The sequence below is a fragment of the Littorina saxatilis genome, unplaced genomic scaffold (genome assembly GCF_037325665.1).
Source record: "Littorina saxatilis isolate snail1 unplaced genomic scaffold, US_GU_Lsax_2.0 scaffold_315, whole genome shotgun sequence".
Lineage (NCBI taxonomy): Eukaryota > Metazoa > Mollusca > Gastropoda > Littorinimorpha > Littorinidae > Littorina > Littorina saxatilis.
In genome coordinates, this window is record NW_027128149.1 from 1 (window position 1) to 70,000 (window position 70,000).

The following is a 70,000-nucleotide window of genomic DNA, read 5'->3' on the forward strand; positions in this document are numbered from 1 at the left end:
GTCTCCTGTGGCAGTCCTTCTTCACGTGGCCCCGCTTGTTGCAGTAATAACACTGGATGTCAGTTCTGGAACTTGATCCTTTGTGTCCCTGATCGTCCTTCCCGTCCTTGGGTCCTGAAGAACCTGAATTTCCCGATTTTCCCGGCCGTGAGCCTGAAGATTTGCCAGAGATCGCCTGGGCGTCCTCGTGTACTCTGATCCAGTCGGCTGCTTCCTGAGTAGTCTTAGGCTGGTGTTCCTGCACAAAGGTCACCACCTCAGGTCGCAGGCTGGACATCAGTTGTTCCATGACTATGAGGTCGGCAAGGTCGTCGACTGTCCAGTTCTTCTCGGCCATCTCCACCCAGCGCCGCAGGTAGAGATTAAGGCGTGCCACAAACTGATGGCTCAGCTCGCCGCTCAGTCTCTTGCTGTTACGCAGACGTCGTCTGTAGGCTTCCGCAGTCAGGTTGAAGCGCTGGAGTAACGCCTTCTTTAGTGCCTGATAGTCTCTCGCCTCGTCGTCATCCAAAGCGTTGTAGAGCTGCAATGCGCGTCCTTTTAAGCAGGTGCTAAGGCGGCTAGCCCACGTGGCCTCTTCCCACTTCTGGTCAGATGCAATGCGCTCAAACCGGCGTAAAAAGTCGTCGAGCTCGTCCTTGTCATCGTCGAACGTCGGCAGTCTCGTACGGTCGGCAACAAACGTCGGCGCGCTAGCCTGAGTAAGCGTACCCTTCTCGGCCTGTAGCCTAGCTAGCTCTAGCTGGTGATCGCGATCCGCCTGTTCCTTCCGGTCTAGTCTGTCACGTTCGTCTTTCTTTTCCTGTCTGTCAAGTTCGGCCTGTCGTTCGGCCTGTCGTTCCTGTCTCTCAAGCTCGTCTTTCTTATCCTGTCGGTCACGTTCGTCTTTCTCTTTCTTGTCCTGTCTGTCCCGTTCGGCCTGTCGTTCTTGTCTGTCAAGCTCTTCTTTTCTCGTCTGTCGCTCTATGTCTTCTTTACGTTCTAACTCCTTGCGCTTAAGCAAACTACGCGCTCTAACGCGTGCGTCTCGCTCTGTCTGTTCCTCGCTACCAGGAGTCTCAAAAGTTAATCTCTTCGTAGGAGATCCCCCTGTAGCCATGGTTAGTTTAGCAAAGCTTTATCACAAAAGTAAGTCTAACGCAGCTATAGCTAGAACACGCGGTGATGAAAGCGGTGGATACAAAAATCCCGCAACCAGAAAATGCAGAAGAAAAATCCAAACGGTGTAGAACAAATCGCGTAGCCTACTTTATGGCTGCTTTTTGCGGTGAAACAAAGTGTTTCCCACAGCCGTGGCCTACTTTATCGGCTGCTTTTTGCGGTGAAACAAAGTGTCTCCCACAGCCTTGATTAGGACAGAAGTCCTCGGACCCTTCCCCCCAAAAATTCCAACAAAGTCAAAATATGGAGAAAAATCCAAGTAAAACAAGACGGTAGAAATGTAACCTGTTACAAAATGCGAAACAACAATGTAGAGAAAACTGAGTAAAACGAATAACAAATCCGCTAACCCCGCTCAGCTCTCTGCAACGGAAAACTCTGAACGTACAACAACAAAGATTCACAAACAAAGGAAAGGGAAGTAATCACAGTTAGCGCATACAATAACTCACAAATTACAATTTACATTTCCTGCAAGATGTGAATCGCTTAAGGTGTGGTATATGATCAAAACTATACAAAAAAGGGTAGCACCAAGCAGAAAATAAGTCGAGCACTGACGAGATTATCTGCTCTTAGTTATCCTTAATTGGTGGGTCTTTATCAGTTGGAAATTAACTGAGTAAATCCCGGCTTGGCCCCCATGTGTCACGTTTCAATATATCACTTAAGGTGATTATGAACCGGTTAATTACTACTAATTAACTAACCACACCACGATCCACTCTCGCAGTCATACAATTAAATAGAGTCAACAAAAGTATAAGTTTCAGACGCCTGTTTATGTATAAACTCTCCACCTCCCTCGAGCCTTCACTCAAAATATGTTCCTTTTACGTTCTCAACACGTAAAAAACCAGTGTTCACTGACAAAATGCCAGTAGTATATAGAAAATTATAGTAACACGCTGAACCCGTGTAAATATAGTTAAATGCGAATGTTCTGTTCGAAAAGCTCTAGTTCGTGCAGGGGTCACACACCCCACGTTGTCACTACTCCAATGAAATCATAGATACGAAAAGACAACGGTGGTCAACGGGGTGCGTACGACATGGTGCACTTAGCTTTATCTCTGCTGCTGCTGCTTAGCCGGTATGCTGGTTAGTCGGTTCGCTGGTTAGCCGGCCCGCTGGTTAGCCGGTTCGCTGGTTAGCCGGTCCGCTGGTTAGCCGGTCTCCTGGTTAGCGTAGCTTCAACAGGTCCCGCCAAAGTCAGCCGTGCAGATGTTACAGGAATGTAACGAAGCGAGGCGAACGAAGGCTGCAAACAGAAAGCATCGGTGCACTAAACATGTCAGCTACCCCTCACCCACCACCTTAAAACATGTCATCTTTAAATATCTCATCGAGCACGTGGGCCTGCACAAAACGGACTTTTTTACAACAACAAAACAGTCATTTTCCGTCCTTCTCTCCCTATCTGCAAAAACCATATACAGATTAGTATTTTAGCGTCACAGAGAGTAAATTATGCGCTAACCTGGAAAGAACAACAGAGAGTATTTCATTCCACAACACAGACTCATCAACAGCGTTAAATAATGATTTATTACCTCAAAAGCCTATGATTGTACTCTCAATGGAAGCAAAGTCCGCCTCCTCCCTGGAGCAGCCTCTGTTCGTCAACAGTGACCAAAAACCTCCAGAACCCCTTGTCGAATCCTTATGCGAAAGCCATCGCCGACGAAGGAATGTTGACGACTTGTCCTCAGCAAAATATGTGGCAGTGAGAAGAAAATAACCGGTGGAAGCTCCCCTAGAGTGCCGAATACAATATTCGGTGAAAAACCATCATACTCTAGAAACTGTGTATTAGATCCTTCCCCTTCTGCCGCTGGGTGTCAAGTGCGCCGCCCTTGTGTCTCAGTCAGACAACCTAGCCAATAACACGTGACTGACCTTGTCACAAAACCAGTCCAGCTATACACAATTCTGCCTCCCCAAGCAGAAAAAAGACACGAGAAACTCAATCCCTGAAAATCCCGTGCGCGCTGTCAGCGAAAAACCGTCAGCCCTATGACAGCAGAAACCTCCACTGTAAAACTCGTGCGCAGCAAACCCTCCGTGTTCATTGAGCACTGTCAGCAAACTCTGCTGTAGCCCAATATCACGTACAGGCGCTTTCTATCATAATCGACCAAGAACAGGCACTCCACTGAGTGACACTTTCTTGGTCTCTGTCACCCGATCGTGACAGATGAAAAGAAAGAAAGATATAGACGAGACAGAAAGATAGATGAAAAGAAAGAACGATATAGATGTGACAGAAAGATAGATGAAAAGAAAGAACAATATAGATGTGACAGAAAGATAGATGAAAAGAAAGAACGATATAGATGTGACAGAAAGACTGATGAAAAGAAAGAACGATATAGATGTGACAGAAAGATAGATGAACAGAAAGAAAGATATAGATGAGACAGAAAGACTGATGAAAAGAAAGAACTATTTAGACGAGACAGAAAGACTGATGAAAAGAAAGAACGATATAGACGAGACAGAAAGATAGATGAAAAGAAAGAAAGATAAAGATGTGACAGAAAGATAGATGAAAAGAAAGAAAGATAAAGATGTGACAGAAAGATAGATGAAAAGAAATAACTATATAGATGAAACAGAAAGATCGATGAAAAGAAAGAAAGATATAGATGTGACAGAAAGACTGATGAAAAGAAAGAAAGATAAAGATGTGACAGAAAGACTGATGAAAAGAAAGAACGATATAGATGTGACAGAAAGATAGATGAAAAGAAAGAACGATATAGATGAGACAGAAAGAAAGAAGAAAAGTAAGAACGATATAGATGAGACAGAAAGACTGATGAAAAGAAAGAACGATATATAGATGTGACAGAAAGATAGATGAAAAGAAAGAACGATATAGATGAAACAGAAAGATCGATGAAAAGAAAGAAAGATAAAGACGTGACAGAAAGATAGATGAAAAGAAATAACTATATAGATGAAACAGAAAGATCGATGAAAAGAAAGAAAGATATAGATGTGACAGAAAGATAGATGAAAAGAAAGAAAGATATAGATGTGACAGAAAGATCGATGAAAAGAAAGAAAGATATAGATGTGACAGAAAGATAGATGAAAAGAAAGAACGATATAGATGAAACAGAAAGATCGATGAAAAGAAAAAAAGATAAAGACGTGACAGAAAGATAGATGAAAAGAAATAACTATATAGATGAAACAGAAAGATCGATGAAAAGAAAGAAAGATAAAGACGTGACAGAAAGATAGATGAAAAGAAAGAACTATATAGATGAAACAGAAAGATCGATGAAAAGAAAGAAAGATATAGATGTGACAGAAAGTAGATGAAAAGAAAGAACTATTTAGACGAGACAGAAAGACTGATGAAAAGAAAGAACGATATAGATGAGACAGAAAAATAGATGTAAAGAACGATATATATGAGACAGAAAGATAGATGAAAAGAAAGAACGATATATATGAGACAGAAAGATAGATGAAAAGAAAGAACGATATAGATGAGACAGAAAGATAGATGAAAAGAAAGAACGATATAGACGTGACAGAAAGATAGATGAAAAGAAAGAACGATATAGATGATCGAGACAGAAAGATAAATGAAAAGAACGATATAGATGTGACAGAAAGATAGATGAAAAGAAAGAACGATATAGATGAAACAGAAAGGTAGATGAACAGAACGATATAGACGAGACAGAAAGATAGATGACAAGAAAGAACGATATAGATGAGACAGAAAGATAGATGAAAAGAACGATATAGACGAGACAGAAAGATAGATGAAAAGAAAGAACGATATAGATGAGACAGAAAGATAGATGAAAAGAAAGAACGATATAGATGTGACAGAAAGATAGATGAAAAGAAAGAACGATATAGATGAGACAGAAAGATAGATGAAAAGAAAGAACGATATAGATGTGACAGAAAGATAGATAAAAAGAAAGAACGATATAGATGTGACAGAAAGATAGATGAAAAGAAAGAACGATATAGATGAGACAGAAAGATAGATGAAAAGAACTATATACGATATAGATGAGACAGACAGATAGATGAAAAGAACTATATAGACGAGACAGAAAGATAGATGAAAAGAAAGAACGATATAGATGTGACAGAAAGATAGATGAAAAGAAAGAACGATATAGATGAGACAGAAAGATAGATGAAAAGAACTATATACGATATAGATGAGACAGACAGATAGATGAAAAGAACTATATAGACGAGACAGAAAGATAGATGAAAAGAAAGAACGATATAGATGAGACAGAAAGATAGATGAAAAGAAAGAACTATATAGATGAGACAGAAAGATAGATGAAAAGAAAGAACTATATAGATGAGACAGAAAGATAGATGAAAAGAAAGAACTATATAGATGAGACAGAAAGATAGATGAAAAGAAATAACGATATAGATGTGACAGAAAGATAGATGAACAGAACGATATAGACGAGACAGAAAGATAGATGAAAAGAAAGAACGATATAGACGAGACAGAAAGATAGATAAACAGAATGATATAGATGAGACAGAAAGATAGATGAACAGAACGATATAGACGTGACAGAAAGATAGATGAACAGAACGATATAGATGAGACAGAAAGATAGATGAACAGAACGATATAGACGAGACAGAAAGATAGATGAAAAGAAAGAACTATTTAGACGAGACAGAAAGACTGATGAAAAGAAAGAACGATATAGACGAGACAGAAAGATAGATGAACAGAACGATATAGACGAGACAGAAAGATAGATAAACAGAACGATATAGACGAGACAGGAAGAGAGATGAAAAGAACAGAACGATATAGATGTGACAGAAAGATAGATGATTAGAACGATATAGATGAGACAGAAAGACTGATGAAAAGAAAGAACGATATAGATGTGACAGAAAGATAGATGAAAAGAAAGAACGATATAGATGAGACAGAAAGACTGATGAAAAGAAAGAACGATATATAGATGTGACAGAAAGATAGATGAAAAGAAAGAACGATATAGATGAGACAGAAAGATAGATGAAAAGAAAGAACGATATAGATGAGACAGAAAGATAAATGAACAGAACGATATAGATGTGACAGAAAGATAGATGAAAAGAAAGAACGATATAGATGAGACAGAAAGATAGGTGAACAGAACGATATAGACGAGACAGAAAGATAGGTGAACAGAAAGAACGATATAGACGAGACAGAAAGATAGATAAACAGAACGATATAGATGTGACAGAAAGATAGATGAAAAGAAAGAACGATATAGATGAGACAGAAAGATAGATGAACAGAACGATATAGATGAGACAGAAAGATAGGTGAACAGAACGATATAGATGAGACAGAAAGATAGGTGAACAGAACGATATAGATGAGACAGAAAGATAGATGAAAAGAAAGAACGATATAGATGTGACAGAAAGATAGATAAACAGAACGATATAGATGTGACAGAAAGATAGATGAACAGAACGATATAGATGTGACAGAAAGATAGATAAACAGAACGATATAGATGTGACAGAAAGATAGATGAACAGAACGATATAGACGAGACAGAAAGATAGATAAACAGAACGATATAGACGAGACAGAAAGATAGATGAAAAGAACGATATAGATGAGACAGAAAGATAGATGAAAAGAACGATATAGATGTGACAGAAAGATAGATAAACAGAACGATATAGACGAGACAGAAAGATAGATGAAAAGAAAGAACGATATAGACGAGACAGAAAGATAGATGAACAGAACGATATAGACGAGACAGAAAGATAGATGAACAGAACGATATAGACGAGACAGAAAGATAGATAAACAGAACGATATAGATGAGACAGAAAGATAGATGAACAGAACGATATAGATGAGACAGAAAGATAGATGAACAGAACGATATAGATGTGACAGAAAGATAGATGAACAGAACGATATAGATGAGACAGAAAGATAGGTGAACAGAAAGAACGATATAGATGAGACAGAAAGATAGATGAACAGAAAGAACGATATAGATGAGACAGAAAGATAGATGAACAGAAAGAACGATATAGATGTGACAGAAAGATAGATGAACACAACGATATAGATGAGACAGAAAGATAGGTGAACAGAACGATATAGACGAGACAGAAAGATAGGTGAACAGAACGATATAGATGAGACAGAAAGATCGATGAACAGAACGATATAGATGTGACAGAAAGATAGATAAACAGAACGATATAGATGAGACAGAAAGATAGGTGAACAGAACGATATAGATGAGACAGAAAGAAAGATGAACAGAACGATATAGATGAGACAGAAAGATAGACGAACAGAACGATATAGATGAGACAGAAAGACTGATGAAAAGAAAGAACGATATATAGATGTGACAGAAAGATAGATGAAAAGAAAGAACGATATAGATGAGACAGAAAGATAGATGAACAGAACGATATAGATGTGACAGAAAGATAGATGAAAAGAACGATATAGATGAGACAGAAAGATAGATGAAAAGAAAGAACGATATAGATGTGACAGAAAGGTAGATGAACAGAACGATATAGATGAGACAGAAAGATAGATAAACAGAACGATATAGACGAGACAGAAAGATAGATGAAAAGAACAGAACGATATAGATGAGACAGAAAGATAGATGAACAGAACGATATAGATGAGACAGAAAGATCGATGAACAGAACGATATAGATGTGACAGAAAGATAGATGAAAAGAAAGAACGATATAGACGAGACAGAAAGATAGATAAACAGAACGATATAGATGAGACAGAAAGACTGATGAAAAGAAAGAACGATATAGATGAGACAGAAAGATAGATGAAAAGAAAGAACGATATAGATGTGACAGAAAGATAGATGAACAGAACGATATAGATGTGACAGAAAGATAGATGAACAGAACGATATAGATGAGACAGAAAGATAGATGAACAGAACGATATAGATGTGACAGAAAGATAGATGAACAGAACGATATAGATGAGACAGAAAGACTGATGAAAAGAAAGAACGATATAGATGAGACAGAAAGATAGATAAACAGAACGATATAGATGAGACAGAAAGATAGATGAACAGAACGATATAGATGTGACAGAAAGATAGATGAACAGAACGATATAGATGAGACAGAAAGATAGATGAACAGAACGATATAGATGAGACAGAAAGACTGATGAAAAGAAAGAACGATATAGATGTGACAGAAAGACTGATGAAAAGAAAGAACGATATAGATGTGACAGAAAGACTGATGAAAAGAAAGAACGATATAGATGTGACAGAAAGATAGATGAAAAGAAAGAACGATATAGATGTGACAGAAAGATAGATGAAAAGAAAGAACGATATAGATGTGACAGAAAGACTGATTAAAAGAAAGAACGATATAGATGTGACAGAAAGACTGATGAAAAGAAAGAACGAAATAGATGTGACAGAAAGACTGATGAAAAGAACAGAACGATATAGATGAGACAGAAAGACTGATGAAAAGAAAGAACGATATAGATGTGACAGAAAGACTGATGAAAAGAAAGAACGATATAGATGTGACAGAAAGATAGATGAAAAGAAAGAACGATATAGATGAGACAGAAAGACTGATGAAAAGAAAGAACGATATAGATGTGACAGAAAGATAGATGAAAAGAAAGAACGATATAGATGAGACAGAAAGATAGATGAACAGAACGATATAGATGAGACAGAAAGATAGGTGAACAGAACGATATAGATGAGACAGAAAGATAGATGAAAAGAAAGAACTATTTAGACGAGACAGAAAGACTGATGAAAAGAAAGAACGATATAGATGAGACAGAAAGATAGATGAACAGAACGATATAGATGTGACAGAAAGATCGATGAACAGAACGATATAGATGTGACAGAAAGATAGATGAAAAGAAAGAACTATTTAGACGAGACAGAAAGACTGATGAAAAGAAAGAACGATATAGATGTGACAGAAAGATAGATGAAAAGAAAGAACGATATAGATGAGACAGAAAGATAGATGAAAAGAAAGAACGATATAGATGTGACAGAAAGATAGGTGAACAGAACGATATAGATGTGACAGAAAGATAGATGAACAGAACGATATAGATGAGACAGAAAGATAGATGAACAGAACGATATAGATGTGACAGAAAGACTGATGAAAAGAAAGAACGATATAGACGAGACAGAAAGATAGATGAAAAGAAAGAACTATTTAGACGAGACAGAAAGACTGATGAAAAGAAAGAACGATATAGACGAGACAGAAAGATAGATGAAAAGAAAGAACTATTTAGACGAGACAGAAAGACTGATGAAAAGAAAGAACGATATAGACGAGACAGAAAGATAGATGAAAAGAAAGAACTATTTAGACGAGACAGAAAGAAAGATGAAAAGAAAGAACGATATAGATGTGACAGAAAGATAGATGAAAAGAAAGAACGATATAGACGAGACAGAAAGATAGATGAAAAGAAAGAACGATATAGATGAGACAGAAAGGTAGATGAACAGAACGATATAGATGAGACAGAAAGATAGATAAACAGAACGATATAGACGAGACAGAAAGATAGATGAAAAGAAAGAACGATATAGACGAGACAGAAAGATAGATGAACAGAACGATATAGACGAGACAGAAAGATAGATAAACAGAACGATATAGACGAGACAGAAAGATAGATGAAAAGAAAGAACGATATAGACGAGACAGAAAGATAGATAAACAGAACGATATAGACGAGACAGAAAGATAGATGAAAAGAACGATATAGATGAGACAGAAAGATAGATGAAAAGAACGATATAGACGAGACAGAAAGATAGGTGAACAGAACGATATAGATGAGACAGAAAGATCGATGAACAGAACGATATAGATGTGACAGAAAGATAGATAAACAGAACGATATAGATGAGACAGAAAGATAGATAAACAGAACGATATAGATGAGACAGAAAGATAGATGAACAGAACGATATAGATGTGACAGAAAGATAGATGAACAGAACGATATAGATGAGACAGAAAGATAGATGAACAGAACGATATAGATGAGACAGAAAGATAGATGAACAGAACGATATAGATGAGACAGAAAGATAGATGAACAGAACGATATAGATGTGACAGAAAGATAGATGAACAGAACGATATAGATGAGACAGAAAGATAGATGAACAGAAAGAACGATATAGATGAGACAGAAAGACTGATGAAAAGAAAGAACGATATAGATGTGACAGAAAGATAGATGAAAAGAAAGAACGATATAGATGTGACAGAAAGACTGATGAAAAGAAAGAACGATATAGATGTGACAGAAAGATAGATGAACAGAACGATATAGATGTGACAGAAAGATAGATGAACAGAACGATATAGATGAGACAGAAAGATAGATGAACAGAACGATATAGATGTGACAGAAAGATAGATGAACAGAACGATATAGACGAGACAGGAAGAGAGATGAAAAGAAAGAACGATATAGATGAGACAGAAAGATGGATAAAAAGAAAGAACGATATAGATGAGACAGAAAGATAGATGAACAGAACGATATAGATGTGACAGAAAGATAGATGAACAGAACGATATAGATGAGACAGAAAGATGGATGAAAAGAAAGAACGATATAGATGTGACAGAAAGATAGATGAACAGAACGATATAGACGAGACAGAAAGATAGATAAACAGAACGATATAGACGAGACAGAAAGATAGATGAAAAGAACGATATAGATGAGACAGAAAGATAGATGAAAAGAACGATATAGATGTGACAGAAAGATAGATGAAAAGAACGATATAGATGAGACAGAAAGATAGATGAACAGAACGATATAGATGTGACAGAAAGATAGATGAACAGAACGATATAGATGAGACAGAAAGATAGATGAAAAGAAAGAACGATATAGATGAGACAGAAAGATAGATAAACAGAACGATATAGACGAGACAGAAAGATAGATGAACAGAACGATATAGATGAGACAGAAAGATAGATGAACAGAACGATATAGACGTGACAGAAAGATAGATGAACAGAACGATATAGATGAGACAGAAAGATAGATGAACAGAAAGAACGATATAGATGAGACAGAAAGATAGATGAACAGAACGATATAGATGTGACAGAAAGATAGGTGAACAGAACGATATAGATGAGACAGAAAGATAGATGAACAGAACGATATAGATGTGACAGAAAGATAGATGAACAGAACGATATAGATGTGACAGAAAGATAGATGAACAGAACGATATAGATGTGACAGAAAGATAGATGAAAAGAAAGAACGATTTTTATGAAACACACGGACGGCATGGTGGGTTGCGGATGCATGGATATTGTTCTGATCTTCTTGGTCAACTTAGGTGCAGACCTGATAGTGCCTTATCCCCCTTCGTGTGTACAAGCAAGCACAAGACCAAATGCGCACGGAAAATACCCATCATGCCTCCCCCTAAAGCGGCGTATAGCTGCCTTGAATGGCGGGGTAACAACGGTTATACAACTTACAAGTAAAAACTCTACCGTGCAAAACCATGAGTAAACTCGGGAGTTTTAGTCTATGAACAAAGAAGAAGAAGAAGAAGTAATCGTCCGACAAAAGAAATCGTCTGCTGTTTTAGTGCACGATTAAGCGCTTACAATTGTTATATGTTGTGTCCCATTGATTTGATGACATGCACTCAGAATTGTAATTTAAAATTCTTTGAATAAAATAACTTCAACCAGCTGATCAAAACTCAGATAGACAGAGAGAGAAAAAGAGAGAGAGAGAGAGAGAGAGAGAGAGAGAGAGAAAGAGAGTGAGAGAGAGAGAGACAGAGACAGAGAGACAGAGAGACAGAGACAGAGAGACAGAGAGAGACAGAGAGAGACAGAGAGGGACAGAGAGAGAGAGACAGACAGAACAATGTAGCCTTACCTTTCTTGTCCTTTCGTCTCCTCGTCCTCCTCCTTCCTCGCAGCATCCTTGTCGCCCTCCTCCCTCTCCCCCTCCATTTCCCCATCCCCACCCGCGTTGTTGTCCAGGTCGACGGCTGTGATGTACTCTCCGTTGAGCCCCGTGGCTGACGTCATAGGGGCCAGGGGATTGTGGGGCCGCTCGCCCATCAGAATGACGTCACTCTCCTTCCCGTTGGTGACGTGACGAGAGGGCGTGTTGAGGGTGAGCGATTGGCTGCGCTTACGACAGCGGGGCACGAGGATGACGAGGGCCAGCACGTAGAGCAGGAGGACCACAGCGCCCATGGCCAGACCGAAGGCGAGCTTGCCGTACCGCCCAAAGTCCGACTCCCCCTCTCCCCCTCCGTCCTGTGTGGAGGCCGCCTTTGCGTTCCTGATATCATCGTCCTCAGCTGCGTCATTGTCCGCCTTGGCTCCTGTCACTGACGTTGCTGATGTGGGCGTGGGGGTGGCGGTGAGGGTGATGCTGGGGGTGGCGCTGGGGGTGCTGGTTAGGGTGGCGCTGGGGGTGGCGGTGAGGGTGGTGCTGTGGTTGGCGCTGGGGGTGCTGGTTAGGGTGGCCCTGGGGGTGCTGGTTGAACGGAAGGGTGTAGTATAAGCAGGATTGGTGGATTTGTCCCTTGTAGACGTCATCGTTGGCTTGGTGGGTGTAGTTTTGTCTGTCTGAGATGTGTTTGGTTGAGTTGTGTCTGCTGCTTCTGTCACTGTTGAGTTGTTGTCTACATGCCCATTGTTGGAATCTACAGGGGTGGTCGGATAGGTCGGATTGGTGACTTCTCTTCGGACCCTCACTCTTCCGCCGCCGACAGCTTGACCATCCTCCTCACTATTCTCCTTCCCCAGCTCACTCTCACTCTCGCCATCATGGTCGTGGTGCTTGACAGGCCACGTGACCGTGTGGTTGCCATGGGGACTGGGGGGCAGCGGAGCGGGGGCGGACCTGACGGGTCTGATGGGGCCGAGGTCTGGCTCGGGCTGGATGAAGATGTCGCCACGTCGCGGCCCCGGGTCGTCAAGCCTGATGTCTGAAACACAACAACATTAACACAGGTCAAGCCTGGTGTCTGAAACACAACACATCACACGTCAAGCCTGGTGTCTCAAACACAGCACACGTCAAGCCTGGTGTCTGAAACACAACACACGTCAAGCCTGGTGTGTGAAACACAACACACGTCAAGCCTGGTGTCTGAAACACAACACAGCACACGTCAAGCTTGGTGTCTGAAACACATCACACGTCAAGCCTGTAACACAAGTCAACAAGTCAACACATCAAACGTCAAGCCTGTTGTCTGAAACACAACACATGTCAAGCCTGATGTATGAAACACAGCACACGTCAAGCCTGGTGTCTAAAACACAACACAACACACGTCAAACCTGTTGTCTAAAACACAACACAACACACGTAAAGCCTGGTGTCTAAAACACATCACACGTCAAGCCTGGTGTCGGAAACACAACACACGTCAAGCCTGGTGTCTAAAACACAACACAACACACGTAAAGCCTGGTGTCTAAAACACAACACACGTAAAGCCTGGTGTCTAAAACACAACACAACACACGTAAAGCCTGGTGTCTAAAATACATCACACGTCAAGCCTGGTGTCGGAAACACAACACACGTCAAGCCTGGTGTCTGAAACACAACACACGTCAAGCCTGATGTCTGAAACACAACACATGTCAAGCCTGATGTATGAAACATAACACACGTCAAGCCTGATGTCTGAAACACAACACATGTCAAGCCTGATGTCTGAAACACAACACACGTAAAGCCTGGTGTCTAAAACACAACACACGTCAAGCCTGGTGTCTGAAACACAACACACGTCAAGCCTGATGTCTGAAACACAACACATGTCAAGCCTGATGTATGAAACATAACACACGTCAAGCCTGATGTCTGAAACACAACACACCTCAAAGGAAGAAATTGATTTGATGGATATCCCCTCTTATCGTGGTAAGAAAGTACACAACGCACAACAGTTCAGAAAAGAATTAGTAAGCATGAAACTTGTTGAACCGTGTGCAATTGGATTTGGAGGAGGAAATTTAATTATGAAATTGACAAGAAAGATTGGATGATGATTTTTGAATCGGTTAAAGAGACAAGGCTACGAGTATTACAATGGAAATTACTTCACAATATTTACCCCACAAATATTATGTTATGTGAAATGAAAGTTGTGGAAGACAATATTTGTTCACACTGTAGTAATAGCATTGACTATATAGAACACTTTTTTTTCTTTTGCCCAGTGGTGCTTGAGTTTTGGAATCAAATTGAATTATATATTTGGGTACACTTGGATAAACAGATAAAGTTAACTGTGCATGAAATCATGTTTGGAGTTAAAAATCGAAAAATGCATGCAACTCTGTTGAAAGAACTAAACTGCATAATTCTGGTTGCTAAAATGTGCATAAGTATTTATAAGAAAACCAAGGCTTCAATGCCTCTTTTTGTTATCTTGGAAAGGCAACTGCAGATCAGAAATATTTATTTCTGATTAAAAAGTTCCAAGACAAATATTTAGTACATTTTTTTTTAATAAAACCAAGTGTAAATGTTACCTCCACCCCCCCTGACCCCCCCTCCCCCTTTCACTCCCCTTTTCACACATCACACGTCAAGCCTGGTGTGAGAAACACATCACATCACACGTCAAGCCTGGTGTCTAAAAAACAACACATCACATGTCAAGTCTGGTGTTTAAAACACAACACAACACACGTCAAGCCTGGTGTCTGAAACCCAACACATCACACGTCAAGCCTGGTGTCTGAAACACAACACAACACACGTCAAACCTGGTGTCTGAAACACATCACACGTCAAGCCTGGTGTCTGAAACCCAACACACGTCAAGCCTGGTGTCTAAAGCACAACACATCACATGTCAAGCCTGAGGTCTGAAACACATCACACGTCAAGCCTTATGTCTGAAACACAACACACGTCAAGCCTGATGTCTGAAACACAACACACGTCAAGCCTGATGTCTGAAACACATCACACGTCAAGCCTTATGTCTGAAACACAACACACGTCAAGCCTGATGTCTGAAACACATCACACGTCAAGCCTGATGTCTGAAACACAACACACGTCAAGCCTGATGTCTGAAACACAACACACGTCAAGCCTGGTGTCTAAAACACAACAAATCACACGTCAAGCCTGGTGTCTAAAACACAACACAACACACGTCAAGCCTTGTGTCTGAAACACAACACACGTCAAGCCTGATGTCTGAAACACAACACACATCAAGCCTGGTGTCTGACACACAAAACATCACACGTCAAGCCTGGTGTCTGAAACACAACACATCACACGTCAAGCCTTGTGTCTGAAACACACCACATCACACGTCAAGCCTGGTGTCTGAAACACAACACATCAGAAGACAAGCCTGGTGTCTAAAACACAACACAACATACGTCAAGCCTGGTGTCTAAAACACATCACACGTCAAGCCTGGTGTCTGAAACACAACACACGTCAAGCCTGGTGTCTGAAACACAACATACGTCAAGCCTTGTGTCTGAAACACAACACACGTCAAGCCTGATGTCTGAAACACAACACACGTCAAGCCTGGTGTCTGAAACACAACACACGTCAAGCCTGATGTCTGAAACACAACACACGTCAAGCCTGATGTCTGAAACACAACACACGTCAAGCCTGATGTCTAAAACACAACACACGTCAAGCCTGGTGTCTAAAACACAACACAACACACGTCAAGCCTTGTGTCTGAAACACAACACACGTCAAGCCTGATGTCTGAAACACAACACACATCAAGCCTGGTGTCTGACACACAAAACATCACACGTCAAGCCTGGTGTCTGAAACACAACACATCACACGTCAAGCCTTGTGTCTGAAACACACCACATCACACGTCAAGCCTGGTGTCTGAAACACAACACATCAGAAGACAAGCCTGGTGTCTAAAACACAACACAACATACGTCAAGCCTGGTGTCTAAAACACATCACACGTCAAGCCTGGTGTCTGAAACACAACACACGTCAAGCCTGGTGTCTGAAACACAACACACGTCAAGCCTGGTGTCTGAAACACAACACACGTCAAGCCTGGTGTCTGAAACACAATACATCAAACGTCAAGCGTGGTGTCTGAAACACAACACAACACACGTCAAGCCTGGTGTCTGAAACACAACACACGTCAAGCCTGATGTCTGAAACACAACACACGTCAAGCCTAGTGTCTGAAACATAATACATCAAACGTCAAGCGTGGTGTCTGAAACACAACACAACACACGTCAAGCCTTGTGTCTGAAACACAACACACGTCAAGCCTGATGTCTGAAACACAACACACATCAAGCCTGATGAAACTACAGTAGACCTAGACCTGACAGCAACACACACACACTGCAAAGAGTCGTGACTCCCTGAGATGAAACTACTGTAGACCTAGTCCTGACAGCAACACACACACTGCAAAGAGTCGTGACTCCCTGAGATGAAACTACTGTAGACCAAGTCCTGACAGCAACACACACACACACACTGCAAAGAGTCGTGACTCCCTGAGATGAAACTACTGTAGACCAAGTCCTTACAGCAACACACACACACACACTGCAAAGAGTCGTGACTCCCTGAGGTGAAACTACAGTAGACCAAGTCCTGACAGCAACACACACACACTGCAAAGAGTCGTGACTCCCTGAGGTGAAACTACAGTAGACCAAGTCCTGACAGCAACACACACACACACACACTGCAAAGAGTCGTGACTCCCTGAGGTGAAACTACAGTAGACCAAGTCCTGACAGCAACACACACACACTGCAAAGAGTCGTGACTCCCTGAGGTGAAACTACAGTAGACCAAGTCCTGACAGCAACACACACACTGCAAAGAGTCGTGACTCCCTGAGGTGAAACTACAGTAGACCAAGTCCTGACAGCAACACACACACACTGCAAAGAGTCGTGACTCCCTGAGGTCAACCAGAACAATGCGAACCTTTCTGGAATAAGGTGACAGTAAGTGTTAGCTGAGTAGGATGGATCTAACCACTGTTTTTCAACACATTTCTCGATATTTACACGAGACAGCTACTTTGGTGGTGCTGGAAACGGTGGTTGATGTGGGGGTGGTGGTGGTTGCGGCTATGGTGATGATGATGATGATGATGATGATGATGATGATGATGATGATGATGATGATGATGATGATGAAGATGATGATGATGATGATGATGATGATGATGATGATGATGACGTCACTGGTGGTGATGACGACATACCTTGCACCTGCAGCAAGGCAGTGTACTGCAGCAGACGGTGCTGGTGTTGGATCTGACAGGTGTAGACCCCGGAGTCTGCAGGTCGTGCCGCGCTCACCACCAGTCTGCTCACCGCCCAGCGGTTGTAGCTCACTGCCTGTACCCTGCACACACACACACACACCCATACCTCTACGCTGTCACTGGCTGTGTTGCGCGAAGTTTTGCTCATACAAAATGATGACAAAATCAAAGTTTGGTGGCTTGTTGTCAGACCAGCTTTTTGTTGTTGGTCTTCTTCGGTTTTATATTTATCGACTAAGGCAGAATGCCGCGGTTGGATAATATGAAAACCGAAGGCTATGTGATCCCCGAGGAACAACGAAAAACGCTGGTCTGACAACAAGCCACCAAGCATCGTTTTTGTCATCTTTTTGGATGAGCAAAAGATCCCTATTCTGAAAGGTTTAAAAAAAATGTCATTTCCATGGCCCCAACGCGTCAGAAATTCGAGATAACACGTATGTGACGTCAAACCTAATGACGTCAAACCTAACTTTTTTGTAGATTTTGTTCCAGACACAAGAACACAACCACCGCTCACCTGTTGCCCCTAACCCTACACACCCACCGCTCACCTGTTGCCCCTAACCCTACACACCCACCGCTCACCTGTTGCCCCTAACCCTACACACCCACCGCTCACCTGTTGCCCCTAACCCTACACACCCACCGCTCACCTGTTGCCCCTAACCCTACACACCCACCGCTCACCTGTTGCCCCTAACCCTACACACCCACCGCTCACCTGTTGCCCCTAACCCTACACACCCACCGCTCACCTGTTGCCCCTAACCCAAAACACTCTACACAAGAACACAACCTTCGCTCACCTGTTGCCCCTAACCCAAAACACTCTACACAAGAACACACCCACCGCTCACCTGTTGCCCCTAACCCAAAACACTCTACACAAGAACCCAACCTTCGCTCACCTGTTGCCCCTAAAGCAAAACACTCTACACAAGAACACACCCACCGCTCACCTGTTGCCCCTAACCCAAAACACTCTACACAAGAACACACCCACCGCTCACCTGTTGCCCCTAACCCTACACACCCACCGCTCACCTGTTGCCCCTAACCCAAAACACTCTACACAAGGACACAACCACCGCTCACCTGTTGCCCCTAACCCAAAACACTCTACACAAAAACACACCCACCGCTCACCTGTTGCCCCTAAACCAAAACACTCTACACAAGAACACACCCACCGCTCACCTCTTTCCCCTAACCCAAAACACTCTACACAAGAACACAACCACCGCTCACCTGTTGCCCCTAACCCAAAACACTCTACACAAAAACACAACCACCGCTCACCTGTTGCCCCTAACCCAAAACACTCTACACAAGAACACACCCACCGCTCACCTCTTTCCCCTAACCCAAAACACTCTACACAAGAACACAACCACCGCTCACCTGTTGCCCCTAAACCAAAACACTCTACACAAGGACACACCCACCGATCACCTGTTGCCCCTAAACCAAAACACTCTACACAAAAACACAACCACCGCTCACCTGTTGCCCCTAAAGCAAAACACTCTACACAAGAACACAACCACCGCTCACCTGTTGCCCCTAACCCAAAACACTCTACACAAAAACACAACCACCGCTCACCTGTTGCCCCTAACCCAAAACACTCTACACAAGAACACACCCACCGCTCACCTGTTGCCCCTAAACCAAAACACTCTACACAAGAACACACCCACCGCTCACCTCTTTCCCCTAACCCAAAACACTCTACACAAGGACACACCACCCACCGCTCACCTGTTGCCCCTAAACCAAAACACTCTACACAAGAACACAACCACCGCTTACCTGTTGCCCCTAACCCAAAACACTCTACACAAGGACACACCCACCGCTCACCTCTTTCCCCTAAACCAAAACACTCTACACAAGAACACACCCACCGCTCACCTCTTTCCCCTAAACCAAAACACTCTACACAAGAACACAACCACCGCTCACCTGTTGCCCCTAACCCAAAACACTCTACACAAGAACACAACCACCGATCACCTGTTGACCCTAAACCAAAACACTTAACACAAGAACACAACCACCGCTCACCTGTTGCCCCTAAACCAAAACACTTAACACAAGAACACAACCACCGCTCACCTGTTGCCCCTAAAGCAAAACACTCTACACAAGAACACAACCACCGCTCACCTGTTGCCACTAAACCAAAACACTCTACACAAGAACACACCACCCACCGCTCACCTGTTGCCCCTAAACCAAAACACTTTGCACAAGAACACAACCACCGCTCACCTCTTGCCTGTAAACCAAAAACACTCTACACAAGAACACAACCACCGCTCACCTGTTGCCCCTAAACCAAAACACTCTACACAAGAACACAACCACCGCTCACCTGTTGCCCCTAACCCAAAACACTCTACACAAGGACACACCCACCGCTCACCTCTTGCCCCTAACCCAAAACACTCTACACAAGAACACAACCACCGCTCACCTCTTGCCCTTAAACCAAAACACTCTACACAAGAACACACCACCCACCGCTCACCTCATTCCCCTAAACCAAAACACTCTACACAAGAACACACCAACCACCGCTCACCTCATTCCCCTAAACCAAAACACTCTACACAAGAACACAACCACCGCTCACCTGTTGCCCCTAAACCAAAACACTCTACACAAGAACACAACCACCGCTCACATGTTGCCCCTAAACCAAAACACTCTACACAAGAACACAACCGCCGCTCAATTGTTGCCCCTAAACCAAAACACTCTACACAAGAACACAACCACCGCTCACCTGTTGCCCCTAAACCAAAACACTCTACACAAGAACACAACCACCGCTCACCTGTTGCCCCTAAACCAAAACACTCTATACAAGAACACAACCACCGCTCACCTGTTGCCCCTAAACCAAAACACTCTACACACGAACACAACCACCGCTCACCTGTTGCCCCTAACCCAAAACACTCTACACAAGGACACACCACCCACCGCTCACCTGTTGCCCCTAACCCAAAACACTCTACACAAGAACACAACCACCGCTCACCTGTTGCCCCTAAACCAAAACACTCTACACAAGAACACACCCACCGCTCACCTGTTGCCCCTAAACCAAAACACTCTACACAAGAACACACCCACCGCTCACCTCTTTCCCCTAACCCAAAACACTCTACAGAAGAACACACCCACCGCTTACCTCTTTCCCTTAAACCAAACACTCGACACAAGGACACACCAACCACCGCTCACCTCATTCCCCTAAACCAAAACACTCTACACAAGAACACAACCACCGCTCACCTGTTGCCCCTAAACCAAAACACTCTACACAAGAACACAACCACCGCTCACCTGTTGCCCCTAAACCAAAACACTCTACACAAGAACACAACCACCGCTCACCTGTTGCCCCTAAACCAAAACACTCCACACAAGAACACACCACCCACCGCTCACCTCTTGCCTCCCACTACTGGCACGCGCTTGCCACTGGGATCTTTCCAGATGAGCTGGTCACGTGACAACGCGCCCAGACAGGTGGCGCTACAGACAAAGGATACGTCACTTCCTGGTAGCACATGCGCAAAGCCGTCGTCAGGCGCAACAGATAGACTGCATTGTTTTGGACGACCCAGAACGCCTGTAGAAAACATGGAGAAAGCAAGAAGAATTATTGCATAAGTAATGCAGAAACATCGCACAAACAACGCACAAACAATGCACAAACAATGCACAAACATCGCACAAACAACGTACAAACAATGCATAAGTAATACAGAAACATCGCACAAACAACGCACAAACAATGCATAAACAATGCACAAACATCGCACAAACAACGTACAAACAATGCACAAACAATGCACAAACAATGCACAAACATCGCACAAACAACGCACAAACAACGCACAAACATCGCACAAACATCGCACAAACATCGCACAAACAATGCACAAACAATGCACAAACATCGCACAAACAATGCACAAACAATGCACAAACATCGCACAAACATCGCACAAACATCGCACAAACAACGCACAAACAATGCAGAAACATCGCACAAACAACGTACAAACAATGCACAAACAATGCACAAACATCGCACAAACATCGCACAAACATCGCACAAACAACGCACAAACATCGCACAAACATGGCACAAACAACGCACAAACAACGCACAAAAATCGCACAAACAACGCACAAACAATGCACAAACAACGCACAAACAACGCACAAACAACGCACAAACAACGCACAAACAACGCACAAACAACGCACAAACAACGCACAAACATCGCACAAACAACGCACAAACATCACACAAACATCGCACAAACAATGCACAAACAATGCACAAACAACGCACAAACATCGCACAAACAACGCACAAACAACGCACAAACAACGCACAAACAACGCACAAACAACGCACAAACAACGCACAAACAACGCACAAACAACGCACAAACAATGCACAAACATCGCACAAACAACGCACAAACAACGCACAAACAACGCACAAACAATGCACAAACAACGCACAAACATCGCACAAACAACGCACAAACAACGCACAAACAACGCACAAACAACGCACAAACAATGCAGAAACAATGCACAAACAACGCACAAACAATGCACTAACATCGCACAAACAACGCACAAACAATGCACAAACATCGCACAAACAATGCACAAACAACGCACAAACATCGCACATACAATGCACAAACATCGCACAAACAATGCACAAACAACGCACAAACAATGCACAAACAACGCACAAACAACGCACAAACAATGCGCAAACAATGCAGAAACATCGCACAAACAACGCACAAACAATGCACAAACAATGCACAAACAACGCAGAAACATCGCACAAACAACGCACAAACAATGCAGAAACAATGCACAAACAACGCACAAACAATGCACAAACATCGCACAAACAACGCACAAACAATGCACAAACAGCGCACAAACAATGCACAAACAACGCACAAACATCGCACAAACAATGCACAAACATCGCACAAACAATGCACAAACAACGCACAAACAATGCACAAACAATGCACAAACAACGCACAAACAACGCACAAACAATGCGCAAACAATGCAGAAACATCGCACAAACAACGCACAAACAATGCACAAACAACGCACAAACAATGCACTAACATCGCACAAACAACGCACAAACAATGCACAAACATCGCACAAACAATGCACAAACAACGCACAAACATCGCACAAACATCGCACAAACAATGCACAAACAACGCACAAACAATGCAGAAACATCGCACAAACAACGCACAAACAATGCACAAACAATGCACAAACAACGCAGAAACATCGCACAAACAACGCACAAACATCGCACAAACAACGCACAAACATCGCACAAACATCGCACAAACAACGCACAAACAACGCACAAACAACGCACAAACAACGCACAAACATCGCACAAACAATGCACAAACATCGCACAAACAACGCACAAACAATGCAGAAACATCGCACAAACAACGCACAAACAATGCACTAACATCGCACAAACAACGCACAAACAATGCACAAACATCGCACAAACAATGCACAAACAACGCACAAACATCGCACAAACAATGCACAAACATCGCACAAACAATGCACAAACAACGCACAAACAATGCACAAACAACGCACAAACCATGCACAAACAATGCGCAAACAACGCACAAACAACGCACAAACAACGCACAAACAACGCACAAACAACGCACAAACAACGCACAAACAACGCACAAACAACGCACAAACAACGCACAAACAACGCACAAACAACGCACAAACAATGCAGAAACAATGCACAAACAACGCACAAACAATGCACTAACATCGCACAAACAACGCACAAACAATGCACAAACATCGCACAAACAATGCACAAACAACGCACAAACAATGCACAAACAACGCACAAACAACGCACAAACAATGCGCAAACAATGCAGAAACATCGCACAAACAACGCACAAACAATGCACAAACAATGCACAAACAACGCAGAAACATCGCACAAACAACACACAAACAATGCAGAAACAATGCACAAACATCGCACAAACAACGCACAAACAATGCACAAACAGCGCACAAACAATGCACAAACAACGCACAAACATCGCACAAACAATGCACAAACATCGCACAAACAATGCACAAACAACGCACAAACAATGCACAAACAATGCACAAACAACGCACAAACAACGCACAAACAATGCGCAAACAATGCAGAAACATCGCACAAACAACGCACAAACAATGCACAAACAACGCACAAACAATGCACTAACATCGCACAAACAACGCACAAACAATGCACAAACATCGCACAAACAATGCACAAACAACGCACAAACATCGCACAAACATCGCACAAACAATGCACAAACAATGCACAAACAACGCACAAACATCGCACAAACATCGCACAAACAATGCACAAACATCGCACAAACATCGCACAAACAACGCACAAACATCGCACAAACAACGCACAAACATCGCACAAACATCGCACAAACAATGCACAAACAACGCACAAACAACGCACAAACAACGCACAAACATCGCACAAACAATGCACAAACATCGCACAAACAACGCACAAACAATGCAGAAACATCGCACAAACAACGCACAAACAATGCACTAACATCGCACAAACAACGCACAAACAATGCACAAACATCGCACAAACAATGCACAAACAACGCACAAACATCGCACAAACAATGCACAAACATCGTACAAACAATGCACAAACAACGCACAAACAATGCACAAACAACGCACAAACCATGCACAAACAATGCGCAAACAACGCACAAACAACGCACAAACAACGCACAAACAACGCACAAACAACGCACAAACAACGCACAAACAACGCACAAACAACGCACAAACAACGCACAAACAACGCACAAACAACGCACAAACAACGCAGAAACAATGCACTAACATCGCACAAACAACGCACAAACAATGCACAAACATCGCACAAACAATGCACAAACAACGCACAAACATCGCACAAACAATGCACAAACAACGCTCAAACAATGCACAAACAACGCACAAACATCGCACAAACAACGCACAAACATCGCACAAACAACGCACAAACATCGCACAAACATCGCACAAACAATGCACAAACAATGCACAAACAACGCACAAACATCGCACAAACATCGCACAAACAATGCACAAACATCGCACAAACAACGCACAAACAATGCAGAAACATCGCACAAACAACGCACAAACAATGCACTAACATCGCACAAACAACGCACAAACAATGCACAAACATCGCACAAACAATGCACAAACAACGCACAAACATCGCACAAACAATGCACAAACATCGCACAAACAATGCACAAACAACGCACAAACAATGCACAAACAACGCACAAACAACGCACAAACCATGCACAAACAATGCGCAAACAACGCACAAACAACGCACAAACAACGCACAAACAACGCACAAACAACGCACAAACAACGCACAAACAACGCACAAACAACGCACAAACAACGCACAAACAACGCACAAACAACGCAGAAAAAATGCACTAACATCGCACAAACAACGCACAAACAATGCACAAACATCGCACAAACAATGCACAAACAACGCACAAACATCGCACAAACAATGCACAAACAACGCACAAACAATGCACAAACAACGCACAAACAACGCACAAACAACGCACAAACAACGCACAAACAACGCACAAACAACGCACAAACAACGCACAAACAACGCACAAACAACGCACAAACAACGCAGAAACATCGCACAAACAACGCACAAACAATGCACTAACATCGCACAAACAACGCACAAACAATGCACAAACATCGCACAAACAATGCACAAACAACGCACAAACATCGCACAAACAATGCACAAACATCGCACAAACAATGCACAAACAACGCACAAACAACGCACAAACAATGCACAAACATCGCACAAACAACGTACAAACAATGCACAAACAATGCACAAACAACGCACAAACAATGCAGAAACATCGCACAAACAACGCACAAACAATGCACTAACATCGCACAAACAACGCACAAACAATGCACAAACATCGCACAAACAATGCACAAACAACGCACAAACATCGCACAAACAATGCACAAACATCGCACAAACAATGCACAAACATCGCACAAACAACGCACAAACAACGCACAAACAACGCACAAACAACGCACAAACAACGCACAAACAATGCGCAAACAACGCACAAACAATGCGCAAACAACGCACAAACAACGCACAAACAACGCACAAACAACGCACAAACAACGCACAAACAACGCACAAACAACGCACAAACAATGCGCAAACAACGCACAAACAACGCACAAACAACGCACAAACAACGCACAAACAATGCACAAACAACGCACAAACAACGCACAAACAACGCACAAACAACGCACAAACATCGCACAAACATCGCACAAACAACGCACAAACATCGTACAAACATCGCACAAACAACGTACAAACAATGCACAAACAATGCACAAACATCGCACAAACAACGCAGAAACAACGCAGAAACAATGCAGAAACAATGCAGAAACAATGCAGAAGTAACGCAGAAACAATGCACAAACAACGCACAAACAATGCGCAAACAACGCACAAACAACGCACAAACAACGCAGAAACAACGCAGGAACAATGCAGAAACAACGCAGAAACAACGCAGAAACAACGCAGAAACAATGCACAAACATCGCACAAACATCGCACAAACAACGCACAAACAACGCAGACACATCGCAGAAACAACGCAGAAACAATGCACAAACAACGCACAAACAACGCAGAAACAATGCAGAAACAATGCAGAAACAATGCAGAAGTAACGCAGAAACAATTCAAAATCAACGCAGAAGTAACGCAGAAACAATGCACAAACAACGCACTAACATCGCAGAAACAATGCACAAACAACGCACAAACATCGCAGAAACAACGCAGAAACAATGCAGAAACAATGCAGAAACAATGCAGAAGTAACGCAGAAACAATGCAGAATCAACGCAGAAACAACGCAGAAACAACGCAGAAACAATGCAAAAACAACGCAGAAACAACAAAGAAACAATGCAGAAACAATGCAGAAAGAATGCAAAAACAATGCAGAAACAATGCAGAAAGAATGCAAAAACAACGCAGAAACAACACAGAAACAATGCAGAAAAAACGCAGAAACTCACAGGGCTGTTCACTGTAGACACTCGCCGTTCCTTATTCTACCCCCCCCCCCCCCCTCTTCCTTCCCCCCCCCCCCCCCCCCTCGATGTGAAGCGTTTCTCTATGCCAGGTGTGACAGGGGAGGCTACCGCTCCTTTCACAGCAGACTCTGCACCCGAGTTGTTGGCCTTTAAGTCAACACCGGTGGATTGTGGAATTCTGTTTGTGATGGGGTCTGGTGGTTTCCGATTGTCTGTATGTTCATGGAAACCTTCGGGTTTGCATAACAGTTTTTATAGGGCTAAGAAATTAGCCCTAACATTTTCAATCCTGTTTGATTGCACTTCGCCTCCCGAGGTGATCGTAGTGTTACGGCACTCGGTTACATCTGGCGCTGCGAGCAGGATGGGACTCGGCATGATATGTTCAGGTAATGGCATAATATGACCACTGAACATTTTTGTGCTGTTCCCATTCTGCGAACTTGGGATGGACAGTGGTCGATCCCCCGGTTCGGAACTTCGAGACGAAGTTAATTCAAACGGGGGCGATTGTGACAGGGGAGGCTACCGCTCCTTTCACAGCAGACTCTGCACCCGAGTTGTTGGCCTTTAAGTCAACACCGGTGGATTGTGGAATTCTGTTTGTGATGGGGTTTGGTGATTTCCGATTGTCTGTATGTTCATGGAAACCTTCGGGTTTGCATAACAGTTTTTATAGGGCTAAGAAATTAGCCCTAACATTTTCAATCCTGTTTGATTGCACTTCGCCTCCCGAGGTGATCGTAGTGTTACGGCACTCGGTTACACAGGTATTATGATAATAAAAATAACAGCATTTTATTGTCCATCCTAGTGAGTGCATTAAAACGTGAAATTATATTCAACTCCTCCAACCAGCGTCTCCGAAGATGCACTGAGTCTGAGAACCATATTAGCATTTTATTGCAGGATTTCATCGTTAATGGTGGTATTATAACAGCAAAGTGTTTTCGAACATGTTTAGTTGATCAATGTTAGTTAGTTAGTAAACTGTTGCTTAATGGGTCCAGCGGACCATTTGGGCCAAATCAGGACCCCAGTTGATCAATGTCCAGATTGAGTGCCTTTGAATTTTGGAAAAGAAAACATCATGTAGATTTCTATAAGAGAAACTGGAAATTGGCTTTAAAATGTAGGGTTAGGTTAGGGTTAGCAAGAAGAACCTTAACCCTAACCCTAACCCTAACCAAAGGAAGAAAGAGTACGTCTGTTGCACTGGAAATGATCGCATAGAATATACCCAACCAATATTTTATTCAACAAGATGGGATTCATCGTGTAATTATAGACACCCTTGAACAATTCTTGTTTTAATTGTCAAGAGGTGATGAAGGGTTTTAAAATACGAGGTATGAGCCAAACAAAATGATCAAACCGCGATTATACAAGTCTCAGGCAACTGATCATGAAAAGTAATATATCATTCGAAAGGCCAACCATTTAACTGGTATACCTCTAAGAGATGACATTATTAGGTTACTATGTTATAAATGACGAGGTTTTAAAATACGTCACTTTTTGGTTGTGCTTCAAAAGAGGGTCCTTTGTCAAGGCCATTAAAATCTTCACTTGTTTGAAAGAGTGTAGCTGGATGATGATATAAAGAGTGTAGCTGGATGATGATATAAAGAGTGTAGCTGGATGATGATATAAAGAGTGTAGCTGGATGATGATATAAAGAGTGTAGCTGGATGATGATATAAAGAGTGTAGCTGGATGATGATATAAAGAGTGTAGCTGGATGATGATATAAAGAGTGTAGCTGGATGAGGATATAAAGAGAATGTCTACAAGGGTGAAGAATGTGCCATATTGTGACAAGCCAAAATAACTTCCGAAGAGCGCTTGAAACGAGAATAATGTAGCTGCTGTGTGAAAATGTAAGCAATACGATTACATACGTGTACATGCGAGTATAAAGTGCAAAACTTAAACTTTCATATGAAACAATCCAGAGAACTCTACTTATTGATCTTCCGCTTCAAAAACTGACAGTAAAATGGCTGCCTCATTAGCTGACATTGGAACGGAAGGAGCATCAGGGTCCCCTTGCACGTGATCTGCTCAACCGTTGTAAACCCAGTAGACCAAAATTTGTTGTTACTGTGGTCACTGATTATGAGACTTTTTGTTTCCTTGTACTTTAGTGTCAGAGAACACAGAAACAAAGCATGTCCAGACCAAACTGACGAGATGCATCACATTTGTAAGCGATGTTTGTAAAGCAGAAACAGGGCTATTCGCTGTATTTTTTTTTTTTACCAGGAAGGTCCCGTTGCTGTCGATTTTGTGTCTGCTAACAGCACTGTCATTGTCTCGTACCTTTTTACACAAACTTACTCAAGAGTTTAACAGTCAGCGACCAAACTTACTCAAGAGTTTAACAGTCAGCGACCAAACTTACTCAAGAGTAACAGTCAGCGACCAAACTTACTCAAGAGTTTAACAGTCAGCGACCAAACTTACTCAAGAGTTTAACAGTCAGCGACCAAACTTACTCAAGAGTAACAGTCAGCGACCAAACTTACTCAAGAGTTTAACAGTCAGCGACCAAACTTACTCAAGAGTAACAGTCAGCGACCAAACTTACTCAAGAGTTTAACAGTCAGCGACCAAACTTACTCAAGAGAAACAGTCAGCGACCAAACTTACTCAAGAGTTTAACAGTCAGCGACCAAACTTACTCAAGAGTAACAGTCAGCGACCAAACTTACTCAAGAGTTTAACAGTCAGCGACCAAACTTACTCAAGAGTTTAACAGTCAGCGACCAAACTTACTCAAGAGTTTAACAGTCAGCGACCAAACTTACTCAAGAGTTTAACAGTCAGCGACCAAACTTACTCAAGAGTTTAACAGTCAGCGACCAAACTTACTCAAGAGTTTAACAGTCAGCGACCAAACTTACTCAAGAGTAACAGTCAGCGACCAAACTTACTCAAGAGTTTAACAGTCAGCGACCAAACTTACTCAAGAGTAACAGTCAGCGACCAAACTTACTCAAGAGTTTAACAGTCAGCGACCAAACTTACTCAAGAGTAACAGTCAGCGACCAAACTTACTCAAGAGTTTAACAGTCAGCGACCAAACTTACTCAAGAGTAACAGTCAGCGACCAAACTTACTCAAGAGTTTAACAGTCAGCGACCAAACTTACTCAAGAGTAACAGTCAGCGACCAAACTTACTCAAGAGTTTAACAGTCAGCGACCAAACTTACTCAAGAGTTTAACAGTCCGCGACCAAACTTACTCAAGAGTTTAACAGTCCGCGACCAAACTTACTCAAGAGTTTAACAGTCAGCGACCAAACTTACTCAAGAGTTTAACAGTCAGCGACCAAACTTACTCAAGAGTTTAACAGTCAGCGACCAAACTTACTCAAGAGTTTAACAGTCAGCGACCAAACTTACACAAGAGTTTAACAGTCAGCGACCAAACTTACTCAAGAGTTTAACAGTCAGCGACCAAACTTACTCAAGAGTTTAACAGTCAGCGACCAAACTTACTCAAGAGTAACAGTCAGCGACCAAACTTACTCAAGAGTAACAGTCAGCGACCAAACTTACTCAAGAGTAACAGTCAGCGACCAAACTTACTCAAGAGTTTAACAGTCAGCGACCAAACTTACTCAAGAGTTTAACAGTCAGCGACCAAACTTACTCAAGAGTTTAACAGTCAGCGACCAAACTTACTCAAGAGTAACAGTCAGCGACCAAACTTACTCAAGAGTTTAACAGTCAGCGACCAAACTTACTCAAGAGTTTAACAGTCAGCGACCAAACTTACTCAAGAGTAACAGTCAGCGACCAAACTGCAAAATGCAGACTGCCCTTCTCCTTCATGAAAATGTAAATCTCCACAAAAGAAGGGCCGTAACTCCGTTTCAAAAAGACCAAAAGATCCCACTTTTGCCTTACACATTCTTCAAACCTGATTGCACACCTTGTGGTTTCTTGTTCCCTAACCCAAACCTGATTGCACACCTTGTGGTTTCTTGTTCCCTAACCCAAACCTGATTGCACACCTTGTGGTTTCTTGTTCCCTAACCCAAACCTGATTGCACACCTTGTGGTTTCTTGTTCCCTAACCCAAACCTGATTGCACACCTTGTGGTTTCTTGTTCCCTAACCCAAACCTGATTGCACACCTTGTGGTTTCTTGTTCCCTAACCCAAACCTGATTGCACACCTTGTGGTTTCTTGTTAAACCCTCTTTGAAAATCAGAATTTTTGCGAACAAGTTTTACTGCACCCAGGACCTCAAAAAAGCCGTCAAATCAGAGCTCAAAAGCAATCGCAAATAAGATCACCTTAAGGCCTCTTCTGATTGGCTTAGGCACTTATGACTCTGCATCAATGTAGGACGAGAGTAGGTCTAATGACTGCCGTATTTTGGGCCAGATACGCAAAACAGTTTCTGCGAAAATCACATTTGATCCTTTTGTCTGGATCATACCTCGTATGTACTGATTTTGTTTATAAAAGTTAAAATGATTTTGAATTATTTTTAAAAATTATTTGATTGATTTAGGGAACATTTGAAAAATGATCATATTAATTTTGTGAATTATTGTATTTCAAATACCAAAATGACCATTGGGAAATTTAAATATGGGAACATGTTAGATTTGGGTGTATTATTGCAATTTGAGTTGAACATTAGGAGTAAATTCATAGTATGAATCGTTTTTGTTAACACCATATTAGTTTCTTAGTAAAATGTGTGTCTTTTCGATGTTACAAGTGTTTTCTGCCTGTGTGCAAAACAAGTAACAAATATAAATCATCAACTTTCGACATAGTTTGCCAGAGCCATGCATTTGCAATCTTCTAGTTTTTTAAATGTTGTTTTGTTTGCTTGTTTTGCTTTGGTTTTTGTTGTTGTTGCTTGTTCATGTTTGTGTATTCCTGACCCTAACCGGGCGAAGTCGGCTGCACGAAGCTCTTGTTCTAAATGTCCAATAAGGGCAGGAGCTACTTTCAAATACACCTTCTTTAACCCTAACCCTAACCCACCTTCTTTTTCTTCCAAGTCATCTGACCACAACATTCATAAAACAGAACTGTTTGTGTTCAAATGTGGTGTGCTTTTGCTTCAATGTATGTAGAATAATAGTATATGATAAAAAAAAAAAAAAATGTGCTCTTAGATTGACTAAATAAAAATTATTAAATGAAAAATAAAATTAATTATGGATGACCAGATAATTTGAAAACTGTTTATTAGAATGATTTGGAATTTTGCAGACATTTATAAGACATACTTCGAGATGTTTTGTTCGAAAAGATAAGCTCTAGGAAGGACAGTTAAAGAGATACACATTTTCGATGTTTTGAGACATTTTGTTCCCACATAGAAAAACAATATCTAAAAGTTGTTCGAACTAATCAAAGATAAACATCTTATACACGTGTAATCCAATTTTAGTTTAAATATGGGGAGTAGTTTTGAAATTAGACTGTCATCCATGAAGTAACATGATTCCATTCATCGCATTTCTTAATTTTTATTTAATAGTTCTTGCAAAGTCAATTTAGAAATAATCTTTAATTTTATCATGTACTATTATTTTTGATACATTGCAGCAAATGCACACCAACTTTTAGTGCAAACAATTTTGTTTTAAGAATGTTGTGGTGAAATGAAAAAAGGGTGTATTTTGATGGTAGCTCCTGCCCTTGGTCTTCACAATGTCTTCTTTGGGCTCAAGTAAGGAAGGCTTTAAAGGGCTCAAGTAAGGAAGGCTTTAAAGGGCTCAAGTAAGGAAGGCTTTAAAGGGCTCAAGTAAGGAGGGCTTTAAAGGGCTCAAGTAAGGAAGGCTTTAAAGGGTTCAAGTAAGGAAGGGTTTAAAGGGCTCAAGTAAGGAAGGGTTTAAAGGGTTCAAGTAAGGAAGGGTTTAAAGGGCTCAAGTAAGGAAGGGTTTAAAGGGCTCAAGTAAGGAGGGCTTTAAAGGGCCCAAGTAAGGAAGGCTTTAAAGGGCTCAAGTAAGGAAGGCTTTAAAGGGCTCAAGTAAGGAAGGGTTTAAAGGGCTCAAGTAAGGAAGGCTTTAAAGGGCTCAAGTAAGGAAGGCTTTAAAGGGTTCAAGTAAGGAAGGGTTTAAAGGGCTCAAGTAAGGAAGGGTTTAAAGGGCTCAAGTAAGGAAGGCTTTAAAGGGCTCAAGTAAGGAAGGCTTTAAAGGGCTCAAGTAAGGAAGGCTTTAAAGGGCTCAAGTAAGGAAGGCTTTAAAGGGCCCAAGTAAGGAAGGCCTTAAAGGGCTCAAGTAAGGAAGGCTTTAAAGGGCTCAAGTAAGGAAGGCTTTAAAGGGCCCAAGTAAGGAAGGCTTTAAAGGGCCCAAGTAAGGAAGGCTTTAAAGGGCTCAAGTAAGGAAGTCTTTAAAGGGCTCAAGTAAGGAGGGCTTTAAAGGGCCCAAGTAAGGAGGGCTTTAAAGGGCTCAAGTAAGGAAGGCTTTAAAGGGCTCAAGTGAGGAAGGCTTTAAAGGGCTCAAGTAAGGAAGGCTTTAAAGGGCTCAAGTAAGGAAGGCTTTAAAGGGCTCATGTAAGGAAGGCTTTAAAGGGCCCAAGTAAGGAAGGCTTTAAAGGGCTCAAGTAAGGAAGGCTTTAAAGGGCTCAAGTAAGGAAGGCTTTAAAGGGCTCAAGTAAGGAAGGCTTTAAAGGGCCCAAGTAAGGAAGGCTTTAAAGGGCTCAAGTAAGGAAGGCTTTAAAGGGCTCAAGTAAGGAAGGCTTTAAAGGGCTCAAGTAAGGAAGGCTTTAAAGGGCTCAAGTAAAGAAGAAAGGGCTCAAGTAAGGAAGGGTTTAAAGGGCTCAAGTAAGGAAGGCTTTAAAGGGCTCAAGTAAGGAAGGCTTTAAAGGGCCCAAGTAAGGAAGGCTTTAAAGGGCTCAAGTAAGGAAGGCTTTAAAGGGCTCAAGTAAGGAAGGCTTTAAAGGGCTCAAGTAAGGAAGGCTTTAAAGGGCCCAAGTAAGGAAGGCTTTAAAGGGCTCAAGTAAGGAATGGTTTAAAGGGCTCAAGTAAGGAAGGCTTTAAAGGGCTCAAGTAAGGAAGGCTTTAAAGGGCTCAAGTAAAGAAGAAAGGGCTCAAGTAAGGAAGGCTTTAAAGGGCTCAAGTAAGGAAGGCTTTAAAGGGCTCAAGTAAGGAAGGCTTTAAAGGGTTCAAGTAAGGAAGGGTTTAAAGGGCTCAAGTAAGGAAGGGTTTAAAGGGCTCAAGTAAGGAGGGCTTTAAAGGGCCCAAGTAAGGAAGGCTTTAAAGGGCTCAAGTAAGGAAGGCTTTAAAGGGCTCAAGTAAGGAAGGCTTTAAAGGGCTCAAGTAAGGAAGGCTTTAAAGGGCCCAAGTAAGGAAGGCCTTAAAGGGCTCAAGTAAGGAAGGGTTTAAAGGGTTCAAGTAAGGAAGGGTTTAAAGGGCTCAAGTAAGGAAGGGTTTAAAGGGCTCAAGTAAGGAGGGCTTTAAAGGGCCCAAGTAAGGAAGGGTTTAAAGGGCTCAAGTAAGGAAGGGTTTAAAGGGCTCAAGTAAGGAGGGCTTTAAAGGGTTCAAGTAAGGAAGGGTTTAAAGGGCTCAAGTAAGGAAGGGTTTAAAGGGACCAAGTAAGGAAGGCTTTAAAGGGCCCAAGTAAGGAAGGGTTTAAAGGGCTCAAGTAAGGAAGGCTTTAAAGGGCTCAAGTAAGGAAGGCTTTAAAGGGCTCAAGTAAGGAAGGCTTTAAAGGGCTCAAGTAAGGAAGGCTTTAAAGGGCTCAAGTAAGGAAGGCTTTAAAGGGCTCAAGTAAAGAAGAAAGGGCTCAAGTAAGGAAGGCTTTAAAGGGCTCAAGTAAGGAAGGCTTTAAAGGGCTCAAGTAAGGAAGGCTTTAAAGGGTTCAAGTAAGGAAGGGTTTAAAGGGCTCAAGTAAGGAAGGGTTTAAAGGGCTCAAGTAAGGAGGGCTTTAAAGGGCCCAAGTAAGGAAGGCTTTAAAGGGCTCAAGTAAGGAAGGCTTTAAAGGGCTCAAGTAAGGAAGGCTTTAAAGGGCTCAAGTAAGGAAGGCTTTAAAGGGCTCAAGTAAGGAAGGCTTTAAAGGGCCCAAGTAAGGAAGGGTTTAAAGGGCTCAAGTAAGGAGGGCTTTAAAGGGTTCAAGTAAGGAAGGGTTTAAAGGGCTCAAGTAAGGAAGGGTTTAAAGGGCTCAAGTAAGGAGGGCTTTAAAGGGCCCAAGTAAGGAAGGGTTTAAAGCGCTCAAGTAAGGAAGGGTTTAAAGGGCTCAAGTAAGGAGGGCTTTAAAGGGCCCAAGTAAGGAAGGGTTTAAAGGGACCAAGTAAGGAAGGCTTTAAAGGGCTCAAGTAAGGAAGACTTTAAAGGGCTCAAGTAAGGAAGGGTTTAAAGGGCTCAAGTAAGGAAGGCTTTAAAGGGCCCAAGTAAGGAAGGCTTTAAAGGGCCCAAGTAAGGAAGGCTTTAAAGGGCTCAAGTAAGGAAGGGTTTAAAGGGTTCAAGTAAGGAAGGGTTTAAAGGGCTCAAGTAAGGAAGGGTTTAAAGGGCTCAAGTAAGGAGGGCTTTAAAGGGCCCAAGTAAGGAAGGGTTTAAAGGGACCAAGTAAGGAAGGCTTTAAAGGGCTCAAGTAAGGAAGGCTTTAAAGGGCCCAAGTAAGGAAGGCTTTAAAGGGCCCAAGTAAGGAAGGCTTTAAAGGGCCCAAGTAAGGAAGACTTTAAAGGGCTCAAGTAAGGAAGGCTTTAAAGGGCCCAAGTAAGGAAGGCTTTAAAGGGCTCAAGTAAGGAAGGCTTTAAAGGGCTCAAGTAAGGAAGGCTTTAAAGGGCTCAAGTAAGGAAGGCTTTAAAGGGCCCAAGTAAGGAAGGCTTTAAAGGGCCCAAGTAAGGAAGGCTTTAAAGGGCTCAAGTAAGGAGGGCTTTAAAGGGCTCAAGTAAGGAAGGCTTTAAAGGGCTCAAGTAAGGAAGGCTTTAAAGGGCTCAAGTAAGGAAGGCTTTAAAGGAAAAAGAGAAGCAAGACAAAGAAACAAATGACATGATGCGTCGTGTGCCTGAGTGGACACACCATAGCTATACATTTATATCTTGTTTGTTTGTTCGTTCATGGGCTGACACTCCCACGGCTTTTACGTGTATGACCGTTTTTACCCCGCCATTTAGTAGGCAGCCATACGCCGCTTTCGGAGGAAGCATGCTTGGTATTTTGGTGTTTCTATAACCCACCGAACTCTGACATGGATTACAGGATCTTTTTCGTGCGCACTTGGTCTTGTGCTTGCGTGTACACACGGGGGTGTTCGGACACCGAGGAGAGTCTGCACACAAAGTTGACCCTGAGAAATAAATCTCTCGCCGAACGTGGGGACGAACTCACGCTGACAGCGGCCAACTGGATACAAATCCAGCGCGCTACCGACTGAGCTACATCCCCGCCCTACACACACATACATTTATATCTATATCTATGGACTCACCATAGCTATACATTTATATCTGTATCTATGGACTCACCCTAGCTATACATTTAAATCTATATCTATGGACTCACCCTAGCTAACCCTTTATATCTATATCTATGGACTCACCCTAGCTATACATTTCTATCTGTATCTATGGACTCACCATAGCTATACATTTATATCTATATCTATGGACTCACCATAGCTATACATTTATATCTGTATCTATGGACACACCATAGCTATACATTTATATCTATATCTATGGACTCACCCTAGCTATACATTTATATCTATATCTATGGACTCACCATAGCTATACATTTATATCTGTATCTATGGACTCACCCTAGCTATACATTTATATCTATATCTTTGGACTCACCATAGCTATACATTTATATCTGTATCTATTGACTCACCCTAGCTATACATTTATATCTATATCTATGGACTCACCCTAGCTATACATTTATATCTGTATCTATGGACTCACCATAGCTATACATTTATATCTGTATCTATTGACTCACCCTAGCTATACATTTATATCTATAACTATGGACTCACCATAGCTATACATTTATATCTGTATCTATGGACTCACCATAGCTATACATTTATATCTGTATCTATGGACTCACCATAGCTATACATTTATATCTGTATCTATGGACTCACCATAGCTATACATTTATATCTATAGACTACCGTCGCTCTTCACAGCAGGCTCTGCAGAGTTGTTGGCCGTTGAGTGCAAGCTATTTATAGCTCGCAGGCTAGACACCTGTGTATTGTAGAGTTCTGTTTGTGATGGGGTCTGACGGCTGCTGTCTCTCTGTATGTTCTTGGTTTCCTTTGCGTAATGAAAACAGTTTTTATAGGGCTAAAAAATTAGCCTTAACATTCTCAATCTTGTTTGATTGGACTTCGCCTCCAAAGGTGGTTGTTGTGTTTCGACACTCGGTTACATTTACTAATATGGACTCACCATAGCTACATACCTATATTTATATATTCTAACTCACCATAGCTATATATTTATATTTATATATATTGACTCACCCATTAACACAGCAGCGATGACAGCTAACATTCCTTGTGTACAGTGCGCCATCGCGGATCCCACCTTTGACCTGGCAAGGATGGTTCCTCTTGCTGCACATTAACATATCATTAACATATCATTCTAGTGACTCGGATCTATAGCATCAACAGATCAAATATGAAAGTTAAATAATTTTTGACAGTTGAAGCAAATTAAACATTAAATCAAAGTTTAAAAAATAAAATAATATCAAAGTCAATGAAAAGTCTTAAACAAGTATGCCAGGAACTAAATTATTCTGAATCCACGCCTAGTTAATGTCATGACATTGTCAATTTCCAGCGGGGGAAATAGTGAAGGAAATAAACACTTGACGGGGCGTGCTATCTAGTCAGTAAATCCGCAACACTCTCATCGCCACACACACACACACACACACACATGCTCACCCTTTCACTCTCCCTCTCTTTTTTTCTTTCTCTCTCTCTCTCTCTCTCTCTCCCTCTCTCTCTCTCTCTCTCTCTCTCTCCCTCTCTCTCTCTTTTACTCTCCCTCTATTTTTTTCTCTCTCTCTCTCTGCACCACTCTCACACGTGCAAACACAACCAGGAACAAGCTGGCTATAGTACACAGACACACACACCACACACACACACACACACACACACACACACACACACACACACACACACATACATACATACATACATATATACACACACATACACACACACACACCCACACATACAATCACACACACACACACACACACACACACACATTTACACACACACACTCTCTCTCTCTCTCTCTCTCTCTCTCTCTCTCTCTCTCTCTCTCTCTCCCTACCGCTCACACATGTGCACACACAACTAGGAACAAGCTGACGAGAGCACAGAACGATGGTAGCTGAACAGTGTGCATGTTTTGGCCTTATAATAATATATCATCATCATCATCATCATCATCATCATCATCATCATCATCATCATCATCATCATCATCATCATCATCATCATCATCATCATCATACAATACACGTATCGGCAGCATCATACGCTTGTGCCTGTTGTGATAAGATTGTTAAGAGTAAGGTGGTTATACAACTGCTGTTTGAAAGTGGTTGTTTTGCTAAGGGATCTCTCTCTCTCTCTCTCTCTCTCTCTCTCTCTCTCTCTCTCTCTCTCTCTCTCTCTCTCTCTCCGAGTCTTGTGCACACACAACCAGGAACAAGCTGGCTAGAGTACACACACACACACACACACACACTCACACCCACGCACGCACGCACGCACGCACACACAGAAACACACACACACACACACACACTCTCTCTGTCTCTGTCTCTCTCTGTCTCTCTTTCTCTCTCTCTCTCTCTCTCTCTCTCTCTCTCTCTCTCTCTCTCTCTTTCTCTCTCTCTCATGAGGAATTCACGTCAATTTATGAGATTAAACACCCCTGTTCCTCGGATTGACCTGTTTAAGTCCAGTCAAGTTAGTGTATTCAGGTAGCAGTCTCTGGAACTCTTCCAACATTGCTGAGACAAACTACCAGCACTGATAGTTTTAAGAGCAGATATTTGTCTTATGTAATGAAGTCAAAGTAAATGATATTTACAATCTTAAATGGTATTAATTGTTTGTATTAAACATGCCCCTCTCCTCTTTATTGGTATAATGTACACAAACCCTGTTCGGATGAAGGGACTTAAAAACCAACCACTATTTAGATGTGTGATGATCTTAGCAATGTCTTGCTTGTTCGATTGATTTTCTTTATCATGTAATGTATGGATTAGAGCATGACGTTGAGAAAGTGCAAGCTGCACTATACCACTTCATTCACATCAATTAACTCGCAATTTACCTCAATGCAATGCATTTTGTGTACATATCTATAATGTGTTTTCACTTCAGTTTTCTGTTAAAATGTAGAGTTTTAGTTTTTCTATTTACTATTTTTACATTTAGTCAAGTTTTGACTAAATGTTTTAACATCGAGGGGGAATCGAAACGAGGGTCGTGGTGTATGTGTGTGCGTGTGTGCGTGCGTGTGTGCGTGCGTGTGTGCGTGCGTGTAGAGCGATTCAGACCAAACTACTGGACCGATCTTTATGAAATTTGACATGAGAGTTTCTGGGTATGATATCCCCGAACGTTTTTTTCCTTTTTTTCGATAAATGTCTTTGATGACGTCATATCCGGCTTTTCGTGAAAGTTGAGGCGGCACTGTAACGCTCTCATTTTTCAACCAAATTGGTTGAAATTTTGATCAAGTAGTCTTCGACAAAGCCCGGACTTCGGTATTGCATTTCAGCTTGGTGGCTTAAAAATTAATTAATGACTTTGGTCATTAAAAATCTGAAAATTGTAAAAAAAAAAAATTTTTCTAAAACGATCCAAATTTACGTTCATCTTATTTTCCATCATTTGCTGATTCCAAAAACATATAAATATGTTATATTCGGATTAAAAACAAGCTCTGAAAATTAAATATATAAAAATTATTATCAAAATTAAATTTTTGAAATCAATTTAAAAACACTTTCATCTTATTCCTTGTCGGTTCCTGATTCCAAAAACATATAGATATGATATGTTTGGATTAAAAACACGCTCAGAAAGTTAAAACAAAGAGAGGTACAGAAAAGCGTGCTATCCTTCTCAGCGCAAGTACTACCCCGCTCTTCCTGTCAATTTTACTGCCTTTGCCGTGCGCGGTGGACTGACGATGCTACGAGTATACGGTCTTGCTGCGTTGCATTGCGCTCAGTTTCATTCAATGAGTTCGACAGCTACTTGACTAAATGTTGTATTTTCGCCTTACACGACTTGTTTATTTTGTATTTTTATTTCATTTTTGTAGTTAGTCCCTCTTTAGGGCGAGGGCTGGATGTAAAAAAGCAGACCACTGCTTAATCTACTACCCTCATAAAATAAAGAATTGTCATTGTCATTGTCATTGTCTCTCTCTCTCTGTTTTCACCGCTCACACATGTGCACATACAACCATGAACAAGCTGACTAGAGCGCAGAACGATTGCAGCTGAACACTGTGTGCATGTTTTGGCCTTATAATAATAAAAATCATCATCATCATCATCATCATCATCATCATCATCATCATCATCATCATCATCATCATCATCATCATCATCATCATCATCATCATCATACAATACAAGTATTGGCAGCATCATACGCTTGTGCCTGTTGTGCTAAGATTGTTAAGAGTAAGGTGGTTATACAACAGCTGTTAGAAAGTGGTTGTTGTACTAAGGTGATCGAGATGAATTTTTCTGCGAGTTCGAAGATATGATTAATGACCTCCAGATGCGCAACTGACACTCACACCCTCTATCCAACAAGTTTCTGGAACTGTTTAGATAAGCAGTAGTATGGTGGTATCTCTGATTACTGGACCGAGAAAAAAGGGGAAGTCACTGTTTCGTTCACTTTCGTGTCTTCGTGTGAAATTGAAGAAGGCCTGTAATAATTAGCCTGTGGGCATAGGGAAGCTGGGTGTTGATAACTAATGATAACAATATTAGCCTGTGGGCATAGGGAAGCTGGGTGTTGATAACTAATGATAACATAGCCTGTGGGCATAGGGAAGCTGGGTGTTGATAACTAATGATAACATAGCCTGTGGGCATAGGGAAGCTGGGTGTTGATAACTAATGATAACAAGCTGGGTGTTGATAACTAATGATACAGACGTGGAGGAACGAGTCGCTGTAGCACATAGCAGACATTCTTTCAAAACTGCGGCTTTAAGGTAAAGGTGTTTATACAACTGTTTGAAAGTGGTTGTTAAGTAAGATTGTTAAGATAAAGGTGTTTATACAACTGCTGTTTGAAAGTGGTTGTTGTACTAAGGTTGTTAAAAGTAATGTGTTTATACAACTGCTGTTTGAAAGTGGTTGTTGTAGTAAGGCTGTTAAGAGTAAGGTGTTTATACAACAGCTGTTTGAAAGTGGTTGTTAAGTAAGATTGTTAAGAGTAAGGTGTTTATACAACAGCTGTTTGAAAGTGGTTGTTGTAGTAAGGTTGTTAAGAGTAATGTGTTTATACAACTGCTGTTTGAAAGTGGTTGTTGTACTAAGGTTGTTAAGAGTAAGGTGTTTATGTGAACAGCTCAGATCATGGGTAATTTTAACACCTTCACATTTAAATGCTTATTTTATAGCCATCCATTGAATTGAGAAGAAAACAAAGCATACTAAACTGCTAAGCATGAATCAAACAATAAGAAAATAAAAAGAACCAACAGCATCGTTTTGTATGTGTGGGTAGTAAACACGTTTTATTTACAAAACACGGCGGAAAATGGCGACAAATTTGTTGCACAGCGACAGGTCACTTTCTTCAACCAAGGCCAGTACTTTCATACATGACAAAGGAAAGCAAATATGGCCTGAATAATAAAGTTATAGTGTTCCTTTGCGTGTCTGAGTGATAAACTGTTTTAACCAACTATCTTCTGAAACGTAATTGCACTCAGCAGATTTGTCTTCCGCTCATAACTTTCGTGTCACACGGTCTTTGCGACAAACAGATAGATCGCATTCTCGCAGAAAATCATTGACAACACAGACCAGTCATTTTTAGCATTGCATTTGGGAAGGGCTACTATTATAGTGTGTTTTAAGAAAGAAAAACATTACACGACCAAATGAGTTTTCGTGTCACAGCGTTATGGGCGTGAGATTGTTTAGACTTTTTGTTCTCACACTGTAGCAAAATCATTGACAACACAGACAAGTCAGTTTTAGCATAGACATTGGGAAAGGCTACTATTATAGTGTGTTTTAGGAAAGAAAAACATTATAGTATCGGCAGAACATGACCAAATCATGACAAATGAGTTTGCGTTTTGGGCGTTATGGGCGTTTTTTCACACTGCAGATCATATCTCAAAAACTACGGAGTGGATCTTTATGAAATTTGATGTGGATATTTTTGACTGGATTTTCTCATAGAAGGTTTTTCCGTTTATTGATAGGACAGTTTTATGACGTCATATGTTACTGTTTGCCAAAAGGTCGAGGCAGCACTTTCACAGTTACAGTTTTTCATCAATTTGATCGAATTTCTTATCACACAATCTCAGATCTAGGCCGGATTATGGGATTGCATTTCAGTTTGGTCACTTAAAGTTTTGTTATTGAAATGTTTGTTCGAAATATGTCATTTTTTCAAATTTTTAAAAACTAATATTTGAAACAAAAAATTTATATTGGTGTATTCCCTATTGCGTCCTGTATCTAAAACTATATAGTTTTGTTGTTTTGTATTGATAATTATGCTTAAAAATCAAGAAAACCGATAAATAACCACTATCTTTATTTATGAAAAAAGACACTTAACAAGAGGCGAAGCCATCAAGGCTCACGTAAGAAATCGACAAACAGTAACACAAACTCAATCACACACACACACACACACACACACACACACACACACACACACACACACACACACAGAAAGAGCATAGGTGAAACTGTGCAAGAAAGCGAGACACTAGATCTAGATCTGTCTGTCTGCATGATTGTAGCCTACGGCTTACAAGGACACGACTGCCAACTAGTCTCGGCGCGCTCAAAATAATAATGACCGAGACTGTCAGTACTTCCTTCGCGTGACGTCTAACCCTCTTACGTCATAATGTGACGTCAATGTAATGTGACGTCTTCAAATGTTAGAGTTTCTACCACAGACATACACACGCACAGACGCACGCACGCACGCACGCACAGACAGACAAAGTTACGATCGCATAGGCTACACTTACGTGAGCCAAAAACAACTTCTATCTATTCCTTACCATTTTCTGATTCCAAATATATATAGTTTCATGGTGTTTGACGTTGAAAATAGGCTAAAACTTAACAAACTCGGATCGTTGAATGGAAATTATACTTCCAAGCTCCGTGCAGCTGACAACATGATAAAAACACGTCATTTCAAGTGTGGAACACGCTCATGACGTCATACTGAAAGGTGATGAATTATGGCTTCACCTTGCGATGTTTCATTTCAAACATGGTAACATTTTTAAAGGGGTTTCTTTCTCAGATTTCTGTTTGCCCTCTGTCTGTCTCTCTATGTCTCCGTCTGTCTGACTGATTCAATTAAATGTGTAATTACTTAGTTTTGCAAAAGTCAAACTAAGTAGGATATACCTAATTGATTCAGGTCTCTAGATTCTTATTGTAAAATTGTGAGTTTTATTCAAAACAAATTTAATTGGTGTTTTAAACTCAATAATGGGGCATGCTGTGATGAGTAGAAGAATGTGTGCTTACGAGCAGAAAAAGCCCATCAAAGTCAAGAATCGTGTTTTTCTTTTTCTATTTTCACCTTGTAGCTTCATACAGACACTAAGCAACAGTGTAGTTCCACTTCCAGTGCAATATCTTGTACTTTAATTTTGACCATCTGTGTAACACTTTATTGACCCATGATCTGAGCTGTTCACACATACAACAGCTGTTTGAAAGTGGTTGTTGTATTAAGGTTGTAAAGAGTAAGGTGTTTATACAACAATGAAAGTGGTTGTTGTAGTAAGGTTGTTAAGAGTAATGTGTTTATACAACTGCTGTTTGAAAGTGGTTGTTGTACTAAGGTTGTTAAGAGTAAGGTGTTTATACAACAGCTGTTTGAAAGTGGTTGTTGTACTAAGGTTGTTAAGAGTAAGGTGTTTATACAACAGCTGTTTGAAAGTGGTTGTTGTAGTAAGGTTGTTAAGAGTAATGTGTTTATACAACTGCTGTTTGAAAGTGGTTGTTGTACTAAGGTTGTTGGTGTTTATATAACAGCTGTTTGAAAGTGGTTGATGTGATAAGATTGTTAAGAGAAAGGTGTTTATACAACTGCTGTTTGAAAGTGGTTGTTGTACTAAGGTTGTTGGTGTTTATATAACAGCTGTTTGAAAGTGGTTGTTGTGCTAAGATTGTTAAGATAAAGGTGTTTATACAACTGCTGTTTGAAAGTGGTTGTTGTACTAAGGTTGTTGGTGTTTATATAACAGCTGTTTGAAAGTGGTTGTTGTGCTAAGGTTGTTAAGAGAAAGGTGTTTATACAACTGCTGTTTGAAAGTGGTTGTTGTGCTAAGGTTGTTAAGAGAAAGGTGTTTATACAACTGCTGTTTGAAAGTGGTTGTTGTGCTAAGATTGTTAAAAGTAAGCGGGACATAATTTCACACTGATGATCCTTTAAACGGCAAAATAGTCTAAAACAAACCATAGTTAGAAACAAGCCATAGTCTAACCCAAGCCATAGTTAGAAAAAAGCCTTTTTTTCTTTATTTATTTGGTGTTTATCGCGACGGGGAAAGGGGGAAGATGGGATAGAGCCACTTGTCAATTGTTTCTTGTTCACAAAAGCACAAATCAAAAATTTGCTCCAGGGGCTTGCAACGTAGTACAATATATGACCTTACTGGGAGAATGCAAGTTTTCAGTACAAAGGACTTAACTTGACTAAAATCTTTACAAACATTGACTATATTCTATACAAGAAACACTTAACTAGGGTAAAAGGAGAAACAGAATCCGTTAGTCGCCTCTTACGACATGCTGGGGAGCATCGGGTAAATTCTTCCCCCTAACCCGCGGGGGGTAGAAACAAGCCATAGTCTAACACAAGCCATAGTCTGAAACAAGCCCTAGTCTGAAACAAGCCCTAGTCTGAAACAAGCCTGAGTTTGAAGAAAGCCATAGTTTGAAGAAAGCCATAGTTTGAGGCAAGCCATAGTCTGAAACAAGCCATTGTTTCAAGAAAGCCATATTTGAAGCAAGCCATAGTTTGAAGCAAGCCATAGACTAAAACAAATCAATGGGTGAAAATGGTTGGAGAACCTTATTGAAACATATCTGTCTCTTGACTTTTTAATCAGAGGCTGTAAAAGCCTCGTTGTGAGAGATCTTTAACATCCATACTGCTTTTTTGAGTTCCAACTGGAGAGTGAGAGAGAGTGAAAGAGAGAGAGAGAGAGAGAGAGAGAGAGAGAAAGAAAGAGATAGATAGAGAGAGAGAGAGAGAGAGAGTAGGGGGGGGAGGGAGAGAAAGAGCTAGAGAGAAACACATACAGTTAAAATTAAGAAATAAAGAAAAATAAATATGGAGTAAAAAATTACAGAGCAAACGAAACAAAAGTGATTCACAAATGTTACCGTTTAGTTGAAGAAACTCCTCAAAGTCGACCAGTTGTATTCAGTTCACAAATGTTACCGTTTAGTTGAAGAAACTCCTCAAAGTCGACCAGTTGTATTCAGTTCACAAATGTTACCGTTTAGTTGAAGAAACTCCTCAAAGTCGACCAGTTGTATTCAGTTCACAAATGTTACCGTTTAGTTGAAGAAACTCCTCAAAGTCGACCAGTTGTATTCAGTTCACAAATGTTACCGTTTAGTTGAAGAAACTCCTCAAAGTCGACCAGTTGTATTCAGTTCACAAATGTTACCGTTTAGTTGAAGAAACTCCTCAAAGTCGACCAGTTGTATTCAGTTCACAAATGTTACCGTTTAGTTGAAGAAACTCCTCAAAGTCGACCAGTTGTATTCAGTTCACAAATGTTACCGTTTAGTTGAAGAAACTCCTCAAAGTCGACCAGTTGTATTCAGTTCACTATGCACAGTCTGTGCTCTGTGCACGTTTTATGGACTGTTCTAACTGTACAGCAAGCTTTATACTTCCTAATTGTGACGGAACGCCGACCAGTTGTATCCAGTTTACTATGCACTGTCTGTGTACGTTAATGGACTGTTGTTACTAGGCAGCAAGCTTTATACTTCCTAATTGTGATGGAATAGGGATCAGAAGATTCCATGCATCATAAGTCCCGGGCCTGTAGTGTGTGAACTGACACCCTGCCCACAGCCGGCCTCTGTTCCCAATCAGGAAGTGACGTCAGCAACCGACGCCTGTCCATCCAAAGTGCGCAACGGACGCCAATGTTTAAGAGCATGAGACATGTCGTTATAGCCTAACTTTAAAAAGACCCCTAACCCTAACCCTAACCCTTGACCTACTTAACAATAAAAAAGCCTTGACCTACTTAAAATGACAAGAGCCTTGACCTACTTAAATACCTTGACCTACAAAACAAGAAAGAAAGAAAGAAAGAAAGAAAAAGAAAGAAAGAAAGAAAGAAGGAAACAAAAAACAAAAAAACCTGACCTCGTAATGGAACAAATGCCTGTGAAAAGTTGAGATAGTGGTCCAAGGGAAGCAACTCCTGTCAAAAAACATGTAAAAAAAAGCCGTAATTAGCTCTCCTAAATAAAAAAACGCTCGCGCTGGACCCGAGTACTCTTCAGACTGGCTCGCTCCCCCATTATGAAAGTTTTTGTCTTGTGCACGTTTAAGACCAAGTGATTGCTCTGTGTGAATTACAGGCATTCCCTTTGCTATATATAAGTACATTGCATGCGAGCCGAGAATGTGCGTGGTGACTGGCCTTTCTCTTTTATTTGATCACAGTGAAAAATATACTGCCGACACTCTTCATAACTGGTGAACTGGTGGCCCACGAAGTTCTTTTACTGTCCTGGCTCGCGGATTCTTGCATTTATCACGCCCCAGGTAGTTTTACCAAATTCTTTAATGTAAAGTGAAGGTAAAAGACTGAAACATATGTAAACAAAGGAAACCCTAAGAAAAAATACAAATTAATACGAAAAGACCCAAAATCGCGACCTCTAAACCACCGCAGTCGCGACCGAGCAACCAACGCTTGGTAGAAAATGGGGTACACAAAAAATCAAATTATTCAAACACACAACGCGCAAAGCCTGGCAAATCGTCTCGCATGCGATACGCAAGCTTTTTAGGACGCTATATTTCTCGTCACTGTGTGACGCGTTCGGCTGTTTTATCAGCTCAATGGCTGGCTGTTGCTCCGTCTGAATTGGTCCCACCGCCAAGTCGTTTTTGTGGTTTATTTCGCATTTAGGTCCCAGGTAACATTATGAAGTTTGAATACGATCAATCGGACCTATTATCAAGTTAGTGTATCAACTTTTGAACGAACTGCGCCCAGTATTTTTGCAGCAATAAGCTGTTAAGTCGAGACACACACACAAACACACAATTAAAGTCTGCTGGACCCTTGTACTAGCGTACTCGGGGATAAAAGTTTAAAATAGTGTAAAATGACGTGAAAAACATTATTTGCAGATTCGCGATTGGGAGGCCAATGTTTTGTGTATTTTGTGCAGATATTAACGACCCGAGGGTTTCCGGGATTTCCCGATGTTTCTACACCCTCAAAGCAGGTGAAACAAGTGAAAGGTAAAGTGCGCAAAGAGTCCGCAAGAACGAGGTATCCCCCAAAAATGTGTGACTCGTGTAATTTGATGTTGCACTATCGAATCCTAGCATTGAAAACCCTTTAGCAATAAAAATAAAAGTCAATATGAAGTGAATTTTATATTTTGGGCGCGCAAAAGCAAAAAATAAACCACCTGTTGTACCCCTTAAAATATTTGTACCATTTGAGAATAGTACTATTTAAGAATCAGGGACATATTCCGGAATCATAAAGTGACGGTCCCATTTAGGAATTTTTGCTCCATTTCAGAATAGTTGCCCCATTTGAGAAAAATTAACCCATTTGAGAATAATAAAGGAATAATGGCCCCATTTGAGAATAGTGTAAAGTAGGTCATTAATAAGGTCATACCCACAAAGGTCAGGTCAGGTCAGGTCAGTACGTAAGTCACTACGTGTCACTACGTAAGTCAGTATGTAAGTAACCCTAAACGTAAGTCAATACGTAAGTCACTACGTAAGCAAGTCACTACGTAAGTAAGTCACTACGTAAGCTGGTTGGCTGGCTGGCTGGCTGGCTGGCTGGCTGGCTGGCTGGCTGGCTGGCTACAAAAAGAAACATAGAAAGAAATGGTCAAAGGGGAGCAACTCCTGTCAGAAAAAACAGTGCTAAGAACACGTAATTAGCTCCCCTAAATAAACTAATAAAAAATTTAAAATGCAGCAAAAAAGTGAATAAAATCCAGCCAACGGTCTAAGAAGAGCAACTCTTGTCAGCAAAAACAGTGCTAAGAACACGTAATTAGCTCCCCTAACTAAACTAAAAAAAAAAAAAAAATAAGGCAAAACCACGGACCTACATTCTACTGGATGGCTGTCTCAGTGCGTGCTCTCTCTCTCGCCTTGTCAGGCAGTGAGAGAAACGAGGTCAAACCAACTGCTAGGGACCGATCACATCCGGTTTCAATTCCACCAGCAATGTCGTCTGCAAAAACTTCAACGTCGACGACATTCTTCGGGTAAAATAAAAGCTATTACTATGTTTTCCGCGTATAACTTATGAACTGTTGATTTTATAATGTTGAAAATCTTCTTGCTTACGTTTTTTGTTCTCCCTGTCGCCGTAAATACTCGCTTTGTCGACTGTAAGTTGTGCAACAGTACACTTGCAGACTTTCCTACTCCTAGTCTACTAAGCTAGTAGTTTGCAAACTTTGGCTTGTTTGTGTTCTCATTAATAGCCTTTTTGTTTTCAATTCGTATAACAACTATGAATATTTCATAGACGGTTTTTTTGGCTCACAGGACGAGGATGAATTCGATCTAACAAAATGATGAAGAAAGGGGAAAAATGAAGATTTTTAAGTCCAAAAAAGGTGAGAAATATTCATAACAAATTCAGTTTTGGGTCTTTTTCAAATCTGTTTGATGCATCTTTTCTGTGACCATTGTGGCTATGCACTGACACACAAAAAAGTGGAGAAAGGGGAGAAATACGATTTTTTCATACTACACAACAGTCAGGGATTAGGGTTACATGTTTACATGTACATTGTCAAGAGGTCAAAACAAAGTTTAAAAGCTGTTGGACACTGCACTAGTGTTGCTCTAATCAAGGCGAGTCTGGAACAATAGGTCCACCCCACCAAAAAGTCAACATGGAATTAGTTATGATTTTTTTTAGCCTTTTTGCTTGGGTACGGCCAAGTCAAAAAGGTGAGAGGGGTTACAAATAGTCATAACAAGTTCAGTTTGGGGTCTTTTTCAAATCTGTTTGATGCATCTTGTCTGTGACCATTGTGGCTATGCACTCAAAGTCAAAAAAGTGCAGAAAGGTGACAAATGAAGATTTTTCCTTCTTACAAGACAATGTGTGATTTGGCACATTTTGCCTCAGTCTTTATCAAGAGCCTGTCTAACCCACTTTGAAGCTGTTGGAGACTGCAGTAGTGTTCCTTACATCAAGGCGAGTGCACAATGGTGCATTTCTACCCCCCCCCCTAATGTTCACTTTAATATCAATCAATCAATAGATATTCAGTCACAGTTTAACTAACTCATTCACCCTCATCACTCACTCATCCATCCATCACAACAACACTGTTTGATGCACACACTGCCTGCCTTCCGCACTGGGAAGCCGCTTCGCTTCGCAACAACAACAACACTGAAAACTCGCCGGGAAATACCCCCACGTACCACACGTGTGCTTGTTTCTTCAGACTAATATCAATTTTGGAAAAAAAGGACAAAACTGGATGAAAAATTCTACGGTCCCAGCAATCTCATTACTCTGAAAGGGGAACCGGAAGTGGCTGGTCCCCAGGTTTCGAAGTTGACCGATATTCCCACTAAAGTGACCTAGATCCTGAGACAGCCATCCAGTAGAATGTAGGTCCGTGGCAAAACAGTGAATAAAATGCACCCAACGGTCTAAGGGGAACAACCCATGTCAGCAAAAAATAGTGCTAAGATCACGTCATTAGCTCCCTTAAATAAAATTTAAAAAATAAAAAAAATGGAGCAAAACAGTGAATAAAATCCAGCCAACGGTCAAAGGGGAGCAACTCCTGTCATCAAAAAACAATGCTAAGAACACGTAATTAATTCTCCTAAATAAACTAAAAAAACTTCCAATTAATTCCCAACAATTTCAAGTATTTGCTAATAATTTCCATTGATTCCAAATAAATCCAAGTAATTCAAAGTAATTCCAAAAAAATCCAATTAAAACCAAATAATTCCAATTAATTCTAATTATTTCCAAATAAGTCCAATATTTCCAAATAATTTAAAAATACTTCCATTTTTTCTTAACAATTTCAAATATTTGCTAATAATTCCCATTGATTCCAAATAAACCCAATTATTTACAAATATTTCCCATTATCTTAAAATAATTCAAATTCATTCCAAATAATTACCAAATAAATCCAATTAATTCCAAATAATTGTAAATATTTCCCAATAAATCCTATAAATTCCAAATAATTCCAAATAAATCCAACTATTACAAATTAATTCAAAATATTTCAAATTATTTCCCCATAAATCCAATTTGTTTCAAATAAATCCAATTAATTCCAAATAATTCCCAAAAAATCCAATTAAAACTAATTAATTCCAATTAATACTAATTATTTCCAAATAAGTCCAATATTTCCAAATAATTCAAAATACTTCCAATTAATTCCCAACAATTTCAAATATTTGCTAATAATTCCCATTCATTCCAAATAAATCCAATTAATTAAAATAATTCCAATTATTTTCAAATCATTCAAATTCATTCCAAATAATTCCAAATAAATCCAATTAATTTTAAATAATTGTAAATAATTACAAATAAATCTTATAAATTCCAAATAAATTTAAGTAACTCCAACTATAACCAATCAATTCAAAATAATTCCAATTATTTCCCAATAAATCCAATTTGTTTTAAATAAATCCAATTAATTCCAAATAATTCCAATTAATTCCAAATAATTCCACATAAATCCTAATACTTCTAAATGATCCCATAAATAATTACAAATAATTCCTATATTTCCAAATAATTTAAAAATACTTCCATTTTTTCTTAACAATTTCAAATATTTGCTAATATTTCCCATTAATTCCAAATAAACCCAATTAATTACAAATGATTCCAATTATTTTAAAATAATTCAAATTCATTCCAAATAATTACCCAAAAAATCCAATTAATTCCAAATAATTGTAAATAGTTCCCCAAAAATCCTATAAATTCCAAATAATTCCAAATAACTCCAACTATTACTAATTCATTCAAAATAATTCAAATTATTTCCCCATAAATCCAATTTGTTTCAAATAATTCCACTTAATTCTAAAATAATTCCAAAAAAATCCAATTAAAACCAAATAATTCCAATTAATACTAATTATTTCCAAATAAGTCCAATATTTCCAAATAATTCAAAATACTTCCAATTAATTCCCAACAATTTAAAATATTTGCTAATAATTCCCATTGATTCCAAATAAATCCAATTAATTAAAAATAATTCCAATTATTTTCAAATAATTTAATTTTTTTCCAAATAATTTCAAATAAATCCAATTAATTTTAAATAATTGTAAATAATTACAAATAAATCCTATAAATTCCAAATAATTCCAACTATAACAAACCAATTCAAAATAATTCCAATTATTTCCCAATAAATCCAATTTGTTTTAAATATATCCAATTAATTCCAAATAATTCCAATTAATTCCAAATAATTCCACATCAATCCTAATACTTCCAAATGATCCCAAATAATTACAAATAATTCCAATTATTTTCAAATAATTCAAATTCATTCCAAATAATTCCAAATAAATACAACTAATTTTAAATAATTGTAAATAATTACAAATAAATCCTATCAATTCCAAATAATTCCAAATAACTCCAACCATAACCAATCAATTCAAAATAATTCCAATTATTTCCCAATAAATCCGATTTGTTTCAAATAAATCCAATTAATTCCATATAATTCCAAATAAATCCAATTAATTCCTAATAATTCCACATAAATCCTAATACTTCAAAATGATCCCAAATAATTCCAAATAAATCCAATTAATACCAAATGATTCCAAATAATTCTAATTATTTCCAAATAATTCCAATAATTACAAAAAATCCAAATAATTCCAATTAAATCCCAACTATGCACATTTCTTGTGTGTGTACTACGAGAAAAATATTGAATGTTTCAACTCCACACCCTTAAACCCCATACCCGACTCAAAATCGCAACCTTCCTATTTTAGTCAACCAATTGGAAGTAAGCGTTACGGGCATATGCTTTGGAACATTATATTCGTGCATAGTTTTGTGACACATGTTTTTGTCATTTTGCTGATGGTTTTATTGTCAGGAGATGTCCACCCAAACCCAGGCCCGCCTGGTAGAGAGCATGTTAAAGATACCTCTATTTTGCATATAAATGTACGTAGTTTGCGAAACAAGATTGATATTTTACAATGTGAAGTTAAAGAGCACGATATTGTGACTTTGTCAGAAACTTGGTTGTGTGACTCGATATCAAACGACAGTTTATGCCTCAAAGGATTTCATCCCCCAGTGCGTCTTGATAGGCCAGATGGATATGGAGGGGTAGCTGTTTATGTGAAAAACGATTTTATTTGCAAACCAAGGCCTGATTTGTTAATTCCAGGCCTTGAAGCAGTCTGGGTAGAAACTAAATTATTGCAAGAAACTGTGCTGGTTGGTTCATTTTACCGACCACCAGACTCTCGGATTGACTATTGGCACTTGGTTGACGAATCTGTAAAGCAAGTAATGAGAACACCACATAAATTTCTAATTCTTGGAGACTTTAACGAAGATTTTTTGAATAATCCATCTCCCCACTTTCTTAATTTAATACAAAAAAACAATCTGCACCAGCTCGTTACTGAACCCACACGTATTACAGAAACTAAATCCTCATGCATCGATCTGATCCTGACCACGAGTATAAACTTAATCAGTGAAGTTGTAGTGTTACCCCCCATTTGTAGTGACCATTCTGTGCCATGTGTAAAATTAACGTCACAGAGATTAAAAAAAATGTCAGTTCAAAAGGACTATATATAATTATGCCAAGTTAGATGTTGATACATTTTTGTTTGAATTGAACAAAATTGATCTTTTGAACACAGTTTTAAATGCGTCCATTGACGAAGCTGCTGCCTTGTTTTCTGAACATTTATTCCGTGTTGCAAAAACATGTATGCCTGTTAAGATAATAACAGTACGTGAAGATGATGCCCCATGGATGACTGAACATATTTTACAATTACGAAACGCAAAAAATTGTATACATCAAGTTGCTAAGCGCTTAAATACACCTGAGCAGTGGGCATTATTCCGCCTGACTAGAAATCAGTATACAGATGAAATTCGTAAAAGAAAAAGAGATTATTTTCTAGAACTTGATGAGAGGATAAATTGTAAACAGAACTTCGGAAGCAAAAATTGGTGGCAACTTGTTAATTCCTTCTTGAAGAAAAAAGGTGTTGCATGTAACGAAATTCCACCGCTAGAAGATAATGGAAAAATTATTGATAACATTTGTGAAAAAACGATTTTGTTTAATAATTATTTTGAAAGCCAGTCTAAAGTTGAAAATCCAGACGATCCCCTGCCCGAGGCAAATTGGTGTAATACATCTTTATCGACTTTTGAATTAACAGAAGCTGAAGTTGTCCAAGTGTTAAGGAATTTAAATTTATCCAAGGCCGTGGGCCCTGACGGAATACATAATAAATTGCTTGTAGATGGATTACCTGTTATCGTTCCACCGCTTACAGTTCTCTTTAACAGATCCTTGTCTGAGGGTGTTTTTCCAGTTGTCTGGAAAACTGCCCACATTACGCCCATTTTTAAGAAAGGCGATAGGAGTGCTTGTTCCAACTACCGTCCAATCTCTTTGCTGAGTTGTATTGGGAAGGTGCTTGAAAAATGTATACAAATCCGTGTGTTTGGTTATTTGAAAAATTATGATTTGATTACACACTGCCAATCTGGTTTTATTGCTGGTGATTCGACTGTTTATCAACTATTGAGTATATATGATGATTTTTGTGTTGCACTTGATAAAAACATTATGTCACAGGCAATATTTTTTGATGTATCCAAAGCTTTTGATAAAGTCTGGCATCGCGGTCTGCTCCACAAGCTTGAGGCGATAGGTATAAGAGGTCCCTTGCTTGTTTGGTTTGAACATTACTTGAGCGATCGCAGACAAGCAGTAGTATTGAAAGGAACCAAATCAAGTTATGCTACCCCTTCTGCTGGTGTCCCTCAGGGTTCTGTCTTAGGACCTCTTTTATTTCTCATTTATATTAACGATATTGGTGTTGGTCTTGAATCAGTGTTGAAACTCTTTGCAGACGATACGAGTATGTATTTAAGTTTAGATAACGATGATGTACGAGCAGAGATTTTGAATTCTGATTTGGATAAAATTCGCACATGGGCTTCTAAATGGAAAGTCACTTTTAATTGTCAAAAGACAGAATTGTTGGACATTTGTAGGCAACAAAATGTTTTACTTCCACCATTGTATTTCGAAGATGCACACTTAGTTGATGTTGAAAATCACAAGCACCTTGGCGTCATTCTACAAGGTAATTGTAAATGGGATTCCCACATAAAAAGTCTAATTGCTAAATGTAGAAAGTCAATTGCGTGTTTTGGTTTATTCAAGCATCGTTTAAACAGAAAATCACTTGAAGTTATATATAAATCCTTTATGTTACCATTGTTTGATTATGCGGACGTTATCTGGGATAACTGTACACAGTGTTTGGCAGACGAGTTGGAGACATTGCATCTCGATGCAATCCGAATCATTGTAGGTGCAGTACGTGGCACAAGCCACCAAAAACTGTATAACGAATCGGGTTTTGTGCCCCTGAAAGAAAGGCGACGTCGTCATAAACTTTTGCTGTATTATAAAATTGTAAATCGTTTAACCCCAGAATATTTATATTCCAAACTGCCGGTCCTGGTTTCCGATGTAAATCCTTACCACAGACGACGCCCTCTTGAACGTAAGTTTCCATTGTGCAGAAGTGAGTTATATAAATCTTCATTTTTTCCTTCAACGACAGCTTTGTGGAATAATCTTCCAGAAAATATACAACAAACGCAGTCAGTTGGTGAATTTAAAAGGTATTTGACCGATGGAGATGTTGTTGTTCCACAGTATTATTATTTAGGCAACCGCCAGGGACAGGTACTTCACAGCAGGTTGAGATTAAACATGAGCGATTTGCAACAAGACTTAGTTAACCGACACCTCTCTGATAATTTAGAATGTACGTGTGGAGCATGCCCGGAAGATTCTGAACATTTCTTGTTACACTGTCCAAAATGTAAAGAACATAGAACCATTTTATTCAATAGTCTGCCAACACACGTTCTGGACTGCAAAACACTCTTGTTTGGAAATACTGATTTAACTATATCTTTGAACACGAAAATATTCTCTGTTGTACAAGACTATGTTATGTTAACTAATCGCTTCGGCTGATATTATATTAACTGTGCAATTGATGTAGCCAGGCATTCTCTCCCTCCCTCTCTCTCTCTCCCTCTCCCTCTCTCTCTCTCTCTCTCTCTCTATCTTTACCCTATTTGTATAAAATATAATTAAAGATTATCAAGATAAGTGTTGAAGCTATCACTTGTTCGTCATGTTTTGCTATCTGAATGTGTATTGATTATAAGTTCAAGAACGTGTCCATAAGCAATCTGCTTGTTAACGTTCTCAATGTTGTTATTGTTTGAAACGTGTGTATGAAATCCCAACTATTTCAAATATTTGCTAATAATTCCCATTAATTCCAAATAAATCCATTTAATAACAAATATTTCCCATTATTTTCTAATAATTCAAATTCATTCCAAATAATTCCAAATAAATCCAATTATTTCCCAATAAATCCAATTTGTTTTAAATAAATCCAATTAATTCCAAATAATTCCAATTAATTCCAAATAATTCCACATAAATCCTAATACTTCCACATGATCCCAAATAATTGCAAATAATTCCAATTATTTTCAAATAATTCAAATTCATTCCAAATAATTTCAAATAAATCCAACTAATTTCAAATAATTGTAAATAATTACAAATAAATCCTATAAATTCCAAATAATTCTAAATAACTCCAACTATAACAAATCAATTCAAAATAATTCCAATTATTTCCCAATAAATGCAATTTGTTTTAAATAAATCCAATTATTTCCAAATAATTCCAATTAATTCCAAATAATTCCACATAAATCCTAATACTTCCAAATGATCCCAAATAATTACAAATAATTCCAATTATTTTCAAATAATTCAAATTCATTCCAAATAATTCCAAATAAATCCAACTAATTTTAAATAATTGTAAATAAATACAAATAAATCCTATAAATTCCAAATAATTCCAAATAACTGCAACTATAACAAATCAATTCAAAATAATTCCAATTATTTCCCAATAAATCAAATTTGTTTCAAATAAATCCAATTAATTCCATATAATTCCAAATAAATCCAATTAATTTCTAATAATTCCACATAAATCCTAATATTTCAAAATGATCCCAAATAATTCCAAATAAATCCAATTAATACCAAATGATTCCAATTAATTCTAATTATTTCCAAATAATTCCAATAATTACAAAAAATACAAATAATTCCAATTAAATCCCAACTATTTCAAATATTTGCTAATAATTCCCATTGATCCCAAATAAATCCATTTATTAACAAATATTTCCAATTATTTTCTAATAATTCAAATTCATTCCAAATAATTCCAAATAAATCCAATTAATTCCAAATAATTACAATAATTCCAAATGAATACTATCATTTCCAAATAATTCCTAATAAATGCAACTAAATCTAATTTATTCCAAATAATTCCAATTTGTTTTTAAATAAATCCAATTAATTCCAAATAATTCCAAATAAATACAATTAATTCAAATTAATTCCAAATAAATCCTACTTCCAAATGATTCCAAATGATCCCAATTAATTATAAATAAATTCAATTTATTCCAAATAATTGTAAATAATTCCCAATAAATCCTATAAATTCCAAATAATTCGGTTGTTATTAAGGGTGCTAAGTCTGCATTAAAATGTATCCCGGCAGGTGTTCCACAAGGTTCTGTTCTAGGCCCCTTGCTATTCCTGATATATATTAACGACATTGTGAATGATACTGAATCTGTTATAAAGTTGATTGCTGATGACACGAGCATGTCTATGACCTTAGAAGATCCAACTAGACGAGCACAGATTTTGAACGCAGACCTATATAAAATTAATACCTGGGCAAAACAGTGGAAAGTTAAATTTAGCGAAGCAAAAACGGAACTGTTAGACATAAAACGTGATAATATACCAACCGAACCAATCATTTTTAATAATATTGTTTTGGAAAACGTGAACACCTTGGCGTAATCTTGCAGAATGATTGTAAGTGGGACTTCCAAGTGAGAAGCATCATAAAAAAGGTCACCTTATTAATTAATTGTTAAGGTTAGGTTATAAATATAGATTAAATCGTAAAAGTCTGGAAACTATGTATAAATCTTTTGTTCTTCCACATTTTGACTACGCAGACATCATATGGGACAACTGCACAGAGTACTGGTCAACTGCACTCGAAAAACTACATTTGGAAGCCATTCGGACTATAATCGGTGGTGTGCGCGGCACCAGCCACAAAAAACTGTTTAAAGAAAGCGGATTTTGTAACCTAAAAGAAAGACGGAGCAGACACAAACTGATTTTATATTACAAGATGGTATATGGCAAATGCCCTCATTACTTATCAGATCTTTTGCCACCTTTAACTTCTGATGTTAACCCCTACCATCATAGAAGACCATTAGTAAGAAGAGTCCCCATGTGCAAAACTGAATTATACCGTCGATCTTTTATACCATCTACTACTGTCCTGTGGAACACCTTGCCAGACAACATCAAAACAACTAACTCAATCAGCGATTTCAAACGCTATTTATCTACTCCTGATTATAACGTACCTGCCTATTATTACTGTGGTAAAAGACTGGAAGAGATTCACCACTGCAGAATGCGCCTAATTGGAATTATTTTAATTAATTGGATTTATTTGGAATGAATGGGAATTATTAGCAAATATTTGAAATTGTTGGGAATTAATTGGAAGTATTTTGAATTATTTGGAAATATTGGACTTATTTGGAAATAATTAGTATTAATTGGAATTAATTGGTTTTAATTGGATTTTTTGGGAATTATTTGGAAATAATTGGATTTATTTGAAACAAATTGATTGATGGGGAAATAATTTGAAATATTTTGAATTAATTTGTAATAGTTGGATTTATTTGGAATTATTTGGAATTTATAGGATTTATTGGGAAATATTTACAATTATTTGGAATTAATTGGATTTATTTGGTAATTATTTGGAATGAATTTCAATTATTTTAAAATAATTGGAAATATTTGTAAATAATTGGGTTTATTTGGAATTAATGGGAATTATTAGCAAATATTTGAAATTGTTAAGAAAAAATGGAAGTATTTGTAAATTATTTGGAAATATTGGACTTATTTGGAAATAATTAGAATTAATTGGAATTATTTGGTTTTAATTGGATTTTTTTGGAATTACTTTGAATTACTTGGATTTATTTGGAATCAATGGAAATTATTAGCAAATACTTGAAATTGTTGGGAAATTAATTGGAAGTAATTTGAGTTATTTGGAAATATTGGACTTATTTGGAAATAATTAGTATTAATTAGAATTATTTGGTTTTAATTGGATTTTTTTGGATTTGGAATTAATTGGATGTATTTGAAACAAATTGGATTTATGGGGAAATAATTTGAATTATTTTGAATGAATTAGTAATAGTTGGAGTTATTTGGAATTATTTGGAATTTATAGGATTTCTTGGGAATTATTTACAATTTTTGGGAATAAATTGGATTTATTGATAATTAAGGGTTAGGGTTAGGGTTAGGGTTAGGGTTAGGGTTAGGGTTAGGGTTAGGGTTAGGGTTAGGGTTAGGGTTAGGGTTAGGGTTAGGGTTAGGGTTAGGGTTAGGGTTAGGGTTAGGGTTAGGGTTAGGGTTAGGATTAGGGTTAGGATTAGGGTTAGGGTTAGGGTCAGGGTTAGGGCCCATTTCAGGTGAACCGGCCGGTGCTCCCAAAGACGGACGGTTTACGACGAATTTGGGCTAGACGTTAACCGTCTTAACGTCATGACTAAAGTACGTAAACCGGAACTCTGTTTTCGTAAAGCATCAGGTAAACCGTCCTTCATTGGTCCATTGTGTTACTCGCAGGGTTAGGTTTTGGGTGGTCTATCCCCTTTTTTTACCCTCTGCAGGGTCAGGTATTTGGAGATTTCGGCTTTTTTGACCTCTTGGGTAGCTAGTTACGGGCAACCTTGCTGACCCTAACCCCAGGTAACATGGGTTAGGTCAATGTCAACCCTATGACCCTGACCCTGCGGAAGGTAAGTTTGAAGTTAGGCCAATGTCAACCCTATGACCTAACCCTGCGGAAGGTAAGTTTGAAGTTAGGCCAATGTCAACCCTATGACCTAACCCTGCGGAAGGTAAGTTTGAAGTTAGGCCAATGTCAACCTAAGACCCTAACCCTGCGGAAGGTAAGTTTAGGGTTAGAGGGAACGTAAACCGCCCTTCAAAGGGAAACAACTCCTTTTGACCACTTGGAAAGCTAACCCTGCGGAAGGTAAGTTTGAAGTTAGAGCGAACGTAAACCGACCTTCAAAGGGAAACAACTCCTGTCAAGGTTAGCTGAGAGCTTTCAGCGCCAATCATTGTTTATCCCCACCACGTGGCCTAACCCAAACACAAACATACACACAAACTCATAAACACACACACACACACACACACACACACACACACACACACACACACACACACACACACTCTCTCTCTCTCTCCCCCCTCTCTCTCAGTCTCTCTCTCTCTCTCTCTTTCTTTCTTACACACAAACTCATGCACACACACACACACACACGAAGAAGACGAAGAAGACGAAGAAGACGAAGAAGACGAAGAAGAAGACGAAGAAGAAGACGAAGAAGAAGACGAAGAAGAAGACGAAGAAGACGACGAAGAAGACGAAGACGAAGACGAAGACGAAGACGAAGACGAAGAAGACGAAGACGACGAAGAAGACGAAGAAGACGAAGACGATGAAGACGACGAAGACGACGAAGACGACGAAGACGAAGACGAAGACGAAGACGAAGACGAAGACGAAGACGAAGACGAAGAAGACGAAGACGAAGAAGACGAAGACGAAGAAGACGAAGAAGACGAAGAAGACGGTTGGGGTTGTGTGGTGTAGGGTGGGACTTGGTTGGGGTTGTATGGGACTTGGTTGGGGTTGTATGGTGTAGGGTGTACTTGGTTGGGGTTGTATGGTGTAGGGTGGGACTTGGTTGGGGTTGTATGGTGTAGGGTGTACTTGGTTGGGGTTGTATGGTGTAGGGTGGGAAACAGCCACACACGCAATCCTCCACCCCTTAGGGTGACCTGAGAGTGTTGAGCTCAGGAACGCAACAACAACAACAACAACAACAACAACAACAACAACCTCTCTTTCAGATAGCAAAACATGGCGAACAAGTGATAGCTTCAACACTTATCTTGATAATCTTTAATTATATTTTATACAAATAGGGTAAAGAGAGAGAGAGAGAGAGAGAGAGAGAGAGAGAGAGAGAGAGAGAGAGAGAGAGAGAGAGAAAGAGAGAGAGGGAGAGGGATAGAGAGAGAGAGAGAGAGGGTAGGAGAGAATCAGAGTGTGTATTGATTATAAGTTCAAGAACGTGTCCATAAGCAATCTGCTAGTTAACGTTCTCAATGTTGTTATTGTTTGAAACGTGTGTATGAGAATTTGAATAAACACGCTTAAACCAACCTCTCTGTCTATTATGCCGGTGTGCAAATGAGATTCTGTTCTGGTAAGTATGCGTGTGCTTGTATGTGTGTGGGCATACATAAGCCTGCACACATGTGCTTGTATTATAATAATAATAATAATAATAATAATAATAATAATAATAATAATAATAATAATAATTAAGTAGATGTGCAACGCCAAGGCACTGCATACCCCAGCGAAAGACAAACCTCTCTCTCTCTCTCTCTCTCTCTCTCTCTCTCTCTCTCTCTCTCTCTCTCTCTCTCTCTCTCTCTCTCTCAAACACACACACACACACACCCACACACACACAAACAGTAACACCTACACATGTGCACAAATGAACACAAACACACACACCGCGCGAGAGAGAAAGACTACGGGAGGCATGACGTCATGATGCATTGATTGACGTCAAAGACTTTCGACCGTGACGTATTCGTCTTACCCAAAGTACTTGTGTGTGTGTGTGTGTGTGTGTGTGTGTGTGTGTGTGTGTGTGTGTGTGTGTGTGTGTGTGTGTGTGTGTGTTTGTGTGTGTGTGTGTGTGTGTGTGTGTGTGTGTGTGTGTGTGTGTGTGTGTGCGTACGGTAAATGTGTGTCAGTGTGTGTGTGTGTGTGTGTCTGTTTGTAAGAAAGAAAGAGAGAGAGAGAGAGAGAGAGAGAGAGAGAGAGAGAGAGAGAGAGAGAGAGAGAGAGAGAGAGAGAGAGAGAGAGAGAGAGAGACTGTGCATGTGCGTGTGCGTGTGCGTGAGTCAGTTTGTGTGTAAAATAATAACATAACATAACGAAGAATTGGTGAAAATGAAAGAAGTCATCAAGTGGTCCATGATGAATTGTGAGGTGTATTTTTGTTGGTTTCTTTATGAAATATAACTGTGTGTAAAAAATTGTGCAGTTTTAGCCAGAGACAAAAAAGTTAAACTGTTATGTAATTTTGATAATTTTAATACAGAAATCTTAAGACGGTTTACGAAACACGTTTTCCTAACGCCAGTGTTACCCAAGCTAACCCTAACCCTGGAAAGGTAATTTAGGGGTTAGACTTGTAAACCATCCTTCACTGACTATCAGAAAATTTTAATCACTCATAGCAATGTGGATATACATGTGATTTTCTCCAAACTTGTAAAAAAGGAAGCGCAATGGTCGAAATGAGTTTTTTCTTGTGCAAGGGTTACAGAGAAAATGCCTATTCGATGAGTTTTCACGTTTTGAAAATGGACGAATTCCTCACGTGGTTTCAATGAAGGATGGTTGACCGTCTAACCCTAGTTTACCTGTCTAGGGTTAGGATTTTGAAAAATTCGAGAAAAAAAAAGTTTAGAATTGAGGAGGATGAAACTTACACCACATGTAGAACACATTAGAAGGCACAATATGGTGCAATTTGGAAGGAATCGATCAATAAAGAAAGGAGTTATGATTGTTTTTCGTTCAAACAAATGTTTTTGAAATTTGAAGTGTGTTTTGGTAGATAGTAGCTTGCACTTTTGAGTGATGATAGAACTTATAGATAAGTATGACATGTGTGGATTCCAAAAGGCTAAGTTAGTAAACGAAAAAGATATGAGGTTTCCCACCTTTTTTTTTGATTGACAATCCTGAGCAAAGTTATGAAGGGATTACTTGCATATTTGGCACAAAGGTAGAAAACAAGCAAATGTATGCAATACGGAAATATAAAAATACCTGATTGACAAAAAAAAAAGTTATGACGTTTTGAAATTTATCGCAAAAATTTTATTGCAGAAAATGAAAGCTGACATGATAACTAAGGTTTTGGTGCAAGAAAATCCCATAAAAGTTAATAAACAAAAAAGATACAAGCAAAACAAATGTTGTCAGATTGGTCATAACAATAAACCTTAAGACGGTTTACGTTTTTCTAGCCTTCGTTACCTTGCCCAGGGTTAGAAAATAAGCATAGATCTTCTGACGGTTTACGACCGTAGCGCTGTTTACCTTCATAGGGTTAGGATTTGAAAAATGTCTGTAACACATTTATTTCTTTATCAATTGATCTCAAATTTTAGGACCAGTGGTTCGACTACATTGTCCATCTTTTTTGCTCTAAATGTTATGGCAAATTGTTAATACGTAGCATTGGTGTTCATATTCTGCCAACAAGGTCCTCTGCCTTTTGAAACAGCGTTACCTGAAATGAAAATGCAGGATCGTATTGGGTTAAGTTCGGTTCCATTTAAAGTAGAGGTATGAAATTTGGCATGCCTTTTCTTTGAGGTATACTCTATATACATGCAAAATTTCAAAGTGATATCTTTTCAAATGACAGAGATATTAAGATTTTTTGGATGGTAATTGGAAACAGAAATGGCGGGAATGGCATAACATCGTTGTTTTAGGACCAATATCTTTCTGCTTTTGCACAAAGGTGTATAATTAAAAGGTGTTGAATCATGTAAAGTGTCATTATTGTATGTTTATAAACAAGTGATTTATGATCATTATTTTATGTGTGTTAGGGTTAGGGTTAGGGTTAGGGTTCCTGAAAATGAAGAAAAAAATTGATAGAAAATCAGGATATGCTTTGATGTTATCGAAACTTTGCCATATGGTTTGTTCTCCCCATCCGTACACAACCTGATAAGTGCATGTTGGTAGCTTCATAAAGTCACAAATGGGAAAGGAAAAGCAAAGTGTAAAATTTCAACAATAAAAAAAACAATATGAAAGCTTGACGCAGAGGATGACAACCCTGCATGCTAGTTTTAATTATGATAACGTACTACCATGCAAAAATTCAGTGAATTTGTATAGTAAATAAAGAAAATGACCATGTCATTTTTAGAAAATTTTGGCTAAGTCCAATGTAGTAGAAGAACTTAAGACGGTTAACGGTGTAGCCCGAGTTACCTGACCAGGGTTAGGTTCCTGTAAAAGAAGAAAAAAATTGATAGAAAATCAGGATATGCTTTGATGTTCTCGAAACTTTGCCATATGGTTTGTGCTCCCCATCCGTACAAAACCTGAAAAGTGCATGTTGGTAGCTTCATAAAGTCACAAATGGGAAAGGAAAAGCAAAGTGTAAAATTTCAACAATAAAAAAACAATATGAAAGCTTGACGCAGAGGATGACAACCCTGCATGCTAGTTTTAATTATGATAACGTACTACCATGCAAAAATTCAGTGAATTTGGATAGTAAATAAAGAAAATGACCATGTCATTTTTAGAAAATTTTGGCTAAGTCCAATGTAGTAGAAGAACTTAAGACGGTTAACGGTGTAGCCCGAGTTACCTGACCAGGGTTAGGTTCCTGAAAATGAAGAAAAAATTGATAGAAAATCAGGATATGCTTTGATGTTCTCGAAACTTTGCCATATGGTTTGTGCTCCCCATCCGTACAAAACCTGAAAAGTGCATGTTGGTAGCTTCATAAAGTCACAAATGGGAAAGGAAAAGCAAAGTGTAAAATTTCAACAATAAAAAAACAATATGAAAGCTTGACGCAGAGGATGACAACCCTGCATGCTAGTTTTAATTATGATAACGTACTACCATGCAAAAATTCAGTGAATTTGGATAGTAAATAAAGAAAATGACCATGTCATTTTTAGAAAATTTTGGCTAAGTCCAATGTAGTAGAAGAACTTAAGACGGTTAACGGTGTAGCCCGAGTTACCTGACCAGGGTTAGGTTCCTGAAAAATTGGAAAAAAATCCTAAAAAAAAAGCATTGACCCTATTCCTTAGAAAATAAGACACCTGATATTAGACAATAAGTAGTACACCTCTGCATGATTGAAATTCAAAAAAATACATTTCTTCATTTTTTTTTCGATTAAAAGCAAATTATGACACTGTACGTCTACACCAATAGAACATCACAGGGCCCCCAAAAGCACAGGTCTAACCCTGACCCTGGCCATTGCTTTTAGGGGCCCTGTGATGTTCTATTGGTGTAGAATCATTGTTAGCTTAGGGTCAAAACAGGGACAGATAACTGTTCCGACATTTTGACGAAATTATCTCCCTTTTGAAAAATCCTAACCCTGGCCATTGCTTTTAGGGGCCCTGTGATGTTCTATTGGTGTAATCCTATGTCTGACAATTTCTACTTACAATTGTGTTAAAACTTACAGGCCAATATCAACGTTAGGGTTAGGGTTAGGGTTAAAGTTTCTTTATGAAATATAACTGTGTGTAAAAAATTGTGCAGTTTTAGCCAGAGACAAAAAAGTTAAACTGTTATGTAATTTTGATAATTTTAATACAGAAATCTTAAGACGGTTTACGAAACACGTTTTCCTAACGCCAGTGTTACCCAAGCTAACCCTAACCCTGGAAAGGTAATTTAGGGGTTAGACTTGTAAACCATCCTTCACTGACTATCAGAAAATTTTAATCACTCATAGCAATGTGGATATACATGTGATTTTCTCCAAACTTGTAAAAAAGGAAGCGCAATGGTCGAAATGAGTTTTTTCTTGTGCAAGGGTTACAGAGAAAATGCCTATTCGATGAGTTTTCACGTTTTGAAAATGGACGAATTGATCACGTGGTCCAATGAAGGATGGTTGACCGTCTAACCCTAGTTTACCTGTCTAGGGTTAGGATTTTGAAAAATTCGAGAAAAAAAAAGTTTAGATTTGAGGAGGATGAAACTTACACCACATGTAGAACACATTGGAAGGCACAATATGGTGCAATTTGGAAGGAATCGATCAATAAAGAAAGGAGTTATGATTGTTTTTCGTTAAAAAAAAATGTTCTGAAATTTGAAGTGTGTTTTGGTAGATAGTTGCTTGCACTTTTGAGTGATGATAGAACTTATGGATAAGTATGACATGTGTGGATTCCAAAAGGCTAAGTTTGTAAACGAAAAAGATATGAGGTGCCCCACCTTTTTTTTTGATTGACAATCCTGAGCAAAGTTATAAAGGGATTACTTGCATATTTGGCACAAAGGTAAAAAAGAAGCATATGTATGCAATACGGAAATATAAAAATACCTGATTGAAAAAAAAAAAAGTTATGACGTTTTGAAATTTATCGCAAAAATTTTATTGCAAAAAATAAAAGCTGACATGATAACTAAGGTTTTGGTGCAAGAAAATCCAAAATGTGACCATGAACAAAAAAGTTATGAGAGAATTAGTGGTTTTACCACTTAAAATAGTCATAATCTTAAGACGGTTTACGACTTGGTTACCTTGCCAGGGTTAGGTTTGAAAAATTGATAACAAATCAGTAAATTGTCCAATTTGGGTGAAACCTTTTGTAATAAGTAGAGGATAACAGTTTGCATTGTTTTCTTTGTTCATGGTCATGCAAAGTCTTCACTTAAAGTAGATGCAGTCAGACGTAATGTTGGTTGACTACTTTTCATCGCTTGTGATCGCTCGTGGCTTGAATAATCACTTGTGAGGTGTTTCTTTCTTCATTTCTTTTTGAAATCTCACTGTGTGCAAAAAATTGTGCACTTTGACCCAGAGACAAAAAAGTTGGAAAAACTTAGTTTTTTTATATGAAATTAATACTAAAATCTTAAGACGGTTTACAAAAACGTGTTTTCTGGGGGAATGACTTTTGTAGCCCTGAGAATGAGAATGTATTTACCCTAGAGCCTTGTAACATTGTGCAATTGATAAGCACTACCAGCCCTACTACTGACAATATCTTGGATACTGTACTGCGAAAGGAAGGTTGAATTTGAAAGGTTTGAAATTTCTGTTTTGTTCGTAAACCGAAAAACGTCTAACTTTGGAATTACCTCCCGACGGTTAGACTGAAGTATGTGCTTTGGAGAATTTGTAAGTAAGCGTGCGTTATGATGCAAGGTAGACGTGTGTCCTTGGCGAAATTTAGCTAAAAAGGGCAAGAAATAAAAAAGTTATGCTTAATCATAAGGGCTAGTTACCGTAAACCGTGCGTTTCGTTGAGCTGACCCTGATGTAATTTTACCTTGCTGACCTTGACATTTCTAAGAAAGCGATTTCAATAATTTTTGGATATGTAATAGAGTTGATGAAACCCTGTTGAATGGGACAAGTTTCATTTCGATCCGACCAGAAATGACCAAAAAAATTGTTTTTGGTCAAATTTGGATTTTGAAATGCATGTGCACCCCAAAATGCTGTTTAGTTGGGGTAGATCGAAAAATCATAAGGTTAGGTACCTTTTTGGAGATTTTTCAAACACTGACCCTGGCCCAAAGTATTTTATAAGTAATGGGGGCCCCCTTGAGATCCATTTTAATCAAAAAATGGGTCATCTAACTTTATTTGGGGCTGAGATAGAGCCAAAAAGGTCCGGTTCACGGTAACTCGAACTTTAAAAAAAATTAAAAAAAAAAACTAAATAAGGTAATTGGATGAAAGTAAATGCAAACGGGGCTAGCGCACTTTGGCTATCCATGTAGCCACATTTAAAGTGGCTATGTGCAGTAGTTATTTAATTATGATTTTTTGAAGCGTTTTTTTATGTGAGCCAGCTGCCCGAGGGAGCTAATTAGGGTTAGGGTTAGGGTTAGGGTTAGGGTTAGGGTTAGGGTTAGGGTTAGGGTTAGGGGTTAGGGTTAGGGTTAGGGTTAGGGTTTAGGGTTAGGGTTAGGGTTAGGGTTAGGGTTAGGGTTAGGGTTAGGGTTAGGGTTAGGGTTAGGGTTAGGGTTAGGGTTAGGGTTAGGGTTAGGGTTAGGGTTAGGGTTAGGGTTAGGGTTAGGGTTAGGGTTAGGGTTAGGGTTAGGGTTAGGGTTAGGGTTAGGGTTAGGGTTAGGGTTAGGGTTAGGGTTAGGGTTAGGGTTAGGGTTAGGGTTAGGGTTAGGGTTAGGGTTAGGGTTAGGGTTAGGGTTAGGGTTAGGGTTAGGGTTAGGGTTAGGGTTAGGGTTAGGGTTAGGGTTAGGGTTAGGGTTAGGGTTAGGGTTAGGGTTAGGGTTAGGGTTAGGGTTTAGGGTTAGGGTTAGGGTTAGGGTTAGGGTTAGGGTTAGGGTTAGGGTTAGGGTTAGGGTTAGGGTTAGGGTTAGGGTTAGGGTTAGGGTTAGGGTTAGGGTTAGGGTTAGGGTTAGGGTTAGGGTTAGGGTTAGGGTTAGGGTTAGGTGGGTGGGTTAGGGTTAGGGTTAGGGTTAGGGTTAGGGTTAGGGTTAGGGTTAGGGTTAGGGTTAGGGTTAGGGTTTTAGTTTTAGGGTTAGGGTTAGGGTTAGGGTTAGGGTTAGGGTTAGGGTTAGGGTTAGGGTTAGGGTTAGGGTTAGGGTTAGGGTTAGGGTTAGGGTTAGGGTTAGGGTTAGGGTTAGGGTTAGGGTTAGGGTTAGGGTTTAGGGTTAGGGTTAGGGTTAGGGTTAGGGTTAGGGTTAGGGTTAGGGTTAGGGTTAGGGTTAGGGTTAGGGGTTAGGGTTAGGGTTAGGGTTAGGGTTAGGGTTAGGGTTAGGGTTAGGGTTAGGGTTAGGGTTAGGGTTAGGGTTAGGGTTAGGGTTAGGGTTAGGGTTAGGGTTAGGGTTAGGGTTAGGGTTAGGGTTAGGGTTAGGGTTAGGGTTAGGGTTAGGGTTAGGGTTAGGTTAGGGTTAGGGTTAGGGTTAGGGTTAGGGTTAGGGTTAGGGTTAGGGTTAGGGTTAGGGTTAGGGTTAGGGTTAGGGTTAGGGTTAGGGTTAGGGTTAGGGTTATTTAGGGTTAGGGTTAGGGTTAGGGTTAGGGTTAGGGTTAGGGTTAGGGTTAGGGTTAGGGTTAGGGTTAGGGTTAGGGTTAGGGTTAGGGTTAGGGTTAGGGTTAGGGTTAGGGTTAGGGTTAGGGTTAGGGTTAGGGTTAGGGTTAGGGTTAGGGGTTAGGGTTAGGGTTAGGGTTAGGGTTAGGGTTAGGGTTAGGGTTAGGGTTAGGGTTAGGGTTAGGGTTAGGGTTAGGGTTAGGGTTAGGGTTAGGGTTAGGGTTAGGGTTAGGGTTAGGGTTAGGGTTAGGGTTAGGGTTAGGGTTAGGGTTAGGGTTAGGGTTAGGGTTAGGGGTAGGGTTAGGGTTAGGGTTAGGGTTAGGGTTTAGGGTTAGGGTTAGGGTTAGGGTTAGGGTTAGGGTTAGGGTTAGGGTTAGGGTTAGGGTTAGGGTTAGGGTTAGGGTTAGGGTTAGGGTTAGGGTTAGGGTTAGGGTTAGGGTTAGGGTTAGGGTTAGGGTTAGGGTTAGGGTTAGGGTTAGGGTTAGGGTTAGGGTTAGGGTTAGGGTTAGGGTTAGGGTTAGGGTTAGGGTTAGGGTTAGGGTTAGGGTTAGGGTTAGGGTTAGGGTTAGGGTTAGGGTTAGGGTTAGGGTTAGGGTTAGGGTTAGGGTTAGGGTTAGGGTTAGGGTTAGGGTTAGGGTTAGGGTTAGGGTTAGGGTTAGGGTTAGGGTTAGGGTTAGGGTTAGGGTTAGGGTTAGGGTTAGGGTTTAGGGTTAGGGTTAGGGTTAGGGTTAGGGTTAGGGTTAGGGTTAGGGTTAGGGTTAGGGTTAGGGTTAGGGTTAGGGTTAGGGTTAGGGTTAGGGTTAGGGTTAGGGTTAGGGTTAGGGTTAGGGTTAGGGTTAGGGTTAGGGTTAGGGTTAGGGTTAGGGTTAGGGTTAGGGTTAGGGTTAGGGTTAGGGTTAGGGTTAGGGTTAGGGTTAGGGTTAGGGTTAGGGTTAGGGTTAGGGTTAGGGTTAGGGTTAGGGTTAGGGTTAGGGTTAGGGTTAGGGTTAGGGTTAGGGTTAGGGTTAGGGTTAGGGTTAGGGTTAGGGTTAGGGTTAGGGTTAGGGTTAGGGTTAGGGTTAGGGTTAGGGTTAGGGTTAGGGTTAGGGTTAGGGTTAGGGTTAGGGTTAGGGTTAGGGTTAGGGTTAGGGTTAGGGTTAGGGTTAGGGTTAGGGTTAGGGTTAGGGTTAGGGTTAGGGTTAGGGTTAGG

The 70,000-nt window shown here is 39.7% G+C and overlaps 1 protein-coding gene across 1 annotated transcript; it reads right to left on the reverse strand.

Annotated features, from left to right (window-relative positions):
- Positions 1-12,154: 12,154 nt before the first annotated feature.
- LOC138956515 (uncharacterized) lies at positions 12,155-46,431 on the reverse strand (the record flags this gene model as incomplete). Its single annotated transcript, XM_070327851.1, has 5 exons — positions 45,547-46,431; positions 37,388-37,480; positions 21,039-21,222; positions 17,511-17,653; positions 12,155-13,220 (listed from the first exon to the last, which is right to left on the reverse strand). Coding segments are annotated over exons 2-5 (1,445 nt in total), but the record flags the coding sequence as incomplete, so codon positions are not given.
- Between the last annotated feature and the right edge of the window lie 23,569 nt (positions 46,432-70,000).